Here is a 72,089-nt window from a genome sequence, read left to right as displayed (position 1 = left end):
GATCAGGTGAGATGAAGTCTTCAATCTTCCACTTGCGAGAGAAATAGTCAAGCATACTATCTCGTTCTTTAGCATCAGCCACTAATACTGCTTTTTCTGCTTCAACCTTTTGTAGACGCTTCTCAAGATCAGCCTTTTCTTGTCTTAAATGAGCAACGGTGGCAGCAAGGTCTTCGTTTGGAGCGGGTACATAAGGCTCCAATTCTACGTGGACCTCGGGAGGAGTGATCCTTGGAACAACGGGTGTGTCAGATGGATGTGGTATGCCGAACTCGACGACTCGGTCATAAATCCATTTAAAGTAAAGATCTGAAGGAGTATCGATCCTCATTCCCAATTCTCTTGCACCCACCTTTTTTACTTCATACCAAGCTTTAATGAAGCGATTCTTCTTTTCAGTTGTATCTGAACCATAGTCAAAATTTTCCGCACTAAGATATATGGAGCGGGGCTTATCTTTCAAAGCAAAACCAAACTGATGTCGAGCAAGTATAGGGTTATAGGTAATTCCTCCATGGATGCCAAGAAGAGGCACATTAGGGAACTCTCCATAGCGGTCATATAACTGAACTCCCTCGAATTTCTTTGGATACCAAATGATGTCGTCGTATGAAAGCTCCATAATCCTTTGAATCCAAGTCAAACCTTCTTCATTCTTTATTGAGGATCGGGGTAGGTGAGAAATAAACCACCTATGTAGGAGAGGGATACAACCTAGAACACAACCTCGCCTCTTTGTCACTCTAGCATTGATGGAATGCAATAAATCACCAAGTAGAGTAGGAACGGGATTTTTGCTAAGGAAAATTTTGATAGCGGCCCTATCAACAACTTTGTCGCAGCGGTGAAAAAGAACTTGTCCATATATCAACAGGGTTAGAACACTTTCTAAGGCATCCATGCTTAAAGCTTTAGCAAAGATCTTAGCTTTCTCGATCAAGAAATCCACAGGTATCCCAGAGTAGTCTCTTTTGTTGATCCAAACTTTGTTAATTTCTGATCTTGGTAGGTGTAGAGCAGCAGCAATGTCTTCCAACTTAGGACCTCCTTCCTCACCAGTGTAAGGGATTTGATCAGGTATGGGCATGTCCATTATGTAAGAGAATTCTTCCAACGTAGGTACCAGTTGAAAATCTCTATAAGTGAAGCAATGGAGAAGAGGATCATAAAATTGCATCATAGAATTGAGGAGAGCTTCATCCACTTTGGTTCGCATTAAACTCATCAGTTTGTTGAGAGATTCAGAAAGAACAAGAGAACCAGTAATATCATCACATAAGAGTCTTAATGCAGTAGGTACTTTCTTGAAGTTGAGGAAGAAAGGTTTTCTGATTAGGATTCCCATTATTTAAATAACCTACAAAACAAATTATGGTTAAAATACCTTTTTTCTCCTTGAGATGAGTTAGCCATGTCATGAATGCATGTATGCATGATGCATCACAGAAAAACAAATCCACACAAATCACACAATTTTTGGTTTAAGGCTTGCATGGAGTTTTAGATCAGGTGTCCTTCCCAAAGGCATTTCTATGGATAAGGAGATTTCAGCAACAGGTTCTACAAGTTATCCAGAATTGTAAGCCCTTCTAAAGCACCCTCGGACATGATGCATTTGCACCATGCAATGATACTTTGAGAAAGAACCTATCTGAATTGTAGCATCGGGTAGCGACTAGTCCTTAACATTTGTCAAGGGTAGTCCCCCCACTACGTTCCTAAAGGCCAGGATGGGTTAAGGGTAACTAAAGGTCCTTGAGCTCCGGCGCACCCATAGACACATACATAGACCTCCCTCATTTGAGAAAGGTGTGCATATGCTATGGAGTCCTAACTCAAGCGTGAACTTCATACTGACTCATCTCCCACATATGTGAAAGAGGTCCTTATGACTATGCCACTCCTAATCTTAAGGGTTCTTGAATCCGGGAATAGGATTCGTCCTTCAGTTAATTCCCAAAGCGCCCCTGAAAAATAAAACAAACAAAGCAAACAATAGAAAACATTTCAAAATGAATCCTAAACCTTTAAGGTAACCCCTCTTAATCGAAATTTCCCCAGCAGAGTCGCCAGTTCTGTAACACGGTGAACTGACTTTTTATTAATCGGAATGTCGCGGTTAAGCAAGAGTCGCCACCGACTTTTATTTTATCCAAACTAAATCAGAAAGGCAAAAAGAAACAGAAAAAAACCTTTTTAAAGAAATCTAAGTTCGGGGGGTAATTTATGCAACGGGAAGGTGTAAGGCACCCTTTGCATCCATGGTTTTCCATGGGCTCTTAATTGCTTTGCTTGCTCGTTTCAGAAAAAGTAGATGAAAAAAGATAGGGACTTTAGCTTGTGAATAAGCGTTGCCCTTTTGAAAAATTATGAGAAAGAATATAATAAAAAGGTTTGAGCATTGCAAGGCAATTAGGGGCAATTACCTTAAACTCAGATGATAGGTCTCTTTTTGCCTTTCAGAATGAAAGGGTCTATCCTTGCCATAAGAGGGCAGGAAGCCTTTCGTTTGGAGGTTGAAGGGTCATCGAAGCATCCTTTGCCATAAGACTGTCCCATGCCATAGAAGGGCAGGTAGTCTAAGGTAAGGATCAGAATAAACCTTATTCGTAGGCGACCAGAGGATACCTCAGCCTTTTTTCGTAGGCAACATCCGAGGGTCGAGGTCATTTGTGTATCGAAGGCAGCATCATTAGGGTCGTGACCTTTTTATCGAGGCAACATGGCTGAGATATCCTCGAATTCGAGGGACGTGGCTTATTCTGCAAAAACACAAAGGCAACAAGCAACAAGGCAACAGGCAACAGGCAACAGAGAGGGTTACCCAAAAAGCGTGCGTGTGTGCACCAATCACGTGATTCAATTCAGATATTTATCTTTTAATTAGTTATTCTAATTCAATTAACGAGTTGCACTCCCTAAATTACTAACCACGCAGTATATAAAGCAATAAAGGGAAGGGGGAAAATGAAACCAGCGGAGGAGAGGGGAATTGTAACCAGCGGATCCCTTAATAGGGTTTGACACAGGTAATAATAATAATAAAAAAGAAGAAAAGATTTAGGGTTACCAATGACGTAGCTTTGGCATTTGACAAACCCTGAAAGAAAGCAAAAAAGAGACAGAAAACGGAGAGTGAGTGCATTATCGGTTCGAAGGCGAACTTTATTAACCATAAAAAGTAAAAAAAATAATGAAATTAAAAGTAAAATAGAGAAAGGACACTTAGCTTCGAATTTGATCTGATATGGTTGGCGGACGGAGGATGTCTTGAGACTAACCCTGAAAAGGCAAAAAGGCAAGGCATAGAAAAGGCATAGAAAGGAGTGAGTGTATGCACAGTTCAGAAAATATAAGGGCAAACCCTAAAATCAAGAGGAAATAAAATAAACTTTAAGATAAATTAAATACTTAACTTTGAGTCTTGATCGGATGCGTAGTCGGAAGGTATTTGAAGAGTAACCCTGAAAAGGCATAAATAAAACATTCAGTGTAGGGCATGGTCTTCGTAAACCCTGATTAGGGTACGAATTAAAATAAGAAAATACAAACGACTTAATTAATTATTGGTCTCGTGACCTAATTAATTAAATCGAGATAAAAATAAAGAAATCGAGTGCAAAAATATTTTTTATGACTTTTTATGGATTTTTATGAATTTTTTAGAATCATAATAAAATAAATGTGAATTTTAATGAATAACAAGTAACTAAAATGTTTATGATAATAGAAAATAAATGGATATAATTATTATATAAAAATAAATAAATAGAATAATAATATATAAAAAAATAATTTAAACAAATATATATATATATATATATATATATATATATATATATATATAAAGGATAAATATGTAAATATTAATATTGTGAATAAATAAAATAAAATAATTGTCATTATTATATAAAAAGGTTTTTTTTTTTTATATAAAAATATATGAGGTTTTTATAAAATAGAGAAGAAAAAAAACAATTAAAAGAAACATATATATAATATATAAAATAAAGTAGTTTCATGTAATTAAATATAAAAAAAATTGGAAACTTAGCTGAGCGATCCAGTGTTGTGCCTATATGGTGGTCCAGGGTGCGCCTGCGTTGCTTGGTGCGTTGGATTGAGAGAGGAGGAGATCGTACAGCTGACAGCGTGAGGGTGCACGAGATTGCATGTGTCTTAACGCATTGGATCGGTCTGGATTCAAACCAAACGCGCGCGCAGCTTCGTCCAATGGGGGAGCGACACCTCTCCATCTTCTTCCTCAGACCATGGCCTTTAACAGCGCTCGTTCTTAAAAGCGCTATCGTATATCAAAGCTTCACACCTGAAAAATAGCGAACCAGAGCAAACACACACAAAAAAATTTCGCGATAGGTCCATCACTCTCGTATGGATCTCACGAATTTGTTCATGGCCTCAATTGAATCAAAAGAAACCTGTGTCAAAAACCCCTAATTTGAAGGTCCGAACCCTAACATGGTAATATGTTCATAACACCATAATAATGCACCAAACTTTCCAGAAACAACAATCATAGCATCTTAAACATGAATATGCAATTAATTTTGAGTATGGATGCTTGTGCTATGCAAATCGTCAAAAGATAGAAAGTGACAAACCGGTGAGTATACCTGCGTGTTCTTGAGGTTCTGTGCCTTGCTATTGACTTGAAAAGCTTCCTTGAAGGTCCAGGAGTATATTGCAATCGATGAATGTCCCTGAATACCCTTGTAATCCAGAATTGAAGTTTGAGTTTTTGATGAATTTTGGAGCTCGGATTTGATTCTCTTGAGGCAGAAATCCTTTTTTTTTTTCGTGCTATGGACTTGTTGTATACTTATAGGTGTGTGATTAGGGTTGATAAAATTGGTCTAAATCTTTGTGAATCAATCTTTGAAAATTTGATTTGAAGCTTGAATGGAATATTTCTAAATATGGCCAATTTCAATTATTTCCCAATCAATTAGCTTATGCACGAATTTGGAATGGATGTTGAGATATTTTGGTGATTAATGATGATTGAATTTGGAGAGAAAACAAATCTTTTATTATTTTCATATTTTATATAATTAAATCATGATTTAAATGAATTAAAATCCTAAATAATTAATAAAACTTATAAAAATAAAAAGTCTTTGTTTTTATCACGTGGATGGGCCTATAATGAGGGTAGAGCAAAAAGAATGTAAGCCCATTTAGAAATCTTTTGAGTTTTAGGCCTTTTTTCTCTTGTATACTCTTGAAAAATAGATGGACTTGTACACCATGCCATTTCTTCATATCTCAATATTTTTTCAAGCTTGTGGACTTTTTGGAAACCTTAGAGAGTCCTCTAACCAGTGTCTTTGGTCTCACACCAAAATCATTTTCCGGGCTCATTTTATGTCCTTTTGAAAAAAGTGTCTTTTTGTTGTCTTTTGAAAAGGACCTATAATGTATGAGGCCATAATTCTTAAACCATTGACCTGTGGGCTCTAATTCTTGGACAATTGGATAGAGGAATGAATTCCCTTCAACATGAGCTTTGGTGGGAATTTTTCTGATGAAGTATGAATATTTGGCGAATTTTCAAAGTTTGGTTGACTTTTTTCAGTTCATGCCCAAAATAGCAACTTTTGACTTTTGACTTCTCTGATCTTTTCTTGCATCATCATGATCAACCCTTGATCAAATGATGATTTTAGGGTTATGAGGAGGTTGTTGACCAAATATCTTGAACTTTGACTGTATTTTGGCTTGAAATGACTGTTTTGCCCTTGAGAGTCGACTGTTGACCTAATCATGATTTGAGGGACTAAGTTTGCTCTGTTTGCCTTGAAACTTTATATGGAGATGCTTTGGGATGTTAGTGACCTTATGGAACCACCTTGAGCCATTGATTCGATGATTTTCCTCTGAATTATTCAAACCCTAGTTTAGAACTTCTGTGTGGGAGACTGTGTTTTGGAGCTTTGTCTTTTGATTCGGTTTTGTGTATGAAAAATAGCATGGGCAAATTTTGGGGTATGACAACATGAAGGAAAACTCCTACTTCTTAGGCTCGAAGGGGTTGACGAGGGATTAACATCCTTATATCTCCATTATTTGGTGATTGAAACAATGCATGTACATCGTCAACACGGTCTGTTCGAAAGTGTAGTGTATGAAGTTGTGGTATTGTTTTCGTCATTCTCCCTCTAAAGGTGTACGACTTTTAAAGAGAATTGAATATCACAAATGAGAAAACCGAGTAAAAACACAGTTTTAAATATAGTGAGAACACTAGGAATAAATCAAGACAAACGTAAGCAATGCATTAATGATTATTGTAAAGTACACAGCACATGTCGTAAGACTAATGTTTAAACAAACGGGAAGAAATTGCGAATGAAAACAAAACTACTGATCTAAGAAATCCTCCTTCTAGCCACCTATGGCATTAGACTTGTGAGGATCTTCGAACTCAATGAGCCCTTCTTCAATCAAATCTTGGATCTTGTGCTTTAACGGCCCACAATCCTCTGTATCATGACCAGGACTGTCTGAGTGATAAGCGCACCTAGCATGATGTTTGTACCCAGGAGCGGGGTTAGCTGGAGCTGAGTATGGAGGCAGCAGAGTTACCCGGTTCTGATTGAGCAGACGTTGCAAAGCTTGAGACAATGGCATATACAACGGAGTGAATGATCATTTTGGCTTGGACCTCCAGGTGCGTTGGCCACCCTATTGCTTTTGCTGATCCCTTTGATGTAATACTGGGGTCTGATTACCCATGATTTCCCCCACAGTGTCGGATTCCTTTTTTCTGTCATATGACTTCTTTGTATGATAGGAACCTGAGGGTGCCCCTTGTATCTTCCCATTTTTGATTCCATCTTCAATTCTCTCTCCAATGACTACCAAGTCCGAGAACCCTGAAGATATGCTTCCGACCATCTTGTCGTAGTACGGTCCTTGCAAAGTGCTCATAAATATGTCCACCAGTTCTTTTTCCATTAGGGGAGGTTGGACTCGAGAAGCCATTTCCCTCCACCTTTGGGCATACTCTTTGAATGATTCATCCTTCTTCTGTGACATGTTTTGTAATTGCATCCGATTGGGTGCCATGTCCAAGTTGTACTTGTACTGCTTCAAGAATGTGTTAGCCAGATCATTCCAGCTTCTGATATAGGATTTCTCCAGTTGCATATACCAGTCAATAGATGCTCCGCTTAAACTCTTTTGGAAGAAGTGTATCATCAGCTTTTGATCGTGAGCATAAGCAGCCATTTTTCGCACATACATGCGCAAGTGATTTCTCGGACACGTGAGCCCTTTGTATTTTTCGAAGTCTGTAATCTTGAATTTGTGTGGGATAGTCAAGTCTGAGACTAAGCTCATTTCGAAGGCATCCACGTCGAAGACATCGTATCCTTCTACCACTTTTAGTCTCTCTTCCAGCGCCTTGATTTGTTCACTATCCTTGGAGTCTTCCCTAGAGTTGGGATTAGACTGTTGCGTCTGAGGTGCTTGGTCTGTGTTGTCCACCTCTTGCACTCCGTATTGTAGATCCAGGTAATCATCATCCCTAGGGACATTGCTAGCAGGAATGCGAACTGTGCGGGTTGTCCCTTTCGTTTGTGGATTGGGGACAAATCCTTCTTGGGAGGTCTCTCCTTTCTCTTGGAACTGGATAGCTCTCCTGACAGATCGGGCCTGAGATTTGTCCTTAGCTGGTCCAAAGCCTGAAACAAATCCTAGCAGCGGGTTTTCGTCGTTAGGGATCTCATCCTGAACCAGGGTATCCCCAGACTGAACCTCTTTTGCTTTTTCTTGTTTATCCAGGAGGGCCTTCATGAATCCTAGCATCTGAGTCATACCTCCTTTAACTTCTTCCATACTAACCTTCAGTTGATCCACCTCCTCACGAAGAGCGGCTTGATTCTGTTCCAGCTGATCCATTAATCTCTTTTGCTGAAACCTTGTTTGATAAGACGGTCGGGATGTTAGGTTATCCTTCCCAATGGTCCCTTGTTCTTGAGATAGAAGAGAAATCTTCTCTTAATGCCATGAAAATGATGTGTATGCCATGCATGATATGCATAATATCCTTTTTTCTTTCTTTTTGAATAAAATATGATGCAAGAATGCCCATGATGTATGATGAATGAAAAAAGGAATAATAAAAAAATAATGATCAACACATATATACATATTGCACATAATCACATAAGTTCATAGGTTCGACGTAGCGGCTCTAGGGAGCCTACCCTTTTATGGGGGGTTCTAGAAGGTCTCATGGGGTCGTTCGTAGCCTCTGAGACTTTTTGTCTCTTCGGATTTTAGAACAACTCATTTTACCCATGAGGTTCGAATTTTTGGGGTAGGTTCTCGGAGAGATCAGCCAAGTATCCAGTCCTGCCCTCAACAAAGTCAAGCCTCGTTTTGGACATTTCCGAATACTCAACCCACTCCGAGTGGAGTTATCAATGAGACTCGTAGGCGATTCATGTCCCCTATTGATCTCAAAGTTAACTCCCACACTTAGGGTTTAACACAACATAAAAAACAACAATGCATATAATAATATAGGTAAACATTTTAAGGCAGATAAATAAACATTTAAGAAAAAACAAAAAACAAATAAATAAAAAAATAATTTAATATTTATTAAAAGATGAACCTCCCCCAAACCCTAAAAATGGCAAGTTTGCCAAACCCTAAAAAAACTTGCCAAACTTAAACCCTGCCAAAACCTATAGGAGCATAGTATTCACTATTGAGTTGTCCCCAGCAGAGTCGCCAGCTGTAGCAACCTGCCCTAAAAATTAGACTTTTAGAGTCGCCACCTATTCTACCAAGGCGAATAGGAAACCTCACGCAGTTAAGAGATCAGGGTAAGATACTATATTCAGGTCGAGGGAAGGTGTTAGGCACCCTCAACCCTTTCCTATGGTTTGCATTACAGAGTCAAGGTTTATGGAAGAAGATAAAGAAAGATGACAGACAGGGTCAAGGCAAACAATTATCATAATTAAAGGTTTATAATTTAGGAAATAAAAATCGGGAAAAATGAGATTTAGAGGGAAGGGGACTCGCCTTGGTTATCCAAGTGCCTACGTATCTCCTTAGGGAGAATCAGAGTCAACGTAGTTCGGGGACATGGTTGTACGCCTTAGAATTGAATTTGATTGTATTTGAAGTTGTTTTGAAATGCGAATGTTCGAAGGTATTTTGAATTACCTTATCGCAGTTGTGAACATCGCAGTGTTGAAAAACTATAGTATCGTGGTTTAGTGTTTTTTTAGATTTGGGCGTACAACCGTGGTTTAATTTTGCACTATTAACCGCAACGATCAATAGATTCGATCGCCATAGTTAGCAGATTTGAAATTGTATCGTTACCAATTTTAATCAATTAATTTGATTATTACTAATAACGAGTTAGGATATTTTTTATGATTTTAATAATTAGTTTGTATCGTTACCCCTCGTAATCGATTGATTCGATTAAAAAGAATAACGGATTAGAATATGAAAAAAAGAAAGATTAATCATCGCGACTAATGAGATAGTCGAAACCATTTAATCAAATAGAAATTAATTATTTCAATTAAATAAATATTTTAAGAAAATTAATTATTGCCCATCACGACTAATGAATTTAATCGGAACGAATCAATAAGTTAGAAATTTAACATTTATAATATATATTAACTTATTTATAAAAATAAATTATTGTATAAATAAATATTAAATATAATTAACTAAAATATTTAAATTAATTAAAATAAATAAGTTAATTAGTGTTTTGATTCAGTGTGGTTGCAATTGGAGTATATGGTATAGGGACCAAAGCTGGGGCGTAGGATCTAGCTTAGGGGTGATTTTAATGGTTCAGATCTGAGTGTGCAAGGTGGACTACCTGCATGTTAGCGCATGGGATCAAGAATGTGAATTCAGGAAAAATAATGGAAAGGGCCAGGGATCGAACCCTGGACCCTTGGTACAAACACCAAACACGCTTGCCAACTCTACCATGATGCGCACGCGTTAGTGAAACGCTCTCAACAAAATATATAAAAACGAAACAAACACTAATGGAAAGGAGCGCGAAATTCAAATCCACCCAGTAGCGTTAAGACACATCATCATCTTCCCAAATGTACCTGTATTTTCTGCAAAAATTTGCTACGATTTTACTAGGGATTGCACCGTAGCAAACCAAACCCAGAAAAATAGCGAATCGCTCCCCTCTTCACATAAACGTTTCGCGACCTATGCAATCCCTCCATCTACCTCATGCGAATTCAACCCAGCCCCTATTTTGATCTGATTTTACCCCTATCTAAAAGCCCTAAAACCTTGTTCGGCTATCAATGGCGAAACAACATATAATGCCCAGAAATACGATTATTTATGCACACACGTTCAGAACATCAAACACAATCATAATATGCCATTATAAGTCCATGAGAATGCAAGACACGAGCTAATCGATGCAATTTTCAGAAGCACATACCTTGGCAAATTGGAGAGTGTTCTAGGGGTGCTGAAGTCGTGTGATGATCCCAATTGATTCAGAGAACTCCAAGGAACGTGTGGCTATCTTCAAACCTCTTTGGAATGCCTTAAATCTTCAAAACCGAATCTTGATTTTTAGGTGGATTCTCTTGCTCGTGAATATGGTTCTTTCTTCAGAATTTTCGGTCCCCTAGTCCATTGCTTTGCATCAACTACTTACAGAGATTCAGATTAGGTCAACAAATAGAGCCCAAAGTCTTTAAATCCAATCTTGCCAATCTTGAAAAAAATTTGATTTTTATTCTTTAATGGAAGCTTGCTATTTTTGTTCAATCTTGTGCCAATATTTCCCAATCACTTATGCACGAAAATCATATTGAATTTTGTCATTAATACTGATTGGAATTGATCTATATGCATCTTGTAACAAAATATTTGAATTTTTCCTTTAATTAAATTATTTTAAATCATTTAAAAATGAAATAAAATTATATATTAATTAAATAGAAATTAAAATTGGTGGCATGTGGTTTGGATAACTTGTGGATCAAGTTTGAGTCATAAAATATAGGCCCATTTGCAAAGTTTCTCAATTTGAACCTTCCTTTTTCATATTTGGTCTTCCAAAATCAACCAACTTTGATCAAGCATATCTCACTCAATTTTTTAGTTATGAGGGAGTTCTAGGACTTTTTGGAAACCTCAAGAAGTCCTCTACAAGCCACTTTGGAATATATTTTTCATTTGGAGCTTTTATCTTGATTATATCCTCTTTGACAAAAAACTGCTTTTGGAGGATGCCTGAAAATGACCTGTAATCTTTTGCACTGTATCTCTCAAATGAATCATTTCTAGCCCTAGCTTGTGAGAGACAAAGTTGTATGGAATCCAATTTCCTTCAAAATAGGCTTTGAGTGGGGAATTTTTGATGTTCCATGTGAAAGTTATGCCCAGTCAAAGTTGGGTTGACTTTCTCCTAAGAAACCCTAATTTGAACCTTTTTGTATTTGTTCATCTCCGAGTTTCTATTAATGGAATCATGATCAATCTTTGATCAAATGATGGTTATACTCTTATTCACTTTATGTTGATCCAGAATTGAGAGTTTTCTGACTGTGCTTTGATCATGGTTGACTTTTAGGTCAAACCAGTTGACTATGGGTTACCTGAATCATTGAGGGAGCAAAGCTTTGGATTTGAACTTTGAATCATTGTGAATGGAATATGGAAGGCAACTTTTGGGGTATGACATCTTGCATCCTGCAAGAACCTAGGAACCAAAGCTCTAACCAAATCATTACTCATGGCCGGCAATAACGAAGATCCCTCGTCATTAGACGCTGCAATTCTCAAGAAGAACGACATCTCCATCGTTCCTCCATCCAGAAACATCGTTCCTCGAGACGGTATCACATCATCTCCTTCCCCTAAAGATCTCCAAGATGATAAATCTCATCGCTTCGGAGATACAAGCGGGAAGGACAACCAAGAAGAAAATTTGGGCAACCCTTTTCTCTCAAAAGGGCAGACTACCCCGGACCAGACACTAAACGCTGTTCTAGCTGCTCTTGCCCAGACCAATACGCTTCTGCAACAGCAAAGTAGCCGAATCGGGGCCCTCGAACAGAAGCGCCGTTCAAGAACTCCCCCCGATCACAAAACCCGTTCTCGACGCGAAGGGGTCACCAAGAAACATCCACGGTCCCCTTCCCCCAAGAAGAGTGGGGATCCATCTTCCAAGAAACGATCGAGCGATCAACATTCCCGTCATCGCTCGCAGTCCCCCCGGCCAAGAAGGAGGTCTAGATCACCCCCGGGTAAACACGACGACAACCAGGGCGACGCAGGCGCAGCCAGAGTCGATCTTTTTCTCCCTCCGCCAGCGACGACGAAGAAGAGCGCCATGGTCCTCTATCCCAGGCAATTCTAGATGCTCCCCTACCAACCGGTCTCGAAAAACCCCCTCCGTTAGGGACATACGACGGAACCATAGATCCAGACGAGCACATTGAGAACATCGACGCCCTTCTAGACTACCGAGGAGTACCCGACGCCATTAAATTCCATTTGTTCCCGACCACCCTGCGAAAAGGAGCCATGACTTGGTATAAAAGTCTGCCAGACGAGTCCATCACATCATGGAGGGTGCTCGGAAAACTCTTTTCCAGACATTTCATGGCCTCTCGAAGACACCCAAAGTCAGAAGCCTCCTTGGAAGCCATTATCCAAGGAAATGACGAGTCCCTACGGGCGTACATAGAAAGATTCAATAAAGAAGCCGTACAGGTATCCACCACTGCCCATATGAAGAAGTTCTTGCTCGAGCGCGGCCTTCAACCACGCTCGGACTTCGCTAAAGCCGTCGGAATTGAAACTCCGCCCACTCTAGACGAATTTTTCCTAAAAGCCCAAGCCTACATACAGTATGAGGAGAAAGAAGCCGCCCACGCCGTCCACAATTCCAGACACGAAGAGAGCAGTAAAAATGCACGCCAAGATGAGTCTCGCCGAGGAACTGACAAAAAGAAGGATGATAAAACTCGGGACCCCAAGGACTACAAAGCCCCTGCGGGGAAATTCCGAGAGTACGCCCCGCTGAACGCTTCAAGGGAGCGCATCTTGAACGAATGCGCAAACGCCGAGTTTCAAACGGGCAAGGTCCGGTTCCCTAAGAGCTTGCCTGCCCGGCCAAACGTGGATAAATCAAAATTCTGTTGTTTCCACAAAGGTCACGGGCACAACACTGAGGATTGCATCCACCTTAAGGCCGCTAAAGAAGCTAAGCCAGTCACCGAGGAAAAGCCAACAGAGGATACGCCCGCCATGCAAGTGGCCATGAGCATTACCAGGCCGGAAGATTTTTACCTCCCTGACTGGGCCAACACAACAACCACTTATTCTTCCCATAGCACATGGGAGAGGTTCCCGTCCGCGATGGTTATATCGGGCGGGGGTTTCAGCAAACTGACCGTCGGATCCGTGAAATACAATTTCGACGAGCTAATCTCGGCCAATGTGAGCATGGCCTCGACCTCTGACCATGCCAAAGGAAGTCTGTTATACCCCAAAATTTGCCCGCATCTTTTTTCAGAAAGTAGGCAACATACTTCTGTCTAAAAATTGAGAGTTTCATATAATCTTGGATTTTATTTCATAAATATCCTGATTTTATGAATACTCGGTTTTCAGAATTTTTCTTATACGGTATTTTGGTTCGCTGTTGAATTTATTCTTAAGCAAACGCCAATTACTGTTTATCATTTCACACACGCTGTTTATTTGAGATTTATTTGCAGATAAATAGTACTGACGCAATTGGTACAGAATTAAATCTTTTTGAAGGCGCAGAGTCCGGGGATTCAGACTGTACTGGTAACAAGAGAACAAGTTTTTGAGACCTCAAATGGATTTCATGGACCTCCATATATCTCAAAGTACCACCATACAAATTTTCAAACTTCAAATTCGCTCAGACGCACAGTCAGCAGTTCAAACAGTCAACAGACGACCCGGTTGACCAAAAAGTCAACAGACTGTCAAAAATGAAATTTTTTGTCAACATCCATATTTTGTCAAAAGATTCATCATTTGATCATTGGTTGATCATAATTCATCAAGGAAAGATCAAAAATCAACAAAACCCTAAGTTTCAAAATTAGGGTTTTCTCCTAAAAAGTCAACTGAACTTTGACTGGTCATAACTCTCTCATCCTTCATCCAAAAAATTCAAACCAAAGCTCATTTTGAAGGAAATTCAATTATCTTTCAAATGCAATTGGTCCCATGGTCATTAGATTCACCATTTGAAAAATATGAACCAAGACATTACAGGTCATTTTCAAAGTCAACAAAAAGTGGTTTTTTGTCAAAAGCCATAACATCAAGATAACTTCTCCAAATGAAAAAAAGTTTCCAAAGTGGCTTGTATAGGACATCTTGAGGTTTCTAAAAAGTACAAGAAATCCTTCATATGATAAAAATTGAGGGATTTATGCCTTGTTGAAGTTGGCTATTTTTTGGGAAAATGCATGAAATCAACATTGACCAAAAGTGTTTTTTTTCCAAAGGAGACCAAATTTCCATGATCCAAACATGTTTCTAACAATGCTAAGGGCCTCCCATGATCAACCAAAGGCCCATAACATTTTATTTCTTTTTTTGGTTTAATTTTATTACATTTAAGATTAAATTAAAAAAAGAAATGGAAGGATAATGTTATGTGGCTTGGATGTTAAGCTAAGGTCATCAAGAAACATTCAACTCTGCCACAAGAAGCTAGTACAGCAGAAGAGAGTGGAAAAATCAAGCCATGGTTGCTTGAACTCAAAGCTACATATGTTATAATATTCAAAAATTCAACAAAATTATCAATGCTTCCTAGCTTAGTTCTTAAGCACTTTCTCTGCCTATAAATGAAGTATAACACTTCATCAATAGAAGAGACGAAATCAGAGCAAAACCTATGCTTGTAACACACTTGTAACACATTCAAAATTTTCAAAGAAACTTGAAATTCGAACTTTTCAGTTTAAGCCATTTTTAATCCAAACTAAACACTCAAACATCATCTTTGAGCATCATTGAATATGTTCCAATCAGTTTCAAGCTTTGAAACACAAAGAATCGAGCACCATAGCTCACGGTTTGTGCAAACAAAAACTTAACAAAATTTCATCATACACTCACATCTAGCACGATGTAATCATATATTTGAATTTAGTTCATTGTTCTGATCGTTTCTGGATGGTTAATTGAAGTTTGAACATGTATCCATGAAGATACCATTTTAGGGTTCTTGAACTCTATTTTAGGGTTTTTCTTAAAAGGCAAAATTAGACAAAATTAACGGCATGGTTGAATTCAGTGAATCATGACGAATCAAATGGATATGTCGCGAAAAATTTCTATGCTTGTTTACCCCTATTCGCTATTTTGCAGGGATGAGTTTCATCTATTACAGCGCTTTTTGGCAAAAAACGCTATTAAAAGTATTGGCTGGAGGTTGAAGACAAAGGCGTGGCACCATCTGATTGGCCAGTTTGAAAAAACGTGCGTTTTGTCTTATTCTTGGATCTGATGCTTCGCTGACTAGACTGTTACCATGCGCCACGTATCCATGTCCATCAGATCATTTTAATCCTCTAATCTAACGCTCCTTGTCTTGTAGGTTCACCATAGACCCTAGGGGTTTGCCACACATGATCATTGTTTTATATATTTTCTATTTTATTTTATTTTCTTTACAAAATTAATTTAAAATAGTTTAAAAAATCAAAAAAATATAATAAAAATATTTTTAGGTTTCTAAAATAATCTATTAATTTTTGACATAAAAAATATTTTATTTTTCTTAATAATTAAAATATTTTGCTTAATTAATTAGTATATATTTATATATTTGCTTCTTAATTATTTCAACCAATCAAAAAATCAGATAAAAAATTGTTCTTTATATTAAATTTAGTTTATATATTATAGACTAATTTTGCACATATTTAGTATAATTTTCTCTTTAAGTTTTAATTATTTGTATAATTATTTGCATAATTATATGTTATTTAACTTAATAGTTTTCAAAACAATTTCAAAAATTCCAAAAAAAATAGTTTTATTTTAAAATTAATTAATAAGCATTTTGAACATATTTTAAACTTAATTTTTAGGTTTAAATTTTATTTCTACCTTTTTCCTCATTTTTAATTAAATTAATCATGCATTATTCTAATTAAAATCAATCATCAAAAAATCCAAAAATGTTTCTTTTATTTTTCTTGCAATTTAAATTCCTAGATCAAGTGTATAGGTTGTCAAATTCATGTAAATAGCGTAGTTTACATTTCCCGCACAATCGATGTAATAGCGTAGATTTACTTTCCGCATTTTACATTCCCGCACTTTAAAATTCTGTACATATAAAACTGCGTGTATGTCAAAAATAAAAACTGAAGCGTTAGGTCACTAACTTCCAAGATAAAATATCTGAATCAAAACACAATCACATTTGCACCTCTTAGGGTAATCCCTTTTTTACTCTTTTCAAAATCAAAATCAAATTCTACTGTTTCAAATGCAAAAAATCGAACTTTCGTTTACATCCGATGAAAGGAGAATTTTCTAAAGGAAATAGGAAAAGACCTTATAACTTAGGGTAGACCTCCTAATTTGCTTGCTCAAATCAAAACAAACAAATGTCTCATATACCGTTGTTTTTCAAAATAAAACTTTCAAAAAAGACCATACTTGGTATATATCCAAACAAGGATCATTACGAAGTTAACGTTCTTTCTTTCAAAACATCTTTCGAAAGATAAAACATTTTGTATACATCCGCACAAGGATCATTACAAAATCAATTTACAAAGGTATTTTTGAAACCATATACAAGCATTTCAAGGCAAGAGAAAAATGATTCAAAATAAGTGAGCTAAGCAATCTAAGAGCCCATGGATAACCATGGATACAAAGGGTGCTAACACCTTCCCTTTGTATAACCAACCCCCTTACCCAGAATTTCTTAAAGGTCTTTTTCTGTTTCTTTTATAAACCTTTCCTTAATTGGATAAAATAAAAGTCGGTGGCGACTCTCTGATTTTTCAAAAACACAAAAGCAAAGAGAAGAGTGTCAGTTCGTATATCTCTCCACGAGAGGTACGGTAAAAAACCGAGGGCGACAGAACTGGCGACTCTGCTGGGGAAGATTACTTTCTAAAAACAAAATGTTTTCAAAAGGGGTTACCTTAGAGTATAGATCACTTCGATGTTTTCAATTGCTTGATTTGATTGCTCTATTTTTCAAAGGTTTGTTTGGGTACTTGCTTGTGTGAAATATTCTAACCCGAATCTCGAGATACCTTAAGTATGTGACAATAGACCAAGGAAACTGTACGGCATGTACCGATACGGTTGATCTGGTAGTCACCATTAGTGCGACACTTTGGTCTGTACTGATATCCCTTGAAAACGATCAAGGAGTATGTTAGGCTTCCGAAATGTCATTAAACACTAATTTGTCTTAGAACCTTTTAGTTGAACTTGACCTGTGGCCTATTAAGTGACTAGCTTTGAAATTGATCGAAGTTAGTTATCCTCGAGGAATATTTTGATCGGACGTCCGAGCGCCGTATTGAGATGTTACCTCAAAGGATCATAGAACCCGAATACTATTCTAGGACAGGTTTTAACCAACTAAACTTCAGTAGGGGAGGGTATCACCTATGAACTTCATGCAAGCCTTTAAACCTAAGGCTATTGTTTGATTTGTTTGTGTGTGCCACATGTTTGACATCATGACATCATAAGCATCATAAGCATATCATTTTCTCACTAATCATTTCAAGGATCGAAGAGTTTACCTTTGTTCTATTATTGCAGGTAATGGCTCCCGCTACCAGAGATTACATCCGAATCAACATTTCAACAGTACCATCTGAACTTATGGACTTAATATCCGAATTTCCCAGGAATGCTCAATTCACCGAAAAGCACGGTCACCTACTCCATTTGGTTACCTCAAAATTTGAAGAAGACATGATACGGGTCCTTTTCCAGTTCTTTGATCCCGAACATCATTGTTTTACATTTCCTGATTACCAGTTAGTACCCACTTTGGAAGAGTTCTCTGAACTAATTGGATTACCGGCTCGAGATCAATTACCTTTCACTGGTTTAGAAAAGATTCCGAAACCTGAAATCATTGTTGTTGCCTTACATTTGCGAAAGTCAGAAATTGAGTCCAATTGGGAAACAAAGAGTGGAATCGAGGGTTTGCTTGCTAAGTTCTTAATGGATAAGGCTCGATTACTACTAAAAAACAAAAGTTACCTAGGTTTTGAGGAAGTTGTGGCTCTTTTGATCTATGGGTTGGTTTTATTCCCTAATCCCGACCAGTTCATAAGTGTGCACATCATCAACATTTTCTTAACCCGTAACCCGGTACCTACCTTGCTGGGAGACATTCTACATTCTCTACACACTCGTACCATAAAGAAACGAGGAACTCTTATGTGCTGTGTACCACTACTGGCTAGATGGTTTACATTACACCTTCCCCGATCAGTGTTGAGAAATGAACAAAGGATGCAATGGTCTCGCAGGATTATGTCTTTGTCTCATTCAGATATCCGGTGGAACAACTTCTTTCAAAGAGACATTACTATCATTGACCATTGTGGAGAGTATCCTAATGTGCCACTCCTTGGCATCAAGGGAGGCATCACTTACAACCCCTCTTTAGCTTTACGCCAATTCGGATATGCACGAAGAAACGGTCCTCACGACATGATTATCTGTGGCATTGTGTTCGATTACGAAGATGATTCCCACAGACATCGACGAAGGTTTATACATGCGTGGGGCAGTGTCTATAGAATAGAAAGCAAAACTTTAGGGCAATGGAACTCTATTCCCATGGAGCCTTACCTCAAATGGGTGCGTGCTCATGCTCAGAAGTTCATCATGCCATATCCCGCTATTCTACCTGTGACTATTGAGCCAGAAGTCGAAGGAGACGGACCTCGAGTTATTCTACATCTGGACATGCCAACTGACCTGGAAGAGCTGCAGAAATTTTGGGTTCAACTAAAAGAGGAAAGAGACACCTTCAAAGCACACTGTCAAGACTATGAGAGGAAAGTGTTGGAGCTCACCAGACAACTCCAAGAAGAACAGCAGATCAACACATTCCTGGGTGCAACGAGAAAGCGTCCATGGGAGACCTGAGGGATCCTTCATTTTCTGTTTTGTAAGCCCAAAAGAGGCAAAAAAGAAATAAAAGAAATAAATTGTTTAACTAATAAATGTTTGTTTCTCCTTTGTTTTAAACAAATCTAAATTCCAAGATCCTTGAAAACATTGCATATGCATTTCATTCATAAACATTGCATAACAGGTTCACATGATGGGTTTCTCATCTCCTCGCTGTTTATTTCAGTTAGAAGAGATGGAATCCGAAACAAGCATCAAGAATCTCGAAGCACAGAATGCCCAAGTTCAGGTAGCAATTCTTGAGCTAGCAAAGGGGCAACAAGAACTAAAAGCCCTGATAATCAAGAAGAAAAAGAAGCCCAAAGGATCTGTAGGCTTGAGTCACCTGATAATGAAGATCAAAATCCCAGTCAAAAGACCCAAAAAGCCACCAATCCCTGAAATAGTCGGTGAAGGTGATCAAGAAGACAATCACAGCAACCAGGGTTCTGCCAAACCCTCTCTCTCTTCTAATGAAGAAGATTATCATTCTGGAGACGAACAGGGTGATGACAAATACCAGCTGTTGGAAGAACACATGAAAGCTATGGAGATACAAAAAATACCTGGTTTAGACTTCAATGATCTTGAACTCGTCTCAGATATTGTTATTCCTCCAAAATTCAAAATTCCTGTCTTTGCAAAGTATGATGGAGTTTCTTGCCCAAAACTACATTTGAGGTCCTATGTGAGGAAGATACTACCTCATACGGCAGATAACAAATTGTGGATTCATTTCTTCCAAGAAAGTCTGTCGGGTACACAACTCGAGTGGTACTACCAGCTGGAAAGTACAAAAGTTCACACTTGGGAAGATTTGGCTGCTGCTTTCTACAAACAGTATCAATACAACACTGACCTTGCACCAACCCGTACTCAACTGCGGGGCATGTCTATGGCACCAAAAGAAAGTTTTAAAGGGTATGCACAAAAATGGAGAGATTTGGCTGGAAGGGTTCAACCGTCCTTATCTGATCGCGAGCTGGTAGACATGTTCATGGGCACTTTCACTGGCCCTTTCTACAGTCATTTGCTGGGAAGCTCATCATCAGGTTTCACCGACCTGATATTAACTGGAGAGCGTGTCGAAAGCGGTATTCAAAATGGAAAAATTCAAATAGGCTCCTCCTCTGGTACTACAAAGAGGCCCATCAGTGGGAGAAACGAAGTCAATATAATGCATAGTCAGAAAGGTCGAAAAAGTGAGCATCACCAATCTGTAGGGGCAGTTCTGATCTCTGCATCTGCACCTCAGAAAGATCAGCCGCCGAAGTATACGCGTCGACCAGATGCACCAAGAAGAAACTTCACTAGAATCAATATGCCAATCTCCCAAGCATTGCAGCACTTGTTAAAAGCAGATCTGATCACATTAAAAGATCCTCCGAAGAATGTCAACACTTCCTCTCCAAGTTATCGCCCCGATGCAACATGTGCGTATCACTCTAACTGTCCAGGACATGACGCAGATCACTGTTGGGCCCTGAAAAATAAAATACAAGACATGATAGATGATGGGGAAATTGAGTTCGATCCTCCAGAGACTCCAAATGTCATCACTGCACCTATGCCGAAGCACGACAAAACCATTAACGCTATCATAGACACTGTTTACATCTATGATGTGAGAGAATTGTCAACTCCGCTCCTTGAAGTCAAAAGAAAGCTAATCCAAGCTGGTTACTTTCCAGGTTGTGACCCTGATTGCTTTTATTGCGCACACCTACCCAATGGTTGTGAAAATCTGAGAATGGGAATCCAGAAGTGGATGGATCGCCGTATCATTATGTTTGAGAGGCTCCCTTCTATGGACGATTTATGCAAAGTTTTTTCAAACGGGATGAGAATAGAGGATGTCTCAGTGGTTTCTAACATACCATTGAAAATCTCTACCAAAGCTCCTTTCAAAATTTCCGCTGCACCCAAAGTGGCATCTGTCATCATTACCAGTCCGACTCCGTTTCCATACTCCTCAGACAAAGCTGTCCCGTGGAGTTATGACACTAATTTTTATATCCATGGAGTTAAGCAAGATACCTTGACCGAAGAGGCCATGAATTTTACTACTCCAACTGTTGATAATATTGTGGGTACTAGTAGGATTACGAGAAGTGGAAGGATCTTTTCACCAGAACTTTCTCCAAATGTTGCTACTAATCCAGTCCAGGTCCCAATTCCTAATCAAGATATCAACGCTCGAGGCAAAGAGCCACTAGTTGAACCAGTTCAAGTACCAGTGGAAGTCACTGTTGAAGATCCATCAAAGCAAGAAATGGAGGAAATATTGAAAATCATCTGCAAAAGTGATTATAATATTGTCGAACAGTTGGGGCACACTGCTTCAAAAATCTCAATGCTGTCTCTGCTAAAATATTCCGAGGCTCATGCCAAGGCCCTGATGAAGTTCCTGAAAGCTGCACATGTGCCACAAGAGATTTCAGTCGATCAATTTGAAAATTGTGTTGCCAATCTAACAGTGAATAATGGTCTCGGTTTCTCCGATGTTGATCTAACCCCTGCTGGAAAAAATCACAATAAAGCCATGCACATCTCTATTGAATGTAACGGCACCACTCTATCTCATGTGCTGGTAGATAATGGTTCCTCTTTGAACGTGTTACCAAAAGCAGTACTGGAAAAGCTTGACTTCGAAGGAATTGTGTTACAACCAAGCGATGTTGTGGTAAGAGCCTTCGACGGGTCAACAAGAACAATGTACAGAAAGGTGAAGTTCCCAATCCGAGTGGGCTCTCAGATCTTTGATTCTACCTTTTACGTAATGGAAATTCACCCAGCATATTCCTGTTTACTAGGACGCCCTTGGATACATGGGGCAAATGCTGTAACGTCTACTCTACATCAGAAGTTGAAGTATCCAGTAAAAGGTAAGGTTGTCACAGTTTATGGCGAAGAAGAATATGTGGTTAGCCACCTGAGCAACTCCAAGTATGTTGAGTTGGATGACGAATTCATCGAAACTCCCTGCCAATCTTTTGAGGTAGTCTTTCCAGATGTCTCTACTGCCAAACATATTTCTACTACTCCTGCTACAAAAATAACTCCAACTATGGCTTCTCTCAAAGATGCCAAAGCTGTGATCGAAGAAGGTGGTTGCACAGTATGGGGACAGATCCTCGATGTACCTTACAAGTTCGATAAGTTAGGTCTGGGCTATGCTAATGGAAATCAGAAGAACGATCAGAGTCCTCGTTCTGGAGGATTAATGTCACATTTCATCAGCCAAGGAGTGAATGCTATTGAAGACGATGGAGTGTTCTTGAACCATATTATTCAGCCATATCCAAATGAAGTCCCACCTGTTTCCATGGAAGTTTGGGATACTTTGGGAGAACCAAGCGGCGTGTATGATTTTCTAGTAAAATATACTGCACCTCAGAGTTCTTTTATTGCTATGGAAGACATTACCCCAACTGGATGGGGTGATCAGTTTGAAGATTGCAAAAGTTTCACAAGTTCCATCACTGAGCAATACCAAGGTCCACCTAGTCCAAAAGAAGTTTGGGATACACTAGGAGAACCAAGTGGCAAGTATGACTTTATGGTGAAGTATTCTGCTCCCCTGAGCTCGCAGATCGTTATTGAAGACATCACCCCAACTGGATGGGACAATCATTTTGAAGACAATATGACATTCACAAGCCCTGTCGCTCCTGAAGAAGTCTGGGAGACACCAAATAACGAGAATGATTTCCTGACACAATACACTGCTCCCCAGAATGCACAAGTCTCCCTTGAAGACATCATTCCAACTGGATGGGACAATCTTATCAGGTATCTCGCTCAGCCAACAGAGGTATCTCAGCCTGGGCTCTCGTATCCAGCAGAGTATATTACTTATCCCGAAAGATCACCGGCTCATTTCCCCACCAAAGAAATCAATAATGTGGAAGATGAAGAAGACAACTGCAATTGGAGCAGCTGGATACTCCCTGCTCACAACAATGGATTGAACAACTGGGAAGCTGAGGATGTGATCTCCTTTGATCAGGAGTAAATGCAATTTCCTGTTTTCGTTGTTTATATTGTTCAAAGATAAAAATGGTTCCTGTACTATCGAACCATGAACTTGAAAGCCGTGTGCCTTGCCCGAAGCACACTGGTCCTTTTTATAAGGGTTTGTCATATCATGATCATGTTCATTCAATAAAATCATGGGATGTTTGCATATTCAAATTTTGTGATCCTTTTTCTTTGCTTTATTCATTTTTCAAATAGCTATGTGTTCTACACACACCCACATAAATAAATGCAGATTCACATTCACTCTGGATCCTGTTGATAACGATTCTGCTATTGCCCGTCATGACTTTGAAAATCCGATCTACCAAACTGAGGACGAAAGTGAGGAAGATTGTGAAGTACCAAGAGAACTTACAAGGCTGTTAGAACAAGAAGAAAAGACTATACATGTGCATGAAGAACCAATTGAGGTTATCAACTTGGGCGATGACGAAGAAAAGAAAGAAGTCAAGATAGGGGCTGATCTAGAAGACAGTGTCAAGCAAAGACTGATTCAAATGTTACAAGACTACGTTGAGATATTCGCTTGGTCCTATGAAGATATGCCTGGCCTTGACACGGATATTGTGGTTCATCGCCTGCCAATCAAAGAAGATAGCACTCCAGTTAAGCAGAAACTGCGGAGGAGTAGGCCCGATATGTCAAAGAAGATCAAAGACGAGGTTGAAAAGCAATTCAATGCTGGCTTTCTGAAAGTTGTGAGTTATCCTCCTTGGATAGCTAACATCGTGCTTGTGCCTAAAAAAGACGGGAAAGTCAGAATGTGTGTAGACTACAGAGATCTGAATCAGGCAAGCCCCAAAGACGATTTCCCTTTACCTCACATCGATGTACTAGTTGACAATACAGCACAATGCAAGGTATTTTCCTTTATGGATGGATTCTCAGGGTACAATCAAATCAAGATGGCGCCCGAAGACATGGAAAAAATAACCTTCACAACACCTTGGGGAACCTTTTGTTACAAAGTAATGCCCTTTGGTTTAAAGAATGCAGGAGCAACATATCAGCGTGCAATGGTAGCTCTGTTCCATGATATGATTCATCAGGAGATAGAGGTTTATGTCGATGATATGATTGCAAAGTCCAACACCGAAGAAGAACACCTGGGTCATCTGCACAAGCTGTTTGAAAGACTCAAGAAATACAGGTTGCGACTGAATCCGAACAAGTGTACCTTTGGAGTAAGATCCGGTAAACTCTTAGGTTTCATAGTCAGCAGCAAAGGTATTGAGGTTGATCCTGCCAAGGTCAAAGCCATTCAAGAAATGCCTATACCCCGTACCGAGAAACAAGTCAGAGGATTCTTGGGACGTTTGAATTACATAGCCAGATTTATTGCCCATATGACTACTACTTGTGTGTCGATCTTCAAACTGTTGAAGAAAGATCAAGTGGAAAGCTGGAATGACAAATGCCAGTTAGCCTTTGATAAGATCAAAGAATATCTTCAAAAACCGCCAATCTTGTTACCACCAGTGGAAGGAAGACCTCTGATAATGTACCTAACAGTGTTAGAAGATTCAATGGGGTGTGTACTGGGGCAACATGACGAGTCCGGCCGAAAGGAGCATGCAATCTACTATCTTAGCAAAAAGTTTACCGATTGTGAAACAAGATACTCACTGCTCGAGAAAACTTGTTGTGCCTTAGCATGGGCGGCTCGCCGACTAAGACAATATATGCTAAATCATACCACTTTCCTAATCTCCAAAATGGATCCTATCAAGTATGTGTTCGAAAAACCTGCTCTCTCTGGAAGAATAGCAAGATGGCAAATGATCTTAACAGAGTATGACATCCAGTACACTTCACAAAAAGCAATCAAAGGGAGTGTGGTAGCTGATCATCTGGCTCATCAAGCAGTGGACGATTATCAAGCATTGAACTTTGACTTCCCAGATGAAGACATTATGCTAGTTGCTGACTACGAACAACCAGGACCGGAAGAAGGACCCCAGCCAGGATCTCGATGGACTATGGTTTTTGATGGAGCTTCTAATGCACTCGGCAATGGCATCGGAGCTGTGATCATTTCCCCTGCAGGAGGTTATACACCATTCACTGCCAGGTTATGCTTCAACTGCACTAACAATATAGCCGAGTATGAAGCATGTATTCTGGGTCTCAAAGCTGCAATCGATTTAAGAATCAAGTTCCTGGAGGTCTACGGAGACTCGGCACTTGTAATTTATCAAGTCAAAAAGGAATGGGACACGAAGCACCCGAATCTAATTCCTTACAAAGAATATGTGCTGAGTTTGATTCCTTACTTTGAAGAAATCACTTTTGAACATATCCCGCGCGAAGAAAATCAACTAGTTGATGCCTTAGCTACCATGTCATCCGTGTTCAAAGTCAGGTGGGACAATGAGGCGCCGATGATCACCATTTATAGACAGGATGAACCAGCCTATTGCAATGAGATCAATGCCGAAGGAACGGAAGAAAAACCATGGTTCCATGAAGTAAAAAGATATCTTGAAACTCAGGAGTACCCTGAAGGGGAATCCATTAACGATAGAAATTTTCTAAGAAGATTTGCTGCCAAATTCTTCCTAAGTAATGGAACCCTATACAAACGCAACCATGACTCGACTGTACTTCATTGTGTAAACAAGAAGGAAGCAGAACAGATTATGGAAGACATACACGATGGTGCTTTTGGTACTCATTCAAGTGGACATACAATGGCTAAAAAGATCCTAAGAGCAGGTTATTATTGGTCTACCATGGAGACAGACTGCCATCATCACTCCAGAACCTGTCACAAATGCCACATATATGCCGACAAAGTACATGTACCTCTAGTCCCATTAAACATCCCGACGGCTCCTTGGCCTTTTGCAATGTGGGGTATTGATATGATCGGAGAAATCAAGCCTACTGCCTCCAACGGACATCGTTTTATCCTAGTCGCTATTGACTACTTCACAAAATGGGTAGAAGCAGCTTCATTTGCTTCTATCACAAAAAATGTTGTGGCCCGATTTATCAAGCATAATCTCATTTGTCGGTATGGAATCCCTGAAAGGATCATCACAGACAATGGCACAAATTTAAATAACAGAATGATTAATGAACTCTGCACACAATTCCAGATCAAACATCATAATTCCTCTCCATATCGACCAAAGATGAATGGCGTAGTGGAAGCTGCCAACAAGAACATCAAGAAAATCATACAGAAGATGACAGTAACCTACAAAGACTGGCATGAGATGTTACCTTTTGCTCTTCATGGTTATCGCACATCAGCACGTACTTCAACAGGGGCGACTCCATTCTCCTTAGTCTATGGTATGGAGGCAGTTCTTCCAATTGAAACTCAGATTCCTTCCCTAAGGATTATGAAAGAAGCTGATCTAGACGAAGGCGATTGGATTCAGACTCGGTTGGACCAGATAAACTTGATTGATGAGAAGAGGCTCGCAGCTATTTGTCATGGTCAGTTGTACCAAAAGCGTATGATCAAAGCCTTCAACAAGAAAGTCAAAAGTCAAGCATACCAAACCGGTGGTTTGGTTGTTAAACGCATCATCTTACCACAAGGTGACCCCAGGGGCAAGTGGACTCCCACTTATGAGGGACCGTTTGTAATCAAGAAAATATTCTCCGGCGGTGCCATGCTGCTTACCACTATGGATGGCGAGGATTTCCCACATCCTGTAAATGCGGACATAGTGAAAAAGTATTTCGCTTAAAGAAAAGCTCGCTAAGTTGAAAATCTGAAAGGGCAACTTAGGCAAAAATGAGCGTCTCGGTGGATTGAAAACCTGAAAAGGCGATCCAGGCAAAAATTAGAGACTAAATAAATATTATCCCGGTAGGCTGAAAACCTGAAAAGGCAGCCTAGGCAAAAGTTAGGGAATAAAGCGTACAACTATGTTCCGTTCAGCTGCCTACTCACCTTCAAGGTTCAACACATCAAAGGTACCAATCAGTCCAATCACTTTCTTCCAACAAGTGAGGGATGAGATGCTCGAAGACAGATTGGCAATAGCAGAATTGAAACTTGACTGGATTATTTTCACATAGCTATTCTCTTTATATATTTTTCAAAGCTTTATGACAATTTCCTACTACTAGGATTTTTGTCTCCTTGTACTAAGTAGCCTATCTCGGCTCTTTTCAAAAATCAATACAGATCATGCTCAAAATCAACATTTTCACTGTTTCTGTTTTGAATACGTAAACGTCCCAAATGATAATTTTGAATGAACATGTGCATTTGAATATGATTGATGTTTACCAGAAAAACAGGAATAGCATTCAGGTAATGTCCCAATCATTCGGACATCATCCTGAAACCAGCATCAGAAGAAAAATCCCCAACAGAGATGCATTTCTCAGCAAGTTCCTCAATGAGATTTTTCTCTCCAACAAAGTGATTCGAGAAATCTTATTTCCCAGCAGGGCTGTTCAAGAGTGCTATCCCCAGAAAGTGTGGTCTCCACACCAGGACTTGGTCAAATAGTGCATCGGAGGATTACGCATCTTCCTCATTCCCACTTCAAAGGGCATCAAAGTCGGAACTTTCAAATTACCTTTCATCCCCAAGCGGTAGTCAAAGATCCTTCAACAGAGCACCCTGGTTCTCAAAGAAGGTCCCCAGCCGAGTATACTCGAGCAAGACGACAAAAATCATCAACGATCACAATGCCTTCATTTCCAAATGGCTAGCAGGGATTTATTTTCCCAAACAGAAGCTTGATACGCTCAAAATAGCATACATCATGCATCATACATCATATATCATACGCATATTCATACACAGCATATAATGTTTCATGACAAACGCATACATAACATGCATATTTCTCCTTTAGTTCAAAAATCTCATACATTACATACATCATAACACTGCATATCACTAACTTGATTTTTTCAGGCGGACGGATAGCTTCAGCAAAGATATTCTCAATCACATGCAGTGTTCCCCTGGATTCTATTCAGACGGACAGTCCTCTCAAATATAATCAAACCAAAGATTCATTCTGAAGGGATCCCTCTTTTCAAATCACATATCAACTCAAAACAAGCAACATAGATCTAAGTCGATACCTCAGACGGTTCCACAACGATCTACCATCAAAGATCTAAAGCTGATACCTCAGAAGGTTCCAGAATGATCTACCATCAAAGATTTAAAGCTGATACCTCAGACGGTTTCACAACGATCAATCTTCAAAGATCTAAAGCTGATACCTCAGACGGTTCCGCATAGATCAACTTTCAAAATCTAAAGCGGAAACTTTGGACAGTTCCGTAACGATCAGCCTCCCAGACTTAAAGCGGTAACCTTGGACGGTTCCGAAACGGTCAACGCAGAGGTTTTCAAATCCTTCATCAAGATATAATCAAAGGATTCATTCTGATGAGCAAACCATCAATACATTCAATAGATGGCATCAGAAAGCCCATCTCAGGTAATGTTATGATCTGCCAACAACATCTCTCAGACAATACTCAAATGCAATTTCCAACGTCACTTCGATGGAGGTAAGTGCAAATTTTCAGGGCATCTAAAATATTCAATCATCTTCTACCTTCAGATTCCAAACAGTCTCTTCAAGTTTAAGAAGATTGAATAGGGGCAACAGTTATACCCCAAAATCTGCCCGCATCTTTTTTCAGAAAGTAGGCAACAGACTTCTGTCTAAAAATTGAGAGTTTCATATAATCTTGGATTTTATTTCATAAATATCCTGATTTTATGAATACTCGGTTTCCAAAATTTTTCTTATACGGTATTTTGGTTCGCTGTTGAATTTATTCTTACGCAAACGCCAATTACTGTTTATCATTTCACACTCGCTGTTTATTTGAGATTTATTTGCAGATAAATAGTACTGACGCAATTGATACAGAATTAAATCTTTTTGCAGGCGCAGAGTCCGGGGATTCAGACTGTACTGGTAACAAGAGAACAAGTTTTTGAGACCTCAAATGGATTTCATGGACCTCCATATATCTCAAAGTACCACCATACAAATTTTCAAACTTCAAATTCGCTCAGACGCACAGTCAGCAGCTCAAACAGTCAACAGACGACCCGGTTGACCAAAAAGTCAACAGACAGTCAAAAATGAAATTTTTTGTCAACATCCATATTTTGTCAAAAGATTCATCATTTGATCATAGGTTGATCTTAATTCATCAAGGAAAGATCAAAAATCAACAAAACCCTAAGTTTCAAAATTAGGGTTTTCTCCTAAAAAGTCAACTGAACTTTGACTGGTCATAACTCTCTCATCCTTCATCCAAAAAATTCAAACCAAAGCTCATTTTGAAGGAAATTCAATTATATTTTAAATGCAATTGGTCCCATGGTCATTAGATTCACCATTTGAAAAATATGAACCAAGACATTACAGGTCATTTTCAAAGTCAACAAAAAGTGGTTTTTTGTCAAAAGCCATAACATCAAGATAACTTCTCCAAATGAAAAAAGTTTCCAAAGTGTCTTGTAGAGGACATCTTGAGGTTTCTAAAAAGTACTAGAACTCCTTCATATGATAAAAATTGAGGGATTTATGCCTTGTTGAAGTTGGCTATTTTTTGGGAAAATGCATGAAATCAACATTGACCAAAAGTGTTTTTTTTCCAAAGGAGACCAAATTTCCATGATCCAAACATGTTTCTAACAATGCTAAGGGCCTCCCATGATCAACCAAAGGCCCATAACATTTTATTTCTTTTTTTGGTTTAATTTTATTACATTTAAGATTAAATTAAAAAAAGAAATGGAAGGATAATGTTATGTGGCTTGGATATTAAGCTAAGGTCATCAAGAAACATTCAACTCTGCCACAAGAAGCTAGTACAGCAGAAGAGAGTGGAAAAATCAAGCCATGGTTGCTTGAACTCAAAGCTACATATGTTATAATATTCAAAAATTCAACAAAATCATCAATGCTTCCTAGCTTAGTTCTTAAGCACTTTCTCTGCCTATAAATGAAGTATAACACTTCATCAATAGAAGAGACGAAATCAGAGCAAAACCTATGCTTGTAACACACTTGTAACACATTCAAAATTTTCAAAGAAACTTGAAATTCGAATTTTCAGTTTAAGCCATTTTTAATCCAAACTAAACACTCAAACATCATCTCTGAGCATCATTGAACCTGTTCCAATCAGTTTCAAGCTTTGAAACACAAAGAATCGAGCACCATAGCTCACGGTTTGTGCAAACAAAAACTTAACAAAATTTCATCATACACTCACATCTAGCACGATGTAATCATATATTTGAATTTAGTTCATTGTTCTGATCGTTTCTGGATGGTTAATTGAAGTTTGAACATGTATCCATGAAGATACCATTTTAGGGTTCTTGAACTCTATTTTAGGGTTTTTCTTAAAAGGCAAAATTAGACAAAATTAAGGGCATGGTTGAATTCAGTGAATCATGACGAATCAAATGGATATGTCGCGAAAAATTTCTATGCTTGTTTACCCCTATTCGCTATTTTGCAGGGATGAGTTTCATCTATTGTCGCACGCTCGCGAAAAATGAACAGAGTCGCCACCAATATATTTATCCCCTAAGGGAAAGGAATATCAGATAACCTAACAAAGGAAGGAACAGGGTCTTGCGACCAGAGAATCAAGGTACGGGAGTCGGTTACGTGAGGGGAAGGTATTAGCACCCCTCACGCCCATCGTACTCGATGGTATCCACCTATGTTTGTTTCTATCTAAAGGGTGTGTACTATGTCTATTTATATGTGAATGCATGCAAAAAGAAATACGGGGAAAAGAAGGAATATTTACAAATGTGCTCGTTCAAGCCCCGCGACTTGATGCCTACGTATCCTTTTCAGGAATCAGAGCGTCGTAGTTCGGCTCCATAGTTTCTGTTCGTTTTTGTGTTTTTTAGTTGGGCGGAGTTAACGCTCGCGCTCTTGCATAAGGGGACAGCCTAGGATGCAATGGAGCGGAGATAACAATACCCTTAAGAAAGGAGAGAGAGAGAGAGAGAGTTTGAGTGTTTCGAGGAAATCCCTAAAGCAAGGGAAACTCGAGTTACTCTTTGGTTTGTGTTTTTTAGAGGTTGGGAACTTACGCCTGAATGGAACCCTAAAGCAAGGGAGATCCAAGCACTCGAACGTTCCCTAAAGCAAGGGACGTTCAAGCTTCCATTCCCTTTTTAAGAATTTTCACTTTTTTATTAATGTTTTAAGTATTTTCTTTGTATTTTTTATGGGGAGTTTATTTGAGTATTTTTAGATGTTTTATGTGTTGAAAAGAAAAAGAAACTAGCCTAAGTATGAAGGGAATTTCTACCTAATATTATCATGGTTTCTACCTAAGGTTAGGAGTAAAAAGAAACATGAATGTTAAAGCATTAAGTAGAATATAAAAAAACAAGCCACAATATAGTACAAAAATGAATTAAAAATACTACTATTTTTATTGACTTTTATGGAAGAGAGGTGAATTCTAACTCAAGCAAAAAGACTAAAACAAATAGCCTAAAAACTAATATTTTTTTGTGATTATTCTTTTTATGTAAAAAATTAGTACTAATGTCTAAGAATATAGGAGAAAAAAATCAGCTACTAAAAGAAACGGCAAAAATCTAGTTAGAACCTAAATTAAACTAACTGAAACGGGGGTGCAAATTGAAAAAATGAAGGGGTAGCCAGTAAACTGGCGCAGGCCCAAGATGATTTGGCCCAGAGTGGTTTTTGATCCATGAAAATTTGTTCAGACTTCTTAGCACAAAAAGAGTGTGATGGGCCACCTGGGGGGTGAGAATCAGAAGCGTGGCCCAATGGTTAATTGTTTGATCCATTTGATATTATCAGACCTTTTATCACTAATATTGATCAAGATCCAGATCTGTTTAATGAGCCTAATTAGCAAAATCAATCCTAATTAAATCTAATTAAGCTCAATTATTCCACCAGTTTAATAAAAACGTAAAAGGGAAATTAGGGTTATCAATTAAGACCTTTCAACTTCTATCGCTCAGACTCTCCCCTAACCTCTCTTCCTCTCGTTCCGCCCTCTCTTGCAATGGCGGCGACGATAAACCTCGCTCCTCTCTCCGATCAGAAAATCAAACGCCGCCGTGAACTCACCGCACTCCATCTCACTTCACTCTCGCCTCAGCTCGATTTCCATTCGAACATTAAACCCTAGATTCATCTAAACGAAAAACAGATGCATCTCTTACTTGAATCGAGCAATAGGCTTAGGGTTTTCAATCGGCTCAAAACGTTCTAGCACAAGACATCAAGAAAAGCGTGGAGTTCCGACGACTTACCTTATGTGCGAAATGGTGACGACCGTAGAAGAAAACTAGAGGGGAGACAATAAGCTTCCGAAGACGAAGGCTTCTGTTTCAGGTATGATTCTAATTTTCCTTCGTTCTTCAATTCTCTTCCCAAATCTTCCTTCCTCTTCTTCTTTTCTGGAGATTCTTCTAGGTATGAGTCGTTGTTGCGTGAGACTGAGGGGTTCAGAGTATTGCAGATTGTGGCGTGTTGAGAGGAATTGAGATTGAGTGTATGAGGATGGTGCGAGTGGTTTAGCTCTGTTGAAGGAGTTTCAGAGGTTGAAACTCCAACAATGGTGGTGATGAGCTTTAGTGAAGGTGAGGGAGAGGGATGAATGGTGGAAATGGCGTGTGTGGAATGAAGGTGTATGTACGTGAAGAGTGATGAAGATGATTGAGAGATGAAGATGATTGAGAGATGAAGATGATGATGAGTGAAATGTAAGAATGGCGTGTGTGTTTGAATTATGGAGGGAGACTCTGTTATATAGGTTGAGATGGAGATGAATTCAGTTAGAGGGAAAGGGAGTGAGAGCCGTTAGATTGTTTGAGGTAGTTATGAAACTGAGGGTGAGGATTTAGTCGGTTAGAGCTGTTTAGGGAGTTGGAAAATTCGGTTAGGAGTTGGTTATTTCTGTTTTGGTTGTTGATGTTAGAAGTCAGTTACAAGTGACAGTTAGGAAGTTAGGATTCAGTTAATGGTTATTTATTCTGTTAGCCTTGTTTGAAGTTGGCTATATTTCAGTGGAAAGTTTGTTAGATCAGTTTTGAATTCGGTTATGGACAGTTGGTTTAACAATTCTGTTGTGAGTTATGGAAGGGATAGGCTGTAAGTTAGTGACCTAGTTCAGTTTAAAAAGGTTAGGAAAAGTGGCGGAATGTTAAGGAATGGTAGAAGTTGTATGAAAAGAGGGAGGCTGAATTGTGTTTGGAGTTTTGAGAGTTTGGACAGTTATGGTTATGTGCCGGGTTTGTGTATTTATCTTGGATTGTAGTATATGTATGTATTGTTGTATGGATTGACATGAGGCTATGACTGATTTTGTATACTGAATGAATCTGATCTTATAGTAAAACAGTTTCTGACTCACGCAGGTTTGACAGTGCCACGGCCTAATGGAGCATGGATGCTTGATAACAAAAACTTGGAGTTTAGCAGAGAAAGGTTGATTGGAAATTATTTGACAGTGGATCGGAATTGATGGACGGTTTACTTTTGTGCGGGATTTTGTTTTGATGCTGACTGGTTTTTATTGCAGGGCTTGATATGTCTGTGATGTTATGGAGTAACTTTTGATGGCGACGATACGAAGAAGGGATGACTTGAAGACGTTGAAGAGATATGATGATATATGGTTCTCGTTGCTGTCTCTGGGTGAATAGGATATGGAAAGAGAGGTATAAAGCTCATAACTGTTAGGATTTTATATCGTAATTGTGTAGGGACTGTCTTATTCATTTTGAATGTGTTTGGAACTGAACTGAGTTTTCTTATGGTTTGGGACTGTTATTAGAAAAGGTTAGAGTGGTTAGGTTATTAGTTTTGGCTATTAGAGATGCTTTTTCTGCTACTGTTAGTGATTTAGGGTGGTCAAATGTCAGTTAGAGAGTTATGTTAGGTTGGTGAAAAAGGGTTTATGTTAGAAATGTTAAGAAATGATTGAATGAGGTCTGTATGTGTGGATTCTAATTTTGGTATGGTAATGTATTGATTTGAATGTGTGGAATTTGGTTTGGTTTGAATTCTGTTAGTAGAGATGAATGTTTATTGATGTATTTTTCTGGTTTAATGCAGAGCTGCCGGTATGTTATGCTGCGGGTTGGTTTTGGTTTGTTAACTGTTAGAAGATGAGATGTGTGGGTGGCAATTGAACTGAAAGTTAGGAACTAGTGAAACTGAATGAAAAATGATTAGAAAGGTTAGGCTTTTAGTGTATCTTGCTGAATGTGTGTTGATGGTTATGTGTGTGAACTGGATGGCTTTTTTTGATGCTGAACAGGGCTGATTTCTTTTTCTTGTTTGAATATGCAGGTTTGGTGGGAAACTTATGCAGGCCTGAGCATGATTCTGGAGAATAGCCATGATGGAACTTGGAGAGCTTGGAGGGACCATGTTGGAGTTAGGTTTAGGATAGAACCATTAGAATTTCATGTAACCTATATGTAAACACTTGTGAAATCCATGTAATTATAATTGACAGCATCTTTCTGACTTTCCCTTCCTTGTTGAATAAAACACTTCCACAATATGGTTATGGTCAGGCACCAAGGGATGTGATTTATTTGAAAAGTGGATTATGTTTTTTTTTCCTCGGGCCGCATTGTCTTTTGGGCAAACCTGTGACTTTTCTTCTTTTGGCATGATTTCTATTTTGTGATGTGTCATGGATTGTGTCTGAACTTAGCACATATAACGGACTTGAATAATTGAGGAATTTGAGTTGTTTATTTTTCTCGAAACGAATCATCCTCAATAGCTTGTATTTGAAATAATCCACAGGTTGAAAGAATGAGTCATTAAGTGATGAGCTTGAACTCAAAACAAGCCATGCTCATGAATTCTCTTATTCTTGAATGATGGACGGAACGTGGGAGCTTAAAATGATGACAAATATGGGTGAAACTTTGAATAGAACTCATAAATCTTAACTTGCATTAAATTCTTGATGAACAAAGATGTCTTGAACAAAATTTGAGCAATAGAATCGATTAGATCACCACATCAAATTCATCCTCGAATCACCAGGATTTACTTCAATCTCAATCCCTTAATTCGAACCAAACCACCAATAAATTGAATGTATGGCGGCGCCTTGAACACAATGCTCTCTCTTTTTCTCAAACTCTTGCAAAACCTCCCAAGCGTATATAGCTTGTAACACAAGTATCCAGGTGAATCAAACTTTGACTTGATGATGAAATTCAGATGAATCCTCAATATATTGAAATAGACTATGTAAAGATCTTAACAAAGCCTTGGGATCAAACTTGATGAAGATGACACCTTCGTAATTTGATGAACAGAGGATTCTCATAATTATAAACACAAAACCTTCTCAACATCCTTGATCCTATGCCCTATTAATAGTTAATGATGCATGATGTTAGATGACCTAATGGAAGGTATATACATGAATGCAAAGTCTAAGCCAGTTAGAAGTTAGGGGTAGGACAAATTTGGGGTATGACAGCTGCCCCTATTTAATCGTCTTAAACCTGAAGGTGAGATTGACGCTAGTCTTTCGAACCTTCGAGGTGGAAGAAGATTAAATATCACAATACCAGAAATTTGTCCTGAAAAGATGGTATGAATGTTATCCTTATTTTTGTTTTTTGTCTTGATATCTGCTGGGGAAAGAGAAATTTAGTTTTTGTTTTTCTGGTGGAAGAATTTATGGTGAGTAGTGGTTGAATGGTGATAGTTTGTAACATGGTAACGGTGTCAATACAGGGTTTTCAAAGAGGATGGTTGTATGAAACAATGATTGAAAGGAAAAAGATCTCGTACGATCTATGACTCAATATCGACTCGACATCAGGAGAGGATCTCGTACGATCTTTAGGACTGAAAGAATAAGATCTCTTACGATCTATGACTCAACATCGACTCAACATCAGGAGAAGACCTAAGCATGATCTTCAGGACTGAAAGAATAAGATCTTTTACGATTTATGACTCAACATCGACTCGACACCAGGAGAAGACCTAAGCATGATCTTCAGGACTGAAAGAATAAGATCTCTTACGATCTATGACTCAACATCGACTCGACACCAGGAGAAGACCTAAGCATGATCTTCAGGACTGAAAGAATAAGATCTCTTACGATCTATGACTCAACATCGACTCGACACCAGGAGAAGACCTAAGCATGATCTTCAGGACTGAAAGAATAAGATCTCTTACGATCTATGACTCAACATCGACTCAACATCAGGAGAAGACCTAAGCATGATCTTCAGGACTGGAAGAATAAGATCTCTTACGATCTATGACTCAACATCGACTCGACACCAGGAGAAGACCTAAGCATGATCTTCAGGACTGAAAGAATAAGATCTTTTACGATTTATGACTCAACATCGACTTGACACCAGGAGAAGACCTAAGCATGATCTTCAGGACTGAAAGAATAAGATCTCTTACGATCTATGACTCAACATCGACTCAACATCAGGAGAAGACCTAAGCATGATCTTCAGGACTGAAAGAATAAGATCTCTTACGATCTATGACTCAACATCGACTCGACACCAGGAGAAGACCTAAGCATGATCTTCAGGACTGAAAGAATAAGATCTCTTACGATCTATGACTCAACATCGACTCAACATCAGGAGAAGACCTAAGCATGATCTTCAGGACTGGAAGAATAAGATCTCTTACGATCTATGACTCAACATCGACTCGACATCAGGAGAAGACCTAAGCATGATCTTCAGGACTGGAAGAATAAGATCTCTTACGATCTATGACTCAACATCGACTCGACACCAGGAGAAGACCTAAGCATGATCTTCAGGACTGAAAGAATAAGATCTTTTACGATTTATGACTCAACATCGACTCGACACCAGGAGAAGACCTAAGCATGATCTTCAGGACTGAAAGAATAAGATCTCTTACGATCTATGACTCAACATCGACTCAACATCAGGAGAAGACCTAAGCATGATCTTCAGGACTGAAAGAATAAGATCTCTTACGATCTATGACTCAACATCGACTCGACACCAGGGACAAAAGAAGACATTGTGTCAGACACTCATCAGAGATTGAAGATACCTCGCCTCGGCACCGTGGTTGGAAGAGAATTGAAATGTAGTAGCAGATATCAATCAGAATTTGTAAGGACAACTTTTTGTGTGGGGATGTATTATTGTCTTGACTGGGTGCGGATTTGTATTATCTGGCTTATGTTTTGTATGTATGTTTGAATTTTTCTGTGGCGTAATGTTCCATTTTGATGGATATGCTACGCTTTTGAGGATGCAATGTTATATGCAGCGAACACTATATGCAGGGTGCCAAATAAAGGCATTGAAGAGGTAAACACCAGGGAGAATCCCCCTAGTGTTAAGGACCATGTGGAGGTGCCAACAGATATTGGACTTTGATTTGGTAAAATGCACCTTCTTTGACTTGAAGAACAATTTCTGACTCCTCACCATGTGCCACTGCTTGGAAGATTTTCAGCTCGAGGAGATTCCCTCGCTTCATCATGTCGAGGACGAGAAATTCAAGTAAGGAACTTTGATTAAGGAAGTAGAACAACTCCTAGGAGAAATAAACTCCTATACTTGAGGAATGGAACAAACTCTCGGGAGAAATAAACTCCATGCTTGGGGAGAGACCAAGGTTCCAGGAGAAATAAACTCCTATGATTAGGGAGAGGACAACTAAAACTCAAAAGATCGTGCCCCAAGTTTCATGACCCATGAAGGAATTTGCCCTAAAGGATCCTTGGAGAGATTTGTCGAATCTCGACGTAACTGCCCCAGATTGGTTGAATTTGAGAGAGATTCCTCGACATGATTGCCCCAGATTAATCAACGCTTGAAGAAATTTATCGACATGATTGCCCCAGGTATGCTGAATTTGAGAGGTCAAACCTCGACTTAATTGCCCCTGATTAGGTACATCTTACTAGAATCCTCAAGCTTTCTTTGTTTTGAAGTTAAACAAACATGGAAACAACTTTACCACGCTCAACGGAGTCTTCAAACTCTTCCCTTCAAGGTAATCAAAGGAAGCATTAACTGTTCATGCCCAACGGAGTTCTTTGAATAACTTGCCCCTTGATGGTCAACATTTGAAATGATTAGCTTTTACTCCTCGGAGTTCTCAAGTCTTGTTGCTTTGACATGATCAAGTTACTCACTGATTCTCATCATGGTAATTTCCTTGATGTTAAGCACATATTTTGCATGCAAAAGAATGTTAATTCTAAGAATGATAATTCTAATGCAAAGCTATGTTAGTCTTGAAGTTATAAACTTTTTATGAAATGAGGTTGCGACACAACCTCGATTTTTGCATGTGGAAGATAAAGCAAGCATACGATACCAACATGGATATGAGTCTCGCTTCATTGGGAGTCAGTTGAACGCTATCTCATCGGAGTGTGTTTTCAAAACAAACCCTACTTCAATTAGGACTTTTAGGGGTTGTATATTGGTCGGGTTCATGGTTTTCAGAAAACAAAGGATTTTTAGGCTCAAAATTATTTGTACCCACCCCCTTCGTGATGTTCTCCATTCCTATGTTCAGTTAACTCGACACGAGTGTCCATCCCTCACAAGGAATTTGAAATGGTTGAGGAATCAATGAGGTTCTTTGGACATGGCGGTCGCACACCTTTTATTCTTCTGATTCATTGTCACACGACTTTGTTCTTGCTTGGCAATTTCATTATTATTATTTTTTTTTATGCTTCTTTTGCCATTTTCTTTTCATCCTTTTCTTCTTATTTTGCCATTTATTTTTTGCTATTTTTTTTTTTAACAAGTCGTGTGTCCTCGCATTATCTTTGATTTGTTGGAGGTGATCGCGACTGCCTCACTTCTTTGATTTGATGAAGGATTACCATTGTGGCATCGTCATCTCTTGATCTTTTGATGGAACAAGGATAAACCATTGCGGTTTTGACGTTCCTCAACCTTTGGAAGGATAACCATTGTTGTATCCTTGGATGTACACCCTTTTGGTGAGTTTTGAACACTCAATCAAGTTAAATGAACGCTACCCTGCCCCAAGGTTAAAATAAGGGTTTTTATGATTAGAAAAGAAACTCCTACTTCAAGGCTCAAAGGGGTTAACGAGGGTCTATCTCCCTTATATCTCCGGTGTTTGGGGGTTTGAAATAATGCCTGTACATCCTCAGTAGGGTTTTATTCAAAAACACACAATTGGAGATTTTGCATTTTTATCTTTCGTCATTCTCCCTCAGCTTTTTGCCTAAGCAAGTGATTAGTAAAGTTGGTATCGTAATGCCAAAAACATTTTATGAGTGAAAACGAATGGGTTTCTTCAAGACGAACATAAACAATGTATTTTATTTTCATTCAGAAATTAACAAGTTTTTACATGCTAGCAATGCTTTAAACAAACAATGAAATGTTACAAATGAGAATGCAATAAAGAAACTAAATGAATGCCATTGTTGAGGAGACTTGACTCCGTCTGGACTTATTGATCTTGAATACTTTTTTGCAGTTCTTTCCAAACACTTCAGATTACTCCAAAAGAGAACTCCAACGAAGTCACCCATGAGTCGTAAACTTTTTCCTTGCTTTAGGGATTCGAGCAATGCGAGTGATGCAATGCTCAAGATAAGAGTACGTCTTGCTTATCCCTCGTGCGGGAGCCCCAAGCATATTCATTGAAGAATTATTTGCCGTCAAACATGGAGGAACTTTGCGTGATCACCAAACTTAGAGAAGTTACTTGTTGCAAGGAGAGCTCAAACACCAACTGGAACACCAACCTCCACGGATACAACTGAGCATAAGAACCTTGAGAATGAGAGATGCTTCTACAAAACATTCTTGATTACTACTTGAAAGAGATTCCGACAAAGTTTCTCGAGAATTTGTGGTGTTTTTATTATTATCATACCAACGAGTTCAGACAAGGAAGCAGCCTTCTACAAAACAGGAAATACTGAAAATGAGAATACAGAAGTGAAATGATGATTGCCATAGTTGAGGAGCCTTGACCCCATTTGGGCTTATTCTTCCTTTTTTTTTTGTGATACTTTCTGGAATACGGGCATTCACTTATGCATGAACTCTTCGTTTTATGCGCGGGCCATTTGGAGTGAATGATATTACTTTGGAGTCAATGAGATCTTGGACTTTGTGTTTCAACATATTACAATCCTCAGTTGAATGTCCAGATGTCCCAGAATGGTACTCACACCTTGCATTTAAGTCAAATCCTTGAGGAATTGGTATTGGAGGGGGCTTAAACTCCCTTAGTTGGACCAAAGAATCCTTGAGCAAATGAGAAAGCAGCTGACTATAGGTCATAGGAATTGGGTCAATCCTTCTTGGTGGTCTCCTTGGCATTTGTGGACCCTGCTGATGGCAATGATTCCAGTACCCATTCTGTTCAGGTGTCTTCCTCTTTTGATCTGGCTGTGAAACAAATGGAGATTGATGAGGTGGGAAACCTGGAACCCAAGATGGTGCATTATGCTTCTGATTTGAAGTGGATCTGACATAGAAGTATGAATCAACCTTTTCTTCCACCGCAGTTAGAACCCCATTTCCTTGAACAAACATACCCTCGGGGGTGAACAAAATCACTTTTGAATCAATGAGATCTTGAATTTGCTGCTTCAGCGCCCTACAATTCTCAATATCATGACCAGGTGCCCCAGAATGGAACTCACATCGAGCATTGGCATCAAAGGTGGGGGGAAGCTTTTCAGGCGTATCCAATTCTCGTAGCTCAACCAACTGAAGCTCCAGCAAACGGGGAAGTAACTGAGCGTAAGGCATCGGGATAGGATTGAGAATTCTCTGAGGTATCTTAGGCTTTTTCCCACACATTTGGCCTCCTTGAAGAACAGATTGGCATGGAGGTAATGGCACATGGAGTTGAGGAGGAACTTCCCGAGGTATTCCATGAGTGGGAAGGGATCCTAATGAAGAGAAGGGATCAACAACTTCTGTTGCAGCAGTAGGAACAACATCCCCTTCCTTTCTTAGTACTGTTTTTAGAATTTCCATAACCAAGCTTAACTGAGTCTTCAACTGACTATTCTCTTCTTTTAGTGCATCTTGATTATGGACCAAGTCTTGCATCTCCAACATAAGATGACCCATTTGTTCCCTCATCTCATCCATTTCCTCACGGAGTTGTTCCATAGTTGATCTCGAAGGTGGCGGTGGGAAGTCAAATTTGTCGTTGATCTTGAAATCTGAAGAGAAAGGGTCCCATAAGTATCTGAGAGAACCATGAAATGCATGACAATATGAATGCATGTTTCGTTTATGAGAGATCCTAGAGTCTTTTCACACTTTTTGTTCTCTTTTGGAATCAAAGTTTTTTTGTTTTTTTGTTTTTTGTATAGAATATCTTTTCCTTTCTTTTTTTTCTGATTTTTCTATTTCCTTTTCCCTTTTTTTTGGAAATAGACTTTAGGATCCCCCACAAATGAAGTGGATGAAGCAATGATGTTATGCAATGCAAAGGCATGGGATCAAGGTCCATATAATCTGAGTAGCAATCTGTGCAATCTCTGGATAACTGATGAAACACCTCAGTACAGGTCAAATGTCACAGGATCAAAGGTTCGACGCCTTTTTGAAATACCAGAATATCAAGCACCATGAGAACAAACCAAATAAAGGTCCGACCTCAACTTTGAAGAAGCAATGGTATGTAGGAGCCAAGGTTTCCTGTCCCACCCCAATCTCATGGGTATGAATTCTAGACACGGACAGGTGGTCCCTAATGGTCACTAGGGTCTACAGTTCCCATGGGGTACAAAGTGTTTGAGGCAGCAAGGGTGCCAGACACAGTGATCCATGAAAGAACCTCGCCCAGTTGTGGTACCCCATGTTGAACTCGATCGTAGCAAGGGCCACGGGAGTCAACATGAGCATCCACGCTAATCCTATGTACCCCTCACGCCCATCGTACTCGATGGTATCCACCTATGTTTGTTTCTATCTAAAGGGTGTGTACTATGTCTATCTATATGTGAATGCATGCAAAAAGAAATACGGGGAAAAGAAGGAATATTTACAAATGTGCTCGTTCAAGCCCCGCGACTTGATGCCTACGTATCCTTTTCAGGAATCAGAGCGTCGTAGTTCGGCTCCATAGTTTCTGTTCGTTTTTGTGTTTTTTAGTTGGGCGGAGTTAACGCTCGCGCTCTTGCATAAGGGGACAGCCTAGGATGCAATGGAGCGGAGATAACAATGCCCTTAAGAAAGGAGAGAGAGAGAGAGAGAGAGAGAGAGAGAGTTTGAGTGTTTCGAGGAAATCCCTAAAGCAAGGGAAACTCGAGTTACTCTTTGGTTTGTGTTTTTTAGAGGTTGGGAACTTACGCCTGAATGGAACCCTAAAGCAAGGGAGATCCAAGCACTCGAACGTTCCCTAAAGCAAGGGACGTTCAAGCTTCCATTCCCTTTTTAAGAATTTTCACTTTTTTATTAATGTTTTAAGTATTTTCTTTGTATTTTTTATGGGGAGTTTATTTGAGTATTTTTAGATGTTTTATGTGTTGAAAAGAAAAAGAAACTAGCCTAAGTATGAAGGGAATTTCTACCTAATATTATCATGGTTTCTACCTAAGGTTAGGAGTAAAAAGAAACATGAATGTTAAAGCATTAAGTAGAATATAAAAAAACAAGCCACAATATAGTACAAAAATGAATTAAAAATACTACTATTTTTATTGACTTTTATGGAAGAGAGGTGAATTCTAACTCAAGCAAAAAGACTAAAACAAATAGCCTAAAAACTAATATTTTTTTGTGATTATTCTTTTTATGTAAAAAATTAGTACCAATGTCTAAGAATATAGGAGAAAAAAATCAGCTACTAAAAGAAACGGCAAAAATCTAGTTAGAACCTAAATTAAACTAACTGAAACGGGGGTGCGAATTGAAAAAATGGAGGGGTAGCCAGTAAACTGGCGCAGGCCCAGATGATTTGGCCCAGAGTGGTTTTTGATCCATGAAAATTTGTTCAGACTTCTTAGCACAAAAAGAGTGTGATGGGCCACCTGGGGGGTGAGAATCAGAAGCGTGGCCCAATGGTTAATTGTTTGATCCATTTGATATTATCAGACCTTTTATCACTAATATTGATCAAGATCCAGATCTGTTTAATGAGCCTAATTAGCAAAATCAATCCTAATTAAATCTAATTAAGCTCAATTATTCCACCAGTTTAATAAAAACGTAAAAGGGAAATTAGGGTTATCAATTAAGACCTTTCAACTTCTATCGCTCAGACTCTCCCCTAACCTCTCTTCCTCTCGTTCCGCCCTCTCTTGCAATGGCGGCGACGATAAACCTCGCTCCTCTCTCCGATCAGAAAATCAAACGCCGCCGTGAACTCACCGCACTCCATCTCACTTCACTCTCGCCTCAGCTCGATTTCCATTCGAACATTAAACCCTAGATTCATCTAAACGAAAAACAGATGCATCTCTTACTTGAATCGAGCAATAGGCTTAGGGTTTTCAATCGGCTCAAAACGTTCTAGCACAAGACATCAAGAAAAGCATGGAGTTCCGACGACTTACCTTATGTGCGAAATGGTGACGACCGTAGAAGAAAACTAGAGGGGAGACAATAAGCTTCCGAAGACGAAGGCTTCTGTTTCAGGTATGATTCTGATTTTCCTTCGTTCTTCAATTCTCTTCCCAAATCTTCCTTCCTCTTCTTCTTTTCTGGAGATTCTTCTAGGTATGAGTCGTTGTTGCGTGAGACTGAGGGGTTCAGAGTATTGCAGATTGTGGCGTGTTGAGAGGAATTGAGATTGAGTGTATGAGGATGGTGCGAGTGGTTTAGCTCTGTTGAAGGAGTTTCAGAGGTTGAAACTCCAACAATGGTGGTGATGAGCTTTAGTGAAGGTGAGGGAGAGGGATGAATGGTGGAAATGGCGTGTGTGGAATGAAGGTGTATGTACGTGAAGAGTGATGAAGATGATTGAGAGATGAAGATGATTGAGAGATGAAGATGATGATGAGTGAAATGTAAGAATGGCGTGTGTGTTTGAATTATGGAGGGAGACTCTGTTATATAGGTTGAGATGGAGATGAATTCAGTTAGAGGGAAAGGGAGTGAGAGCCGTTAGATTGTTTGAGGTAGTTATGAAACTGAGGGTGAGGATTTAGTCGGTTAGAGCTGTTTAGGGAGTTGGAAAATTCGGTTAGGAGTTGGTTATTTCTGTTTTGGTTGTTGATGTTAGAAGTCAGTTACAAGTGACAGTTAGGAAGTTAGGATTCAGTTAATGGTTATTTATTCTGTTAGCCTTGTTTGAAGTTGGCTATATTTCAGTGGAAAGTTTGTTAGATCAGTTTTGAATTCGGTTATGGACAGTTGGTTTAACAATTCTGTTGTGAGTTATGGAAGGGATAGGCTGTAAGTTAGTGACCTAGTTCAGTTTAAAAAGGTTAGGAAAAGTGGCGGAATGTTAAGGAATGGTAGAAGTTGTATGAAAAGAGGGAGGCTGAATTGTGTTTGGAGTTTTGAGAGTTTGGACAGTTATGGTTATGTGTCGGGTTTGTGTATTTATCTTGGATTGTAGTATATGTATGTATTGTTGTATGGATTGACATGAGGCTATGACTGATTTTGTATACTGAATGAATCTGATCTTATAGTAAAACAGTTTCTGACTCACGCAGGTTTGACAGTGCCACGGCCTAATGGAGCATGGATGCTTGATAACAAAAACTTGGAGTTTAGCAGAGAAAGGTTGATTGGAAATTATTTGACAGTGGATCGGAATTGATGGACGGTTTACTTTTGTGCGGGATTTTGTTTTGATGCTGACTGGTTTTTATTGCAGGGCTTGATATGTCTGTGATGTTATGGAGTAACTTTTGATGGCGACGATACGAAGAAGGGATGACTTGAAGACGTTGAAGAGATATGATGATATATGGTTCTCGTTGCTGTCTCTGGGTGAATAGGATATGGAAAGAGAGGTATAAAGCTCATAACTGTTAGGATTTTATATCGTAATTGTGTAGGGACTGTCTTATTCATTTTGAATGTGTTTGGAACTGAACTGAGTTTTCTTATGGTTTGGGACTGTTATTAGAAAAGGTTAGAGTGGTTAGGTTATTAGTTTTGGCTATTAGAGATGCTTTTTCTGCTACTGTTAGTGATTTAGGGTGGTCAAATGTCAGTTAGAGAGTTATGTTAGGTTGGTGAAAAAGGGTTTATGTTAGAAATGTTAAGAAATGATTGAATGAGGTCTGTATGTGTGGATTCTAATTTTGGTATGGTAATGTATTGATTTGAATGTGTGGAATTTGGTTTGGTTTGAATTCTGTTAGTAGAGATGAATGTTTATTGATGTATTTTTCTGGTTTAATGCAGAGCTGCCGGTATGTTATGCTGCGGGTTGGTTTTGGTTTGTTAACTGTTAGAAGATGAGATGTGTGGGTGGCAATTGAACTGAAAGTTAGGAACTAGTGAAACTGAATGAAAAATGATTAGAAAGGTTAGGCTTTTAGTGTATCTTGCTGAATGTGTGTTGATGGTTATGTGTGTGAACTGGATGGCTTTTTTTGATGCTGAACAGGGCTGATTTCTTTTTCTTGTTTGAATATGCAGGTTTGGTGGGAAACTTATGCAGGCCTGAGCATGATTCTGGAGAATAGCCATGATGGAACTTGGAGAGCTTGGAGGGACCATGTTGGAGTTAGGTTTAGGATAGAACCATTAGAATTTCATGTAACCTATATGTAAACACTTGTGAAATCCATGTAATTATAATTGACAGCATCTTTCTGACTTTCCCTTCCTTGTTGAATAAAACACTTCCACAATATGGTTATGGTCAGGCACCAAGGGATGTGATTTATTTGAAAAGTGGATTATGTTTTTTTTCCTCGGGCCGCATTGTCTTTTGGGCAAACCTGTGACTTTTCTTCTTTTGGCATGATTTCTATTTTGTGATGTGTCATGGATTGTGTCTGAACTTAGCACATATAACGGACTTGAATAATTGAGGAATTTGAGTTGTTTATTTTTCTCGAAACGAATCATCCTCAATAGCTTGTATTTGAAATAATCCACAGGTTGAAAGAATGAGTCATTAAGTGATGAGCTTGAACTCAAAACAAGCCATGCTCATGAATTCTCTTATTCTTGAATGATGGACGGAACGTGGGAGCTTAAAATGATGACAAATATGGGTGAAACTTTGAATAGAACTCATAAATCTTAACTTGCATTAAATTCTTGATGAACAAAGATGTCTTGAACAAAATTTGAGCAATAGAATCGATTAGATCACCACATCAAATTCATCCTCGAATCACCAGGATTTACTTCAATCTCAATCCCTTAATTCGAACCAAACCACCAATAAATTGAATGTATGGCGGCGCCTTGAACACAATGCTCTCTCTTTTTCTCAAACTCTTGCAAAACCTCCCAAGCGTATATAGCTTGTAACACAAGTATCCAGGTGAATCAAACTTTGACTTTGTCATACCCTAATTTTTGACCCCCCCTGAGATGACATATCTTCAGGATTTTTCATCAGGTCAAGACAAGTACCCAGAGCAGTCATTTCTCCATCTAGTACCTAATCAAGGATGCTCAAAGACAAGAAAGCTCAGGCAAAGGATCAATCAATACAAAGATTAGTCTCTAATACAATCATGGAGCTCAAAAACTTCACTTTTCTCATCTATGATTGATTAGACATCCAGTCATATGAGTACAGGTATACTCAGGTCACCAGACTAGGGTTTTGAGCCTATCAAGGACTAAAATCAGGGATCACATTTGGGAAACCCTAAGAAACCTCAGAGGGTCATTCAAAGACATCAATCATCTTCAAATAACTCATATTACAAGGTCTACTGGACATCACACTTCAATTCAAAGTCTACAGTCATTACTTTCACATGGTCGACAAATTAGGGTTTTGACCTAATTCACCAAGATAGTTGACTTCTGATCAGGGCATGAATCCAAAACTCAAGACATGATTCAAGGATCTCTACTACCTCCATATAATCCATTTATATCATCCATTTGGGGAGAAGATCTTATTTCTACACAAAAGCCCAAAAATTCACTTTGTCAGGAAAAAGTCAACTGTGAAGGATCATCATTGACTTTTAAGGTTTTTGGTCAAAAAATGACTTTCAAAGATCAATATCATCAATATATGGATGTCAAAGTCATTTGGCCAAAGAAATTCAAAGAAATTCATCAAGGAGCGAAAAGTCGGGAATTAGGGTTTTTGAAGGCATGGTGAGATCTCAAAATTTCACCTACACAACTCAAAAAACTTCCAACATGAAAGTTGTAGATCTTGCCAAATAAAACAACATCTTACAAGGGAACTTTTTTCAAAAGATCAACCATTTATGAAGTTTTGGAGATTTTGAAGTTTAGGTCATAAACACTTAGAAATTTTTCTAAGTGTTTTAACCTAGTTTTCTTCCAACTTTGGGCTCATTTTTCACAAATTTCCCAAAGGATTCTGAAGAAGACATAAACTAATGATTTGAAGTAGATGTTTAGGGCTTTCCAAATTGTGTTCAACCTTCTCCAAATTCAATTTGAGCTAGGAGTTATGCTTGTTCAAAGTTGGCCTCATGAAGTAAAATTATAGGTCATGGACACTTTTGGACTTTGCAAATTTTGTGCAAATAACCTCTCTTATGGATGCTACACGACCCATAACACATCTGAAACCATGCCATGCATTCATTTTCACCATGCCATAAGGATTGAAGAAGATTCTAAAAAACAAGAACATGTGATTATGTAATGATTACATTTGTGAATTTATGGCAAATTGATGAATCACCCAAGGAATCTTTTCACCAACCAATTAGAGCTCATTTCTGGCTCAGAATTGTCCCCTAAGATCAAGCAAAATCGAGGGCTAGGGGATTGATCAAATGGAATCAAAATTCTCATCATTGCATAAGAGATATTTGCAAAATTCCTTCATGGCTAAGAAAGCAAATCAACTTCACTAAGGAAGCTCACTCCTCTGCAGCTATACTGATCCATTTGCCTATAAATACAGATGCATTCCTCATTCAAAAACACACCAAAGCAACCATATTACTTGCTTTCTCTTTCTCTCCTCTTGTTCATTGTTTTTCAAAGTTCTTTGGCAAGAAGAATCGATTTCTTCAAACCAAAGCTTATCTTTGGGAAGTGAGCATTCTAACATCTCAAGGGAGGTCATTTGAGGTGATCCAAGCACCTGGATCACTTCTGTAGGTGGAGGAACACCATTGTTGCTCTCACTTTGGAGCACTTGCAGTTGGAGGTCCATGGAGTGATTCAGAAGGTTTCAAGGCAAGCCAATCATCCAGACACACTCCTCAGGTCATAGTGAAGCTAACCAGATGGCTGCAGCTCATCTGTAACTCAGGATTCAACAACCTCCATGTCCACTTGAAGCTCAAATCGAGGGAGGTCCATAGAACAATTCAGAAGGATTCAGGCTACAATAAGCATCCAGTTAGCATCATTGAGTCTCAGGGAAGCTATTGAGATCATTCATTCAAGCCCAGGTGCTCTCAATCATCCTCACGACCTCCATTTTCAGAGGTAAGTTTCTGAACTTCACCTCTCTAATTTAAGTACTCTTTGTGAAATAGCTCGATTCTATCTTGTTCAGCATCATCAGAGGATTAAAAACCCTCTATCATCATCCATTTATCTTTCAGTATAGTCATTTAATTTGATTTTGAAATTTTAGGGTTCTTCACGATTTCTGGTAAATTAGTTAGATGTAGTTAATGTTAGTTCATGTTAGTTACATATTTAGAATCGTGAGTGAAATTAGAGCAAGTTTCGTGTTTACATCATGGCAAATGATTGAGAAATGAGTGAGTTCAGAATTTCAAATTCATGGAGCTTGAGGTTGAAGACGAAGATGGTGGTGGCGCGCAAAATTCAAATCTCAGGGCAGAGTTTATTTTATTTTGAGTGGTATGCGTTTTATTAATGACTAAACAACTTGCCCTAGTGGCCACACATGCGCCCTTAGTATCATCATGCCACAAGTCTGGGGTTCGAATCCCCCTCGCCCCAGACTTTTTGATTCTTTTATTTTTTTAAGGATTTACAACTTGTTTTGAAATATGACCAAATGGAGGCAAGTCACTAACACTGAGCGCGCGTTGGCTCAGTGGTGTTGTTTTGGACTGGTGACCTCAAGGGCGTGAGTTCAAGCCTTGCTAGGACCAAAACCTATTTTTTTACCACTTTTCTAACTTAATTCCTTCACAACTTTAACCAATTATTTAACTTATCAAATTAATTCATTTTGACTTCATTTTTTAAACACTTGTTGATTAATATATATATTTTATAAATAATCAAAAAAATCATAAAAATATTATTTATTTCATGTATTTTAATTAGGTTTAAAATAGTATGTTTTAAATGTTTTCTTAAATACTTTAAAATATATATTTTCATCTTGTTTTAACCTAATTACTTTGTGAATAATTTTATGATAAAACCCTAATTATTTAGGTCTTAATTGGGTATAGATTTCATCTTTGCTTTAATTAAGTTGACTTTTGTCAAATCTCAAAACTGTTTTCAATCTCTGATAAAATCAAATGATTAGGGTTTTCAAACAACAAAACCTTGTATCATTCCAAATCATTTTTCAAATTGCTTTTATCACCAGTACTGTAAAGTACTGGGCCTCTAATAGAGTGTAAGTCCCAAAAACCTTCTCTTCTTAGCTTGTTTTCAAAACTGTATTTTCAAAATCTTCTTTCTGTTTTCAAAACATTCTTCTGGTATTTGAAGGGCATTATTCCCGGTGAAACTCTTCAGATACCTATGTGACCTTTGTCCATCTTCACTTCTTCTGTTTTCAAAAACCATTAACTGTTTATCATATATATTCAACTGTTATCAACAAAACAACAAAAATACTGTTGAGGCTCTGTACATACTTCTTCAATGGCCTCCACTCCATCCAGGTTAGGCTTTACAAGCTTTCAATTTACAGTCTTTGTTTAAATTACTGTCAAATATAAACTGTGCATATATTAGTTTAGAACTGCGTTTGAGTATAAACCTTAGGACAGTTAAACTATATATATATTATAGGAATATGACCTAGGATTGAGAATGTCTTCCCGGTGAAGGCTCTTTCCTAATTAGAGATCTGTAGTTCAAACCCCCAAGATGAATTATTCCCGGTGAAACATCTTGGCAAAAACCTTAGAATCCAAATAATAGGACACATCCACCCAAAGAGGAATTATTCCCGGTGAAACCTCTTACCCATTTGCTTAGAGCCAAAATAAGTTCAAAACCACATAGCTTTCTCTTGTGCTATAACAAGGACCCTCGATTAGCCTCCTCTTGGGCTTTGTACAAGGACCCACAGGCTTCTTAAAAGCATTTCCAGCTTCCTCTTGAGCTTGTATACAAGGACCCATCAGGTTTCTTATAAACATAGGAACAGGTCTTTAGTCACCTTTTAGCCTACCCTGGTGAGTTTCTTCCAATTTAAACCAGACTTAAAACAAGCTAAGTTTGTCTCAATTTCACATTGAGTACATTTTTGGAATGAGAGACATGGACAGTCTCTGTCACCCTTATCTTCATCAATCCTCCTTAGTAGAGTCTAGGATCTATGTTTTGGTCATCCTCAGCATTGAGTCAGCCTTCATCTTGGGCTTTAAACAAAGAGTCTCCACTAGATAATCTTTCTGCCATCCACTTTTCAATTCAATTTCCCTGGAAAGGGTTAGCCTCCAAAGTCAATTAAAACCAATCCTTCAAATCCAATTTCCCTGGAAAGGGTTAGCCTCCAAAGTCAATTAAAATCAATCCATCATTTCAAAACCCCTGGAAAGGGTTAGCCTCCAAAGTCAATTATTAAATGTCAAAAAATAAAGATTCATTTCTCTTAGGAGATAATTTCCCCAAAAGAGTCAAAACCCCTGGAAAGGGTCAGCCTCCAAAAACATGATAAAAGTCAGTCTTTTAACAGACAAATTCACCAGCTGAGTCAAAATCCCTGGAAAGGGTTAGCTTCCAAAGAAAAACAGTCTTTTAATAAATAAAATCTCCTCAGTAGAGTCAAAACCAACAAAAACAGTTAGCCTCAACCTTGGGCTTCATACAAGGCACCCAAACAATAAAACTCCCCTGTCAAGAGTCAGCCTCAACCTTGGGCATTGTACAAGGCAGATAATAGAGTCTCCCCAGTGAGTTCTTCATCACTCAGTAGCCACAACCTTGGGCTTTGTACAAGGCAGATAAACCATATCTTTCATGTGTCAAAGATTCCTAACACTTAGGATCTTTCCCTATATAGTCATCCATACTTAATTCATTTAAGAGTCCGCCACAACCTTGGGCTTTGTACAAGGCAGAAAATAATGTTTTCCCTAGCTAGAGTTAGCCACAACCTTGGGCTTTGTACAAGGCACATAAAATAGAGTCATTCAATTATCCTCAAAAGTCAGCCACAACCTTGGGCTTTGTACAAGGCACATAAATAGAGTCTCCCTAAGTAGAGTCAGCCTCAATTCTGGGCTTTGTACAGAACACAAAAATACCCTGTAATTAATCCCCAGTGGAGTCATCTCCCAGAGTCAATAATTAATTAATCAATCAAAAAGCCTCAAGCTTGGGCCTCATACAAGCCAGCTAAAGTCAAATCTTTTATACAGTAGATAGACATAGCTTATCTCTATAGAGAGATATTTTTACTACTCTACCACATTCAAACAAACAAACATTCAATTTCAATTTTAATCAAGTCTCCCATTTAGGATTTTGAAAGGCATGAGCTGGCAGTAAAACCCAGACATGTGGTAACTTTCCCTAATTTGGATGAGCATCTTTCTTTCATTTAAGAGGCATCTGACTGGCATACTTGCACACACAAGTAAGGTCCCCCTCTTGAATGAAATGAATTCAGTTATTCTGTCACTCCTTTAAATGTTTGTGGTAGAATAGTACAAATACCTCTCTGTAGAGATAATTTCATGTCTCTTTACTGTAAACAGAGATTTAATTCCAAGCTTCAACCTTGAGCTTCAAGCAAGGCACCAAAAAAACACCAATTTCCCTAGTTAGTTCCCCGAACTACATTAAGCTCTGACTTCCACTAGGGATATGTAGGCATGAGGTTCACAAGGAATCTCAGCGAGCTAATAAAATACCAAAAATAGTCAGTTTGTCTGTCTGTCTGTCTTTTAAAATCAATTCAATTCCTTCTCCTAACACAAAGGAGAAACTTTCCCAATCATTAGCAATAAACACAAACACAATGACACAGAGAAGGTTCCTGTAGAGTACTACAGATATGTAGGGTGTTTAAACACTTCCCTATGTATAACCGACCTCCCGGACTCCAGAATTTCTAGTCTAGGTGTAAATCCCCACACTTAGCAAACTCCTAGGGTTTAGTTGAGATCTTTTTTTCCCTTTCCTACTCGTAGGACAAATAAGAAAGTTCGTGTGATATCGTAGGAAGAACTGAAATAAAATTCATCCCACCACGGGCGCATTCTCCTTCCAAATTTCGCGTGAAGGGTTTAGCGTGCCGTCCTCCCAAGTGAAACGGGGAGGTAAAAGAAAACGACACCACAGAAAAATGGCGACTCTGCTGGGGATATAAGTGTTAAAAACCTTGGTTTTTCATCCAAACCAATGGTTGACCTGTTGCTGGTCCAGCCCCAATGAGGAATTAGGGATGCCAAATTCCCCCTCAAACAAGAGAGGACCTGCCTAACCTCTGTGTCATATCATGTGTTTGTTGCATATATATTTGTTTATTTTGTTTATTCTGTATCGGGAAAGGGCTTGATTCCCCCTTGTGGTGAGAAATCCTATACCCGGATTTGAGTGCAACATAAGATAGGATGGAGGATGTCTTCCCGGTGAAGGCCCTCTAATCTTGGTTTCCAAGTCTACTCTTGGGATTTGCCTGGCTGGTTGTGATTAACTGCGCCACTGCATTCCGAGACTGATTTGTACCAGGAGGACCTAGAAACACATTAACCCCACTTAAAGCCTTTTTAGGACGTAGAGCGGTGATTACGGAAGTAATTGTCACGCAGATACTACACTCAGAGAAAACTCTCTTATAGATACCAATCAACGTATCTTTAAGGTTGAGCAAAAACTCTGAGACCCCTAGAACCCGTTCTACAGGTACAAAAATCCTTAACCTTAGTTTACCATTGGGGCGGGAGACTGCGTTTTGACTTCATGACCACTATACCCTTCAACGCCATGTTTGTTTAAAACTCTTGTGTGTGCATTCATGCATTCATGCATCATTCATAAACAACTAAAAACAAAAAGAGTCTTTTTCGAGTCGTTTTTCAAGGAAACTAAATAACGAACGTTTTGAACTTCATAGAAAGAGAGAAACGGAGAAAGGACTTAAGGATCTATACCATGGATTATGGAAGAAAGAGAGCTAGGAAATACACCTTCAAGATTCCCCAGGTCGAGGAACTGGGAAAGCTCGGAAAACTGGTGGTCAACCCCCAGGCTTTCAAGGAGAAGTATGGAAAACTTCTGCCTTTGCTCAATACCAACATGGTGGATGGGATCCTTCCCACCTTGGTACAGTTTTACGATCCAACGTATCACTGCTTCACCTTTCCAGATTATCAGCTCATACCTACGTTAGAGGAGTACTCTCGTCTGATTGGAATACCCGTGTACGCGCAAGATCCGTACTCCGGTTTGGAAAAGAATCCTGACGACGTTATCATTGCTGCAACTACTCCTTTGAACGTAGTCGACATCAGAACTCATATGGTGAGTAGAGGAGGAATTCAAGGATTGCCCTCCAAATTCCTGTTTGATCAAGCTCGGTACTTCGTCAGCATCCAAGATATGAGCGCTTTTGAGGAAGTCTTGGCTTTGCTTATCTACGGATTGTTTTTGTTCCCTAACATTAACGATTTCGTCGACATCAACGCAATTAAGATCTTCTTAATTGGAAATCCAGTTCCAACCTTGCTTGCGGATGCTTATCACTCTGTGCATTCGAGAAACCTGCAGCGAGGAGGATTAATCACATGCTGCGTACCGTTGTTATACGAATGGTTCGTTTCGCACCTACCAAAGTCTAGCACTTTTTGGAACATGAGGGATGGCCTTTACTGGTCACAGAAAATCATGTCTCTCACTCATACAGACATTGATTGGTGTAGTCCTGACAACGACGAAACCAAGATCATTTTCAGTTGCGGAAGTTTCCCCAACATACCCCTTATTGGAACTAAGGGAGGGATCAGTTATAATCCAGCTTTAGCCCGTCGTCAATACGGCTATCCTATGAAAAATATTCCAAGTAACATTCAATTGGAGGGTCTGTTCTTCAAGAACATCGACGATCATGGCAACATGCTGAAGAAGGAAATTGTCCAAGCCTGGCGTCTTGTTCACAGTAAAGGGAGAAGATTGTTAGGAAAACATCTTTGCATCTCCCTGGATCCTTACCTTCAATGGGTACGCGTCAGAGCATTCAAGCTCAGGATGCCCTATCAACATCAAGAACCTGTTCCCCTAAGGGAACCAATTTACCTTTTCTCCACCGATGTTGAAAAATTACAAGCGGCATTAAACAAAGTATGCCAAGAAAGGAATGCTTGGAGGAACAAGTATCGAATTGTCAACACGGAAAATGTTGAAATTCAAAACATCCTAAGAAGGAAGGATGAGTTACTTGAAGTACTCGATCGACAAGTGACACAAACGTCACTTTCTCATCATATCCCTCCTGCTTCCTGGATCATCGATCAGCTCACGTCAGAGAACGCTCAACTCAAGAAACAGAAGAAGATGTTAGAACGTGAAGTCGGCTCATCATCAAAGTTTTAGAGTCCTTTCTCTCAGTTTCTCTGTATTTCCATTTTCAAAGTGTGTAAAAAACGGCGTTTTCGCTTAATTAATAAAAGTTTGATGTTTCATAACGTAATTATGGTGTTTCCTTGAAAAATAATAACTTAATTGCATATCATACATCGCTTTAGTCGTACGCACTGACACGAGAATTGTCGCGGATCTAATAGTCACTTTCCTTTCTCCAGAAAGAGAGGAGGAGAAGGAGGTGAACCAAGACTTTCAAGCTGTCTCATCCATACAACACTCGTTCAAGTCGCAAGAAAAGAATGGAAGACTTTGAGCAAGAGAATGAAGAACTCAGGGAAGAGATTAATACTCTCAAAGGTACTGTTGAAAGGCTCAATAGTATGGTAGAAGCCCTGGTAGTTGCGCAGAATCGACCAACGCCAGAAGAACCACAAAGGACTGTGGTTTCCGAGATTGTTTCTACTCCTATTCCTCAGTATACCATGCCGCCTGATCGACCTTGGGGCATGCCGTATAACTTTACTCCAGAAGGGTACATACCTCCAGCTTCTGAAGCTCCAAAAGTCACCATGGATATGCGTCCACCGGAGGGTTACAAACCTCTGGAAATTGAAGTTCCAAGAGCAACGGCAATGGGTTTCGCACAACAGAATGCTGAGATTCCAAGATCTGCTGTCATGGCTTCTCCACAGCCCATTATGCATACTTTTCCCCCGCAAGGCGGACAAGTATATCATCACGCTCCAAGTGAGGATGCTGGCGTGTATGAAAGATTGGACGAGTTCCAAGAACAGTTTCTGCAAATGCAGAAGGAACTCAAGACTCTCCGAGGACAAGATCTATTTGGAAAGAATGCTGCAGACCTCTGTCTAGTTCCAAATGTTAAGATTCCTCACAAATTCAAAGTACCAGAATTCGAGAAATACAAAGGGAATTCATGCCCACAAAGTCATCTTGTGATGTACGCTCGAAGAATGTCAACTCAGACTGATAATCAACAATTGCTCATTCATTATTTTCAAGACAGCCTGACTGGTGCTGCACTCAAATGGTACATGAACTTGGACAGTTCAGAGATTCGTACTTTTCGAGACCTCGGAGAGGCCTTCGTCAAACAGTATAAGTACAATCTGGATATGGCTCCCGACAGAGATCAACTCCGGGCCATGACTCAAAAGGATAGAGAAAGCTTCAAGGAATACGCTCAGAGATGGCGTGAAGTTGCTGCTCAAATTTGTCCACCACTTGAAGAGAAAGAAATGACAAAAATCTATCTCAAAACTTTGAGTCCATTTTACTACGGACGAATGGTTGCAAGTGCACCAAGTGACTTTACCGAGATGGTAAACATGGGTGTACGTTTAGAAGAAGCAGTTCGAAGAAGGACGCTTGAACAAAGAACCAGAATCTTCTATTGGTCCAAGGAAGTATGGAAGTTCTTTCCAGAAGAAAAAGGATCAAGATGTCAGCAATGTCTTGCACAAAATCAAGAAGAAATTCCAACCTCAAGTTGCAACAATAACTCCGGTTGTTAACTCAGCGCCAGCTTATCAACCTCAGGTCTCGCAACAACAAACTCAACAAAGGTCGCAGCAACCTCAGCAGCAGGTTCGACCTCCAAATTACAACAATCGGGCTCCAAGGTATCCTGCCTTTGACCCCGTACCAATGCCGTATGCAGAATTGTTTCCAACATTACTGGCAAAAGGGCTCATTCAGACAAGAAGTCCTCCAAATCCTACAAACAGTTCCTCACCATGGTATAAGGCTGACCAATCTTGTCCCTATCATCAGGGGGCACCAGGTCACAATATTGAGAACTGTTTCTCTTTCAAGATTGACGTCCAACGATTAGTGAAGAGTGGAATGCTATCCTTCAAAGATACTAATCCAAACGTCCAAGCAAATCCTTTGCCGCAGCACAAAGAAGCTTCAGTAAATCTGATAGACCAGCACCCCAATGTCATTCAAATCTACGACATTCGTCAGATAGGGGAAAATCTTGTCAAGATGCACGCTAAACAAGCTGGGTACGGTCATGTACCACCTCACAACTACTTCACATGCGAAATTTGTCCGAAGAATAATCAAGGATGTGCCGTAGTTCAAGCTGCATTACAAGAACAAATGGACTTAGGATGGATTCAACATATCCGAGTCAGAACTGAACATGACATCAACATGGTTCAAGGATGTCCAGGAGAATACAAAATCTACAAAGTTGAAGACCTTGAAGGATCGGTAGTCAGGTTCCACAAAACTTTAAATGGACTTGCCTACTTTGGAACAGATTTCCACGCTTACAGTAGATGCAGAATCTGTCGAAGAAATTCACGAGGATGTTTGCGTGTTCGCAACGACATTCAAAAGCTAATGGATGACAATACCATTACTGTTCTTGCCAACAGAGAAGATGATGAAGTCTTTACCGTATCTCCTCAAATTAATCAAGTTGAACCTATGCAAGTTAAGTATGACAGCAGGAAGACAGCAGTTGCACCGCTAGTCATCTACTTACCAGGTCCTGTACCGTATGAGTCCAGCAAGGCTATACCATACAAGTACAACGCTACATTCATTGGAAATGGTAAGGAAATACCATTACCGTCTGTTGTCAACATTGCTGATGTTAGTCGAGTCACCAGAAGTGGACGAGTCTTCAACAGAACAACAGAAAATGTGGAAAAACCTTCGGAGGAAGTACCACATAGGCAAGACAATCTTCCGACCAATGTTGTTCAAGCGAAAGAAAATGATGAGATCTTGAAGTTAATCCAGAGGAGTGAATACAACATTGTAGATCAATTACTACATACTCCGTCTAGGATTTCTGTTCTTTCCCTGCTATTGAGTTCTGAAGCTCATAGGGAAGCTCTACAGAAAGTTTTGGAACAAGCTTTCGTAGAACCAAGTGTTACTATAGGCCAATTCAACAACATCGTTGCCAACATCTCCGCCGGAACTAGCCTAAGTTTCTGTGACGAAGATCTTCCTGAAGAAGGAGTGGACCATAATCTTCCACTTCACATCTCAGTTGGCTGCATGGGTGATGTACTCACAGGAGTCCTAATAGACAATGGATCCTCTCTCAACGTCATGCCTAAATCAACATTATCAAGATTATCCTTCGAAGATTACCCTCTAAGAAAAAGTCATGTCATCGTCAAAGCATTTGATGGATCAAGGAAGTCAGTTTTCGGAGAAGTAGATCTTCCCATAACTATTGGACCTCAGACGTTCAAAATCACTTTCCAGGTTATGGACATTCCAGCACAATACAGTTGTTTGCTAGGTCGCCCATGGATTCATGAAGCTGGGGCAATTACTTCAACACTTCATCAGAAACTGAAGTTCATAAGAAATGACAAGTTGGTAACCGTATGTGGAGAACGAGCTCTGATCGTCAGTAACCTATCATCATTCTCCGACATAGAACCAAAAGAAGTTGTTGGAACTAAATTCCAAGCGCTTTCCTTAGACAAAGGAAAGAAGGAAGCAGCGTCTATCTCTTCATACAAAGATGCAATCCAAGTTGTAAAAGATGGCACTACCAGTGGTTGGGGGCACATTAATATTCCTACCAACAACAAGAACAGAACAGGAATTGGATTCTTTCCGACATCATCAAAAGCTATCCCAGGGATTGAAGTAGTTCTCCCTATTCAAGAAACTTTCTGCAGTGGAGGTTTTCTTCAACCTGTTCAACAAACAGTCAATACCATCGGTACGGAAAACACCGATGAAGAGGAATGGTTATCCTATCTTAACAAATCAGGATACATCGCCCTATCAGAGTCTGAACCACTTTGCTGTTATCCAAATGAAGAATCTGAAAGTAAGACTCAACCAAGCAGTGATGAAGTTACTAACAGCTTCACCACCAGAAGTCATGGTTCATCAGAAGAAGTTCCTCCTATCCCCGAAGAGACTTGGGATACATTAGGAGAACCAAGCGGAAAATTCGACTACATGGTGAAATACTCCGCTCCTGAAAATTCAAGAATCTCTCTTAAAGATATTGTTCCAACTGGATGGAACAGTGATTTTGAGTACCTCTCTCAGCCAAAAGAGATGTATAACCCTTGCTATTCAGCATCACCTACTGGTGAAGTCATCATTGAGGATTATATCCCCAAGTCACCTTCCGAGGCTACAGATTTAGAGTTCACATATCTAGTCAATGCCATCTTGGGAGAAGAGCAAGACCAAAATACAGAAGAGGACGATCTCGAAAGTGTCTCCGACAACGAGTCTCTCCATTCAGAAGATTGGAAGTTTCCTCAAAAGAAAAACCGACATACTCTACTTGGAAATGGGTATGCTCACACTGCTCAGTCTGCTGAAGTAGAAGAAGATCGTCTGAGTGTTGCAAAGACAGTGGTTGGTAAATCAAGACCTACCACAGGCCAGCTTAAGCCTAAGGTTCCAGATTACTTAGTGCACAAAGGGGTTCGCCACTATTGGACAGCTGTTGAAGTTTCAACTGTTGTTCGCACTCCTAAGTAGGAACTTTCACCGTTATTTTGTCCTCTCACCATAGCCCAGGGTGAAGAGATGTTTCATAGGGCTTTGCATTTTACTATTTCTTAGTTAAATGTCCCTCTTTGCTTCGCCCAAAGCAATAGAGTTTTGTTTTATAGGGTCTTTGTTTCAAGAAATGACTGTCCATAAATAAAAATGTCATTCTGTTCCTTCGTTTAGTTTTTCCTTTTCTTTTTTCGGAAATTGGTAATCCTAAAAAAACACCCTTAAAAAAAACATCAAATATTCCATTAACTGCATACACCGAGTCTTCCCTCGTTGTCTAAATAAAACTTATCACACATATGCAGATTAATCATAAAATACCCCGTTGAAACGTGCGACCGTATGACTTCTCCAAGCTTTGAGTTTCCTGTATTCGAGGCAGAGGAAGAAGAAGACGAAGAAATATCAAAGGAAATTTCACGATTACTTCAACAAAAGGAAGAGGCCATTCAGCCATACAATGAGCCTCTAGAGATCATTAACCTTGGTTCCGATGGAAACAGAAGAGAGGTTAAGATTGGAGCTTCGCTCAGTTCAGAGATCAGAGAGAGTTTGATACAGCTACTCAAAGAATTCTCAGATGTCTTCGCTTGGTCTTATCAAGATATGCCAGGGTTGGATACCAGTATAGTGGAGCATCACTTGCCGTTAAAAGCAGAATGCCCTCCGGTCAAGCAAAAATTGAGAAGAACTCATCCGGAGATGGCCATGAAAATCAAAGAGGAAGTTCAAAAGCAGATCAACGCGGGTTTCCTCGTCACTTCGGAATACCCTCAGTGGTTAGCCAACATTGTTCCCGTTCCTAAGAAAGACGGAAAAGTCCGCATGTGCGTCGACTACAGAGATTTGAACAAAGCTAGCCCTAAGGATGATTTTCCTTTACCACATATTGATATGTTGGTAGACAGTACAGCAAAATCCAAAGTTTTCTCATTCATGGACGGATTTTCAGGATATAACCAAATCAAAATGGCACCTGAAGACATGGAAAAAACAGCTTTCATCACCCCCTGGGGCACGTTCTGCTATCGTGTCATGCCTTTTGGACTAAAGAACGCAGGGGCAACTTATCAAAGAGCCATGACTACACTTTTCCACGACATGATGCATAAAGAAGTGGAAGTCTACGTGGACGACATGATTGCCAAATCAGAAAATGAAGAAGATCACATACAGAATCTGACAAAGTTATTTCAACGCTTACGGAAGTTTCAGCTTCGCCTGAACCCCAACAAGTGCACCTTTGGTGTCTATTCAGGAAAACTCCTTGGTTTCATCGTCAGCAAACGAGGAATTGAAGTAGATCCAGACAAAGTCAAGGCAATTCAAGAAATGCCTTCGCCCAGAACCGAGAAACAAGTTAGAGGATTTCTTGGACGTCTGAATTACATCTCGAGATTCATATATCTCATGACTGCAACTTGCGCTCCTATTTTCAAACTTCTACGGAAAAATCAAAGTTGCGTCTGGACAGACGATTGTCAGAAAGCGTTCGACAGCATTAAGGAATATCTGCTCGAACCACCCATCCTGTCTCCTCCAGTGGAAGGAAGACCTTTGATAATGTACTTAACCGTCTTAGAAGACTCCATGGGTTGTGTCCTTGGACAGCAAGACGAGACAAAAAGAAAAGAGCATGCCATTTACTACCTGAGCAAGAAATTCACTGACTGTGAATCCTGCTACTCCATGCTCGAGAAGACGTGTTGTGCTTTGGCCTGGGCCGCCAAGCGTCTCCGCCAGTACATGATTCGACATACTACTTGTTTGATCTCTCATATGGATCCAATCAAGTACATATTTGAGAAGCCTGCTTTAACTGGGAGAATTGCCCGTTGGCAGATGTTGTTATCAGAATATGACATTGAGTATCACGCACAGAAAGCCGTGAAAGGAAGCATTCTAGCTGAGCACCTGGCTCACCATCCACTCAATGGTCATGAATCAACCAGTTTCGACTTTCCGGACGAGGACGTCATGTACCTCAAGATGAAAGATCACGACGAGCCGCTACCAGACGAAGGACCTGAGATAGGATCTCAGTGGGGCTTGATCTTTGACGGAGCTGTCAATGCTTATGGACGAGGAATTGGGGCAATCATTGTTACACCTCAGGGTACCCATATTCCATTTACTGCCAGATTAACTTTCAAATGCACAAACAATGAGGCCGAATATGAAGCTTGCATCATGGGTCTCGAAGAAGCCATGGATCTAAGAATCAAACACTTGGATGTATATGGAGATTCTGCTTTGGTCATCAATCAAATCAAAGGAGAATGGGAAACACGCCAACCAGGGCTAATTCCTTACAAAGACTACGCGAGAAGATTATTACCATTCTTCGACAGGGTAGATTTTCATCACATTCCTCGTGAAGAAAATAATTTGGCTGATGCACTAGCCACACTCTCTTCCATGATTAGGATAAATCATTGGAATGACATTCCTCGGATCGATGTTATGCGCCTGGATAGGCCCGCTCATGTTTTCACAATAGAAGCAATCATCGACGACAAACCGTGGTATCACGACATCAAGAACTTTCTTCAAAAGCAAGAGTACCCTCTTGGGGCGTCGAAGAAAGATAGAAAAACTTTGAGAAAGTTAGCTTGTAGATTCTTCCTGAATGAAGACGTTCTGTACAAGAGAAACTTCGACATGGTTCTGCTCAGATGCGTTGACAGAAAAGAAGCAGAAATACTCATGAGAGAAATACATGAAGGTTCCTTTGGTACTCACACCAATGGACATACCATGACGAGGAAAATACTGAGAGCAGGATATTATTGGCTGACAATGGAGTCAGATTGCTACCAGTACGCAAAGAGGTGTCACAAATGCCAGATCTACGCCGATAGAATTCATGTGCCACCATCTCTTCTCAACATACTCTCTTCCCCTTGGCCTTTCTCCATGTGGGGAATCGACATGATTGGAATGATCGAACCAAAAGCGTCCAACGGACATCGCTTCATCTTGGTAGCCATAGACTATTTCACCAAATGGGTTGAAGCAGCTTCATATGCAAACGTTACAAGACAAGTTGTCGTCAGGTTTATCAAGAATCACATCATCTGTCGCTACGGCATTCCTAGCAAGATAATCACTGACAATGGGTCAAATTTGAATAACAAAATGATGAAGGAACTTTGTGAAGAATTCAAGATTGAACATCACAACTCATCTCCTTACAGACCAAAGATGAATGGAGCTGTAGAAGCAGCTAACAAAAACATCAAGAAAATCATTCAGAAGATGGTCATCACTTACAAAGATTGGCATGAAATGCTCCCGTATGCTCTTCATGGTTACCGTACATCAGTACGTACTTCGACTGGAGCAACTCCTTTCTCCCTTGTATATGGCATGGAAGCAGTCCTACCTATAGAGGTTGAGATTCCATCAATGAGAGTCTTGATGGAGGCAAAATTAACAGAAGCCGAGTGGTGTCAAAGCAGATTCGATGAATTGAACTTAATCGAAGAAAAGCGCATGACAGCTTTATGCCACGGACAGCTATATCAACAAAGAATGAAGAAAGCTTTCGACAAAAAGGTTCGACCTCGCACAATCAAAGAAGGCGACCTTGTACTCAAAAAGATTCAATCTTTTCTCACAGACTCGAGAGGGAAATGGACTCCCAATTATGACGGCCCCTACATGGTCAAGAGAGCTTTCTCAGGAGGAGCCTTAATACTCACGACTATGGATGGAGAAGAATTCACCCGTCCTGTGAACGTCGACGCAGTCAAGAAATACTTCGCCTAAATAAACAAAAAAGAACAGCTCGCTAAGTTGAAAACTCGCAAAGAGCGACTTAGGCAAAAAAGAGCGTCTCGGTGAATCGAAAACCCGAAAGGGCGATTCAGGCAAAAGTTAGAGACATAAAAAATAATAAGTAATCAATCCCGGTAAACTTAAAACCCGAAAGGGATAGTTTACGCAAAAGTTAGGGATATATGGCAAGTAACTGTGTTCAGGACAAACTTGATCATTCAAAATCCATAGCGGAGTGTTCATCAGCAGTAGGTCATCTTCTACAAAGCACGAATACAGCGCAACTCGGAGTGGAAGGGAGAGATAACGGTCGTCACGTTTCATCGTAGCCCTTTTCCCGAAAATTACCAAATTTCCAACTTTGTAAATACTCCATGGAATCAAGCATTTGGCTGATTACCATTCCATATATAATAATTTGAGCCTTGTGCTTTTCCTTTGCAATCTAGTCTTATTCAGTTTCTTGAAATGCATTTTAAGTTTAAACAGTCATTTTCTTGGAACAAATGTTTTCATAAAATAAAAATGGATTTACTTGCAAAAATAAAGGTGAAATTTCTTTCTGAGGTTTACGAACAATAGGAAGAATGCAAACAGTTGCTCCGAGAACGGTTGAGACTCCGGGAACCAATATTTCCCCATGAGGTCGCTTTGCGAACATCTCCCGATGACGGATCTTTACTTCAATTCATATTACTTACTTCGGACAGCGGACAACTGATAACCCGATATTCCCAAGAGAGTTCGAACTCCAAGAAGAGGACATCTTCTGAGCAACAAGAATTCAAGTCGTATCATTAGGATTTTACATCCGCGACAATTCTATTCACATTCACTTTTCATTTTATCATTGTCATAATATTCATGCATACATTACATCATAACTGCATAGTCAAGTCAGGCTTTGATCCTGTGAGTGCCTAAGTCACTAAGGCATGAACTCAAGTTTCCCCTGCAAGTTCCGGAGAAACTTTTTCCTTCGAAACGACAGTTCATACACAAGGATTTCCCCAAGCAAGTCAGCAGATGGTAGTCTCCCTCAAGGAGATAGTTTGTTCACTTTTGGAATTCCTTTGCCGAGATTCTCCTGCAAAGCAACATTCAACAGTCTTTTTCAGATAAGATAGTCTGCTTCGCATTTTGGAATTCCCCAGAGGTTTGGTATTTCCCCAGCAGGGTCAAGTGATGCCACTTCTTGTCAGAAAATAATTCAGAATCTCCCAGCAGATCGACAAATGATTCCCCAACAGAGTCAGTGAATGGTAGTCTTCATCCAGGAAGATAGTTCACGATTCCCAGCAGAGTCAGTGAATGGTAGTCTTCATCCAGAAGATAGTTCATGATCCCCAACAAAGTCAGCAAATGGCAGTCTCTTTCAGCAGAAGACAGTTTGCTCACTTTCTATCATAACAGAGTCAGCAAATAGCAGTCTCTTTCATCAGAAGACAGTTTGCTCACTTCTTATCATAACAAAGTCGACAAATGGCAGTCTTTTCTCAAGAAAAGACAGTTTGTCTGTTAAATACTCAAGAGGTCGACAAATGGCAGTTTCTTCAAACAGTTTGTCTGTTCATGGGATGTTTAACTCCCCACAGAATCAATGAATGGCAGTTTTCCTCTTAAGAAAACAGTTCGTTGATTCCCCAGGCATCAGTTGACGAATGGCAGTTTTCACCCCGAAAACAGTTCGTCCGCCTTCAAACAAAGTCATTAGCCCCTCAAAAGATCAGGAGGCCATACGAAGGCTTCTGTTTCAGGTATGATTCTGATTTTCCTTCGTTCTTCAATTCTCTTCCCAAATCTTCCTTCCTCTTCTTCTTTTCTGGAGATTCTTCTAGGTATGAGTCGTTGTTGCGTGAGACTGAGGGGTTCAGAGTATTGCAGATTGTGGCGTGTTGAGAGGAATTGAGATTGAGTGTATGAGGATGGTGCGAGTGGTTTAGCTCTGTTGAAGGAGTTTCAGAGGTTGAAACTCCAACAATGGTGGTGATGAGCTTTAGTGAAGGTGAGGGAGAGGGATGAATGGTGGAAATGGCGTGTGTGGAATGAAGGTGTATGTACGTGAAGAGTGATGAAGATGATTGAGAGATGAAGATGATTGAGAGATGAAGATGATGATGAGTGAAATGTAAGAATGGCGTGTGTGTTTGAATTATGGAGGGAGACTCTGTTATATAGGTTGAGATGGAGATGAATTCAGTTAGAGGGAAGGATAATGTTATGTGGCTTGGATATTAAGCTAAGGTCATCAAGAAACATTCAACTCTGCCACAAGAAGCTAGTACAGCAGAAGAGAGTGGAAAAATCAAGCCATGGTTGCTTGAACTCAAAGCTACATATGTTATAATATTCAAAAATTCAACAAAATCATCAATGCTTCCTAGCTTAGTTCTTAAGCACTTTCTCTGCCTATAAATGAAGTATAACACTTCATCAATAGAAGAGACGAAATCAGAGCAAAACCTATGCTTGTAACACACTTGTAACACATTCAAAATTTTCAAAGAAACTTGAAATTCGAATTTTCAGTTTAAGCCATTTTTAATCCAAACTAAACACTCAAACATCATCTCTGAGCATCATTGAACCTGTTCCAATCAGTTTCAAGCTTTGAAACACAAAGAATCGAGCACCATAGCTCACGGTTTGTGCAAACAAAAACTTAACAAAATTTCATCATACACTCACATCTAGCACGATGTAATCATATATTTGAATTTAGTTCATTGTTCTGATCGTTTCTGGATGGTTAATTGAAGTTTGAACATGTATCCATGAAGATACCATTTTAGGGTTCTTGAACTCTATTTTAGGGTTTTTCTTAAAAGGCAAAATTAGACAAAATTAAGGGCATGGTTGAATTCAGTGAATCATGACGAATCAAATGGATATGTCGCGAAAAATTTCTATGCTTGTTTACCCCTATTCGCTATTTTGCAGGGATGAGTTTCATCTATTGTCGCACGCTCGCGAAAAATGAACAGAGTCGCCACCAATATATTTATCCCCTAAGGGAAAGGAATATCAGATAACCTAACAAAGGAAGGAACAGGGTCTTGCGACCAGAGAATCAAGGTACGGGAGTCGGTTACGTGAGGGGAAGGTATTAGCACCCCTCACGCCCATCGTACTCGATGGTATCCACCTATGTTTGTTTCTATCTAAAGGGTGTGTACTATGTCTATTTATATGTGAATGCATGCAAAAAGAAATACGGGGAAAAGAAGGAATATTTACAAATGTGCTCGTTCAAGCCCCGCGACTTGATGCCTACGTATCCTTTTCAGGAATCAGAGCGTCGTAGTTCGGCTCCATAGTTTCTGTTCGTTTTTGTGTTTTTTAGTTGGGCGGAGTTAACGCTCGCGCTCTTGCATAAGGGGACAGCCTAGGATGCAATGGAGCGGAGATAACAATACCCTTAAGAAAGGAGAGAGAGAGAGAGAGAGTTTGAGTGTTTCGAGGAAATCCCTAAAGCAAGGGAAACTCGAGTTACTCTTTGGTTTGTGTTTTTTAGAGGTTGGGAACTTACGCCTGAATGGAACCCTAAAGCAAGGGAGATCCAAGCACTCGAACGTTCCCTAAAGCAAGGGACGTTCAAGCTTCCATTCCCTTTTTAAGAATTTTCACTTTTTTATTAATGTTTTAAGTATTTTCTTTGTATTTTTTATGGGGAGTTTATTTGAGTATTTTTAGATGTTTTATGTGTTGAAAAGAAAAAGAAACTAGCCTAAGTATGAAGGGAATTTCTACCTAATATTATCATGGTTTCTACCTAAGGTTAGGAGTAAAAAGAAACATGAATGTTAAAGCATTAAGTAGAATATAAAAAAACAAGCCACAATATAGTACAAAAATGAATTAAAAATACTACTATTTTTATTGACTTTTATGGAAGAGAGGTGAATTCTAACTCAAGCAAAAAGACTAAAACAAATAGCCTAAAAACTAATATTTTTTTGTGATTATTCTTTTTATGTAAAAAATTAGTACTAATGTCTAAGAATATAGGAGAAAAAAATCAGCTACTAAAAGAAACGGCAAAAATCTAGTTAGAACCTAAATTAAACTAACTGAAACGGGGGTGCAAATTGAAAAAATGAAGGGGTAGCCAGTAAACTGGCGCAGGCCCAAGATGATTTGGCCCAGAGTGGTTTTTGATCCATGAAAATTTGTTCAGACTTCTTAGCACAAAAAGAGTGTGATGGGCCACCTGGGGGGTGAGAATCAGAAGCGTGGCCCAATGGTTAATTGTTTGATCCATTTGATATTATCAGACCTTTTATCACTAATATTGATCAAGATCCAGATCTGTTTAATGAGCCTAATTAGCAAAATCAATCCTAATTAAATCTAATTAAGCTCAATTATTCCACCAGTTTAATAAAAACGTAAAAGGGAAATTAGGGTTATCAATTAAGACCTTTCAACTTCTATCGCTCAGACTCTCCCCTAACCTCTCTTCCTCTCGTTCCGCCCTCTCTTGCAATGGCGGCGACGATAAACCTCGCTCCTCTCTCCGATCAGAAAATCAAACGCCGCCGTGAACTCACCGCACTCCATCTCACTTCACTCTCGCCTCAGCTCGATTTCCATTCGAACATTAAACCCTAGATTCATCTAAACGAAAAACAGATGCATCTCTTACTTGAATCGAGCAATAGGCTTAGGGTTTTCAATCGGCTCAAAACGTTCTAGCACAAGACATCAAGAAAAGCGTGGAGTTCCGACGACTTACCTTATGTGCGAAATGGTGACGACCGTAGAAGAAAACTAGAGGGGAGACAATAAGCTTCCGAAGACGAAGGCTTCTGTTTCAGGTATGATTCTGATTTTCCTTCGTTCTTCAATTCTCTTCCCAAATCTTCCTTCCTCTTCTTCTTTTCTGGAGATTCTTCTAGGTATGAGTCGTTGTTGCGTGAGACTGAGGGGTTCAGAGTATTGCAGATTGTGGCGTGTTGAGAGGAATTGAGATTGAGTGTATGAGGATGGTGCGAGTGGTTTAGCTCTGTTGAAGGAGTTTCAGAGGTTGAAACTCCAACAATGGTGGTGATGAGCTTTAGTGAAGGTGAGGGAGAGGGATGAATGGTGGAAATGGCGTGTGTGGAATGAAGGTGTATGTACGTGAAGAGTGATGAAGATGATTGAGAGATGAAGATGATTGAGAGATGAAGATGATGATGAGTGAAATGTAAGAATGGCGTGTGTGTTTGAATTATGGAGGGAGACTCTGTTATATAGGTTGAGATGGAGATGAATTCAGTTAGAGGGAAAGGGAGTGAGAGCCGTTAGATTGTTTGAGGTAGTTATGAAACTGAGGGTGAGGATTTAGTCGGTTAGAGCTGTTTAGGGAGTTGGAAAATTCGGTTAGGAGTTGGTTATTTCTGTTTTGGTTGTTGATGTTAGAAGTCAGTTACAAGTGACAGTTAGGAAGTTAGGATTCAGTTAATGGTTATTTATTCTGTTAGCCTTGTTTGAAGTTGGCTATATTTCAGTGGAAAGTTTGTTAGATCAGTTTTGAATTCGGTTATGGACAGTTGGTTTAACAATTCTGTTGTGAGTTATGGAAGGGATAGGCTGTAAGTTAGTGACCTAGTTCAGTTTAAAAAGGTTAGGAAAAGTGGCGGAATGTTAAGGAATGGTAGAAGTTGTATGAAAAGAGGGAGGCTGAATTGTGTTTGGAGTTTTGAGAGTTTGGACAGTTATGGTTATGTGCCGGGTTTGTGTATTTATCTTGGATTGTAGTATATGTATGTATTGTTGTATGGATTGACATGAGGCTATGACTGATTTTGTATACTGAATGAATCTGATCTTATAGTAAAACAGTTTCTGACTCACGCAGGTTTGACAGTGCCACGGCCTAATGGAGCATGGATGCTTGATAACAAAAACTTGGAGTTTAGCAGAGAAAGGTTGATTGGAAATTATTTGACAGTGGATCGGAATTGATGGACGGTTTACTTTTGTGCGGGATTTTGTTTTGATGCTGACTGGTTTTTATTGCAGGGCTTGATATGTCTGTGATGTTATGGAGTAACTTTTGATGGCGACGATACGAAGAAGGGATGACTTGAAGACGTTGAAGAGATATGATGATATATGGTTCTCGTTGCTGTCTCTGGGTGAATAGGATATGGAAAGAGAGGTATAAAGCTCATAACTGTTAGGATTTTATATCGTAATTGTGTAGGGACTGTCTTATTCATTTTGAATGTGTTTGGAACTGAACTGAGTTTTCTTATGGTTTGGGACTGTTATTAGAAAAGGTTAGAGTGGTTAGGTTATTAGTTTTGGCTATTAGAGATGCTTTTTCTGCTACTGTTAGTGATTTAGGGTGGTCAAATGTCAGTTAGAGAGTTATGTTAGGTTGGTGAAAAAGGGTTTATGTTAGAAATGTTAAGAAATGATTGAATGAGGTCTGTATGTGTGGATTCTAATTTTGGTATGGTAATGTATTGATTTGAATGTGTGGAATTTGGTTTGGTTTGAATTCTGTTAGTAGAGATGAATGTTTATTGATGTATTTTTCTGGTTTAATGCAGAGCTGCCGGTATGTTATGCTGCGGGTTGGTTTTGGTTTGTTAACTGTTAGAAGATGAGATGTGTGGGTGGCAATTGAACTGAAAGTTAGGAACTAGTGAAACTGAATGAAAAATGATTAGAAAGGTTAGGCTTTTAGTGTATCTTGCTGAATGTGTGTTGATGGTTATGTGTGTGAACTGGATGGCTTTTTTTGATGCTGAACAGGGCTGATTTCTTTTTCTTGTTTGAATATGCAGGTTTGGTGGGAAACTTATGCAGGCCTGAGCATGATTCTGGAGAATAGCCATGATGGAACTTGGAGAGCTTGGAGGGACCATGTTGGAGTTAGGTTTAGGATAGAACCATTAGAATTTCATGTAACCTATATGTAAACACTTGTGAAATCCATGTAATTATAATTGACAGCATCTTTCTGACTTTCCCTTCCTTGTTGAATAAAACACTTCCACAATATGGTTATGGTCAGGCACCAAGGGATGTGATTTATTTGAAAAGTGGATTATGTTTTTTTTCCTCGGGCCGCATTGTCTTTTGGGCAAACCTGTGACTTTTCTTCTTTTGGCATGATTTCTATTTTGTGATGTGTCATGGATTGTGTCTGAACTTAGCACATATAACGGACTTGAATAATTGAGGAATTTGAGTTGTTTATTTTTCTCGAAACGAATCATCCTCAATAGCTTGTATTTGAAATAATCCACAGGTTGAAAGAATGAGTCATTAAGTGATGAGCTTGAACTCAAAACAAGCCATGCTCATGAATTCTCTTATTCTTGAATGATGGACGGAACGTGGGAGCTTAAAATGATGACAAATATGGGTGAAACTTTGAATAGAACTCATAAATCTTAACTTGCATTAAATTCTTGATGAACAAAGATGTCTTGAACAAAATTTGAGCAATAGAATCGATTAGATCACCACATCAAATTCATCCTCGAATCACCAGGATTTACTTCAATCTCAATCCCTTAATTCGAACCAAACCACCAATAAATTGAATGTATGGCGGCGCCTTGAACACAATGCTCTCTCTTTTTCTCAAACTCTTGCAAAACCTCCCAAGCGTATATAGCTTGTAACACAAGTATCCAGGTGAATCAAACTTTGACTTGATGATGAAATTCAGATGAATCCTCAATATATTGAAATAGACTATGTAAAGATCTTAACAAAGCCTTGGGATCAAACTTGATGAAGATGACACCTTCGTAATTTGATGAACAGAGGATTCTCATAATTATAAACACAAAACCTTCTCAACATCCTTGATCCTATGCCCTATTAATAGTTAATGATGCATGATGTTAGATGACCTAATGGAAGGTATATACATGAATGCAAAGTCTAAGCCAGTTAGAAGTTAGGGGTAGGACAAATTTGGGGTATGACAGCTGCCCCTATTTAATCGTCTTAAACCTGAAGGTGAGATTGACGCTAGTCTTTCGAACCTTCGAGGTGGAAGAAGATTAAATATCACAATACCAGAAATTTGTCCTGAAAAGATGGTATGAATGTTATCCTTATTTTTGTTTTTTGTCTTGATATCTGCTGGGGAAAGAGAAATTTATTTTTTGTTTTTCTGGTGGAAGAATTTATGGTGAGTAGTGGTTGAATGGTGATAGTTTGTAACATGGTAACGGTGTCAATACAGGGTTTTCAAAGAGGATGGTTGTATGAAACAATGATTGAAAGGAAAAAGATCTCGTACGATCTATGACTCAATATCGACTCGACATCAGGAGAGGATCTCGTACGATCTTTAGGACTGAAAGAATAAGATCTCTTACGATCTATGACTCAACATCGACTCAACATCAGGAGAAGACCTAAGCATGATCTTCAGGACTGAAAGAATAAGATCTTTTACGATTTATGACTCAACATCGACTCGACACCAGGAGAAGACCTAAGCATGATCTTCAGGACTGAAAGAATAAGATCTCTTACGATCTATGACTCAACATCGACTCGACACCAGGAGAAGACCTAAGCATGATCTTCAGGACTGAAAGAATAAGATCTCTTACGATCTATGACTCAACATCGACTCGACACCAGGAGAAGACCTAAGCATGATCTTCAGGACTGAAAGAATAATATCTCTTACGATCTATGACTCAACATC

Source organism: Vicia villosa, linkage group LG3 (genome assembly GCF_029867415.1).
Source record: "Vicia villosa cultivar HV-30 ecotype Madison, WI linkage group LG3, Vvil1.0, whole genome shotgun sequence".
Taxonomy (NCBI): Eukaryota; Viridiplantae; Streptophyta; class Magnoliopsida; order Fabales; family Fabaceae; genus Vicia; species Vicia villosa.
This window is presented reverse-complemented; position numbering follows the sequence as displayed.